Source organism: Podarcis bocagei (assembly GCF_964188305.1).
Source record: "Podarcis bocagei genome assembly, chromosome: 1".
NCBI classification, from domain to species: Eukaryota; Metazoa; Chordata; class Lepidosauria; order Squamata; family Lacertidae; genus Podarcis; species Podarcis bocagei.
In genome coordinates, this window is record NC_138125.1 from 118,801,399 (window position 1) to 118,873,487 (window position 72,089).

General features: G+C 42.5%; 1 long non-coding RNA gene across 2 annotated transcripts; it reads left to right on the top strand.

Annotated features, from left to right (window-relative positions):
• Window positions 1-29,267: 29,267 nt before the first annotated feature.
• On the top strand, window positions 29,268-49,134 carry LOC308581898. Of its 2 annotated transcripts, XR_014005350.1 has the most exons (4): window positions 29,270-29,594; window positions 46,017-46,084; window positions 46,289-46,468; window positions 46,971-49,134. It is a non-coding gene; the product is annotated as an uncharacterized lncRNA (long non-coding RNA). The 2 variants fall into 2 exon arrangements; XR_014005349.1 differs by having other exon boundaries at window positions 29,268-29,594; window positions 46,289-49,134.
• Window positions 49,135-72,089: the final 22,955 nt, after the last annotated feature.

A 72,089-nucleotide genomic window follows, 5' to 3' on the forward strand; every position in this document is an offset into this window, starting at 1 on the left:
TAATGGGGTCTCAACGTGCAAGAAAGGACTGTGAGCAAAATTTGATAAAGTTTACGAAGTGGCAGCAACAACATCCACATTTCCCCCATTCAATAGCACGTATTCAAGTGGCACTAAAATTCCCTAAAGCTAAAATGTTCTGTTTATCAAGACGTTCTGTTTCCTAAAGCAATTCCTCCTCATTCCTGGGACGCCTTCTCTGTTCATTTATCTTGAATTAATTCTACATACAGTATTTTCCTGTTAGTGGTTGCAATCATAAATTATTTCACCAGTGGCACTCTGATACCATCCTGCAAACAAGGAACTAATTAACTCTTTGCTTTGATGGCAATAATTGAGTCTTTGCTATTAATTTAAACCTTACGGACTCGGTGGATTGCCACATGCACAGCTGCCTTTAGAGGGCCAGGCAGCCTCAAATTCTGCGGAAACTGCCAGCATCCATGTACAATGCACTAACACACCCACAGTTGCAAATCTGATCAAAAGAGAAATCACGTTTCATGCAAATATTACCTGCTTGCTTCAGAACGTAACTGGAATATGCGCATCTATATTCTGTCACCAATCAGATGTATAAACCCAGATGAACATATACATTATGTAACCCTACATATGTATGTAAAGAAGTATAGATCTGTTGTTGTTTTTAATCTGAGCCTACAAGTTTGTAATTAAGAAGAATGTGGCAGAGGAGGCATTGTCCTCTCAATATCTTTGACCTTCAGATATGTGTGTTGCAGATTTGAAGCATTTGACTTTTATGTTTCATCAGTGCTTTTTTTCTGGGGGGGGGAAGGGTGAGGGAAACCACGAAGTTTGTTTATTGTGGGCCCAAGCACAGTACCATGCCCAACCCCCGGGCAATGGATGAATGTAAGATATGATTAATAAACTCAAGCAGACAATAATTTGGATTAGAAATGGGCACAACTATATTGATTACAGATAAAGGTGGATTTCGGGGTGTTGATTCATTCCACCACCACCCTGACAAAACAAAATTATTAAATTTTTAAAAGGTAAGGGAACTCAACTATCTTGAGTTCCTCCTAAAAACCCCCTCTTTGTTTTGTACAGCGGGGAGGTTGGGGTGCCTTTCAGTTTTCTGAATGGTTTCTTAAATTGCACACCTGTAATGTGCACCTATTGGCACAGATGCAGAACATGATGTGATGTGAACATGATCACTCAACCATCGTTTTTGATGTTTTTCTTTCTTTCATCACTGTTGCCTAGGCACCTTCTCATGGGCTGCTCCGAAACATCACCTCCTTTTTGGGTCCTTTTGGGCTTTAAAGGAGTTCCCATAATTGTCCCTTAATGAGTCTAAACAATAAATGTAATGTCAATGATAAAGATATAAACTCCACATAAAAAGGAAACTATTAAAAATATTGATTATTAAAGTAGTAAATGTGTTATAACTGAGACCTCTTACCTATCTAAGCAGGAAAAAATTCCAGTAAAACTATAATAAATTAAACTGAGGTATTGAGAATATTCCCATAGAACTCAGTATTACACTACTAAGTTTTAATTTTTTAAAATAGTCTTTAAAGTGGTGATAAGAGTATTATCCGTGTAGTGTTATTTTGGCAAGTTACTTTTTAAAAACCAATATTTCATCAGGCTCTATAGAAAGCCACTTTTAAACATCCCTTTGCTTTAAAAATATTTCTGTTCATTACCACTATTTTTTTTCTTGGCTTCTGAAACTGGCAGAGTGCTGTTCTTATTATATACACAGTAAGAGCAGGCCATTTTAATTTATAGCAGGTCTTCATTTTGATAATTGGAGGTTGGTGTAAACTGTAAATTCTTTTAATGACAGTTTCTAGTATAAGTGGAAATGTTAGCTGGCATTTTTATTATCACCCACTCAACAACTACTAAGAGTCTTCTATTTTTAGGAACTACAGTGTTCTTCATTTGCTTGAAACGTCTCGTGAATTGTAAAGTGTTTAGGATTCAGCTTATAAAGTGGTAATTTGCTGAACGCCCATGAAACCTCTTCCGTGCTTTGGTCGGGCTCCCATAATGCACTTGGACAACAGATCCCCAGACGTCTCAGGCTAGGTACAGCCTAGACACTAGTTCCATAAGAATAAATAAGATTGTTCCATTTTCAGTGCAAGTAGAAGACTGTAGTCTTTAAAATACATGTCGCCATCACAGCAGCGTAGCATGGGTTGCTGGTGCCCGGGGCAGGGAAACTGCCAATGCTGCCGGAGCGCACCCGACCACCGGCCTCAGGAATGTGCCCTCGGAAGCACAAGGAAGATGGATGGAGCCCTCCACCTGGCCTGCACAGAGCTTCTGCAGGGATGTGGAGCAAGGCCAGGCCAGGTTGGGCTCCAGGGCCCAGAGACCCCTGACAACAAGCAGACAGGCAAGGAAGAATTGAGAACTTGCGATGGGGCCCGTTGGTATGTGCCTAGGCAGTGGCAGCTTCCCCAAAAGGATTTCTCTTCCACCTTCACTGGGGCAGGATGGGGAGCTCTGTGGAAGCTGGTGCCTGGTTGCACCCCCCTCAGTATTTTGCACCAAGGGCCACGGCCCCACCTGCCCCCCCCCACCATGCCACAGGCCCATTATAGAAATCCACCAGGGTGGGGAGTTAATGTGGCACCTTTCCAATGACCTTGGATTATAATTCCCCTATTCTCCCCCAGATCAGATTTTTCAGACCAGCTTTTACGTTGTGCAGGAGATCCATGATCTGATCTTCCCAGGTTTTTGCTTACTTTAAAGCAGTTGTAGGGGCTCAGAATTTGATCTGAACAGAGGCCCTGGGGTAAGGGGTAACCCCCTCCTTCTTTTCCCAATCAACCCCCCCTCCCTTGGTACATTCTTTCACCTTTGGTGGACGTGCCCAAGGATTAAGGCTTTCTGGGAAATGATATATAATGAACTGAAAAAGGTATTTAAATATACCTTCTTGAAGAAACCAGAGGCCTTCCTCCTGGGCATAGTCGGCCAATTGGTGCCAAAGAAGGATAGAACTATTTTTATGTATGCCACAACAGCAGCAAGAATACTTATCGCAAATTATTGGAAGACACAAGATCTACCCACCTTGGAAGAATGGCAGATGAAGCTGATGGAACTGGCAGAAATGACTGGCAGAATCCGAGACCAGGGAGAAGAGTCGGTGGAAGAAGATTGGAAGAAATTTAAAGATTATCTACAGAAATATTGTAAAATTAATGAATGTTAGAAGGATGTTGGATAGAAATTAAGTGGTTTCCAGCTGTAATGCTTTAAGGGAATATGAAAAATGGGTTGTTAATAGGGAAAAATCTAATGTTACTATTTTAAGACCAAAGATTAGGATAAACAAAGAGGGTAAGGATTTGCTGAGCCAACAAATTGAACTGGAATACAAAAAAGGGAGGTATGAGGAGGTCCGGGAAACAAGCTAAGGAAAATAAGTAATAGAAAAATTGAGTGGTTTTTAATCATTTTTATTTTGTATTTTTTTTTCTTTTTCATTTTGTATTGTAATATCTTAAAAAAATCTTAATAAATATCTTATAAAAAAATATAATTCCCCTATTCTCTGACCTTTGGGCCATGCTGAGTCAGGATGGTGGAAGTTGGTCTAACAACATCTGTATGGCGCTATGTTGGCTACTCCTGCTATAGGCTGATTTCTAAGGAGAAATGCATGGAAATATTGGAATGGAACCAAAACCCATTGATGAATCTTTCCAGAGGAATCTACAAAGTATGTTCCATTCTACTGTATGTTAAGCCACATATATTCCTTAAAGCATGGGTAGGCAAACTAAGGCCTGGGGGCTGGATCTGGCCCAATCGCCTTCTAAATCCGGCCCGCGGACGGTCCGGCAATCAGTGTGTTTTTACATGTGTAGAATGTGTTCTTTTATTTAAAATGCATCTCTGGGTTATTTGTGGGGCATAGGAATTCGTTCATTCCCCCCCCAAAAAAAATCTAGTCTGGCCCCCCACAAGGTCTGAGGGACAGTGGACCTTCAGTGGACCCCCTGCTGGAAAAGTTTGCTGACCCCTGCCTTAAAGTACAGAGTTTCTTTCTCCTGCATGTGAATACAGGCTGCAGCAGATTGAGCGGACAAGAGCAAAAGTGAGCCAAGTCTCTCAAAACACAGAAAGTTGGCACTACAGTGGTGCCCCGCAAGACGAATGCCTCGCAAGACGAAAAACTCGCTAGACGAAAGGGTTTTGCGGTTTTGCGTTGCTTCGCTAGACGCATTTCCCTATGGGCTTGCTTCGCAAAACGAAAACGTCTTGCACTTTTTTTTTTAAGCCGCTTGAAGAGGCGCAGTTGCGACAGACCGTGCTTCGCAAGACGAAAAACATCGCAAGGCGAAAAGACTCGCGGAACAAATTCTTTTCGTCTTGCGAGGCACCACTGTATATGTCTATTGAGCATCGATTCTGATTTGTTTGCAGGAAGGTTAAACAAAGTGTTGTTGGCTATTTAATGAGCAATTCTGACTTCTTTGTGGGGTGTTTAGATGACGTTGCATCAAAAGAAGTGTTCTCCCACATTTTGCAGTATATTTACCCATCCCTTCCTTACTGCAAAAAGTTTTAATCTTTCAATAAACAAGTTTGTTGCACAAGACCTCCCAGTCAACTGTGATTGTGCAACTGGAAGTTGCCAGCATATGTGTGTTGTTTCTTGCCTTCACAGGACAGGCTAAGAAAGATAAATCTCTGTAATCCATGTAAGAACCTTCTGTTAAGAACAGATTAACTCATCATTCACCTCATCCACATTAGAATATGGTGGTTACAGTTTATTTCTTAAAAGCAAATGCTATTGTTAAGGTTAAACTTCTTTGAACTTTTCCCTCCCTCGATTCCTCATTACTGAGAGTTTCTTATGGCCTCTACAAGTTGACGACCTTTATTTCCCTATTTCATTCTTTAAATGTAAATTTATGATGTATTGACAGGATGACATTTTCCGGCTTCCTGAAATCCAGAAGATCACTTGCACAGATCTGATAATTAATCTGCTGTGTAAGGCTGGTGCCCCTCCAATTCTCATGAATCACTAAAATGTTGCTGTGGAGAAGTCTTTTTAAGAAGTGCATATTATCCAACTGAAAATATACAGGACAGTGTCAGACCATGACTGCAGATGTGCCTGCTTTGAAGAGATATTGCTACTTCTATTCAATAAAGATTTCTATTCAACATTTTCATGTTAACATCATTTTAATAGCTCTTTGCTTGTTGCAGCATGATTATTGCGTTCATTATTGCTGCATTTGTAATGATCACAGTAACTGTATTCATAGCCCAAATGAGCTTATAAAATCTATAACTATTATTTATCTCAGAGGGAACAGGCAATATTACTGACAATTACACTTCTCTGGGTTTTTGTTTTTGCTTTATAAAAAAAAAGTATGGCAACTAGAATTACATAAACAACACAGGGGGATCTCTGCATGAGCAAAACAAATTCAACAAGATTGTCTCTTTCTGCTTGTGGATTTCCCTTGCTTCATCCAGGCATAAGAAGAGTCCTTCTGGACAAAGGCCTAACTAGTCAAGAACTCTACTTACCACATTGACATACATACCCTCCAACATTTCTCCGATGAAAATAGGGACATCCCATCCCATAACAATGATTTTACTATTTATACCCCACACAGGGACACGGGTGGCGCTGTGGGTTAAACCACAGAGCCTAGGACTTGCCGATCAGAAGGTCGGCGGTTCGAATCCCCGTGACGGGGTGAGCTCCCGTTGCTCAGTCCCTGCTCCTGCCAACCTAGCAGTTCGAAAGCACATCAAAGTGCAAGTAGATAAATAGGTACCGCTCCAGCAGGAAGGTAATCGCCGTTTCCGTGTGCTGCTCTGGTTTCACCAGAAGTGGCTTAGTCATGCTGGCCACATGACCCGGAAGCTGTACGCCGGCTCCCTCGGCCAATAAAGCGAGATGAGCGCCACAACCCCAGAGTCGTTCACGACTAGACCTAATGGTCAGGGTCCCTTTACCTTTACCTTTACCCCACACATCTTACTGGGTTGCCCCAGCCACTCTGGGCAGCTTCCAACATATATAAAAACATAATAAAACATGAAACATTTCAGAAAGCTTCCCTATACAGGATTGCCTTCAGATGGCTCAGGGGTCAGGTAACCCCATACCCTCCAACATTTTCCCAATGAAAATAGGGACATCCTAAGGAAAAGTGGGACATTCCAGGATCAAACCAGAAACTGGGGCAGCTTCTCTAAATCAGGGATGTCCCTGGAAAATAGGGACACTTGCAGGGTCTGCATTGGCCAACCAAATGCCCCCAGGAAACTCTCAAGCTACTAGTCATGGCAACCATGTTCTGCTTCGTAGCTCTGAATAGCATCTGTTGGCTTTGCAGGTGGGGAGGGAGAGGTCTATTGCATCCAGGTCCCGATTGCAGGCTTCCTAGAGCATACCTGATTGAACTAGAAGGGCCAGGAGAAATGTATATTGTTTGGGTACCGACTAGAGGAAGGTTGGTTGGTTGGAGAGTTGGAGTGCTTGGTGCTTCGTTTTCATAGAGTTAAGAATAAGAGGAGGAAGAGGTTAGGCAAAGACGTTAGAACCAAAAAGCTGACAGAGTGGCTTTGCTGCCAAAGACTTGCTGGGGATAGCTTATGAGTGATGCTAGAAATTAATTATAGGACCATGCAGTTTCCATGTTTATGTGGGGAAACACCCCCTAAATTGTAAGCTTATATTTACTATCCTGTTGTTTTTGTTGAGGTAATCTAGACAATTTTGGAACGGAATAATTGTTAAGAAACATGTTGTGGATTTTGTTTTTTTGTGAATTAAAAAAAAAGTTTTTTGTTTTAAAGAGAAACTGAGAGGATCATGATATAAGCCTAATATATAGGATGGCACAAACAAATATACTTTACAGTGATCTCTTCATGTTTCATGGAGCTTTATTCACGACATGGTTGGTGAGATGTAAAGTGTAATTCATCCCTCGACAGTAACTAATTATTACTGATTACTGAGGAATAAGTCAACAAAGATATTTTCCTGTTTACATTCTTAGCAGAGTGTATCAGAACCATCTGTACTTCCAAGTCCTTTATCCCAAGGGAGAAATACTTCACATTGTTCACTGAAAAGAGGCAGGCAAATATGCCAGTTTGATGTGATGCATGGAAGCAAACAGTTACTAAAACATGTGGGTGAAATTTAAACAAACAACACCCAGAACAAAAGTAATGTGTAGCAATAGCTGATAAAATGATTTACTTGTAGGTCTATGGCTCTCAAAGCGCAATGTGGACCCCTTTAGGAAGATATCAACAAGAGGCAAAAAACTCTTCTCTTGCTTCTACCTGCCTATGCCATTTTTTGATCCACAAAGCAGAGAAACTCTAAACCCCTTGGATTAATTTGACAGCTCTCACCCCAATCCTGTGATTACTTCCAGGTGAACAGGCTTCAGTGCTGGGCCAACTCCAAGTTTGAGATGACAAAATGAACCCATGCCTACACAGGAGCTCCCTTGGCTTCCATTTTTAAAAATTTCCCACAATGCTCTAGGTTGCCCAATGAAGCATGCCTCCAGTGCATTGTGGGCAATTTAAATGGCAGACCCGACAAGAGGGCGGCCATTTAAATCCCCTCCACATTAATGCTGCTTGTGGGAAATGTAAAATATCAGACCGATCCAACAGCCCAAGGGCTTAAATTGCAGGAGAGCTTCTAATTAATTTGTTGTTTTTTTTAAAAAAAATGTATACCCCACATTTTGAGGAACTTCTTCCCCAAAATACAGAATGGAGCACACACACACACACACACACACACACATATATATATATATATACACACACACACCAGGATAAAAAGTGAAGTACAGAAATATTGAAGTGTTCAGAAATATAAAACGTCATAGATATAGATAATATTAAAACATTTTTAATCCGATTTATTAATATGGAAGAGACTTACAACATAAAAACCAAGGAAAATAAAAAAACCCCCGCAAGCTTCACATTATAGACCCTCTGGCAGCTTTTTTAAAATGGTTACAAGGAGGGCATGATTTCACTCAAATGGGAAGATGAGGTTTGTGGACTTTATTCATCCCATCTACCTCCCCTCTGCCCATCATTTGAAGACTGCATACAACATTAGAAAGTACGTAATTATCACCTTCAAACTTTGCGGGTAATTTGCAGTAAGAACTGCAGGGGACTTGAGTGTTGGATTGTTAGCAATGAAGAGATTCTTTAACTTTAGCCCTGAAAATTTCAGGGCAGTTTTGCATATCCTACTGGTTCAAAGTAGGATTTAATGGCCTCCCAGCTAGCCTCCTGAGAAGTAATTGTATTTCATTTTGGAAGGTGGATAGTACAAAGTATCTAAGGGGCTAGACTTTGGGGGAAGCACACAGGGAAAATAAAGAAGGGAAATGTTAAAAGAATAAAAAAAATAAAGAGGGAAATAGCCTAGGTAAAGAAAACACCTGAGCAACAAATGTGGGTATGCTTAGTCTGGAGAAGGAAAGATGAAGTCGAGACATGACAGCTGTCTTCAAATATCTGAAGGATTGCTATGCAGAAGGAGATAGCGCAGACATGTCCTCTGCTGCTCTGGAAGGTGGAACTAGAAGCTTAACATGAGTAAACTCTTTGATGCAGCAGCAGCAAAAAAAAAAAAAGCTATTCTAGGCTGCATCAACAGAAGTATAGTGTCCAGATCAAGGGATGCCATACAGTGTCCAGTTCTGGGCACTACAATTTAGCAAGGATATTGACAAGCAGGAATGTATGCAGAGGGCAACCAGGAGGATCAAGGGTCTGAAAACTAGGCCTTATGAGGAATGGTTGAAGCTGTTGGGATACTGCCAGGGAGATAAAGTCCATCATGGCCCCAAGCCGTGTGCCGGACGATCCATCGATCTCTGGTAGGCACGCAGTATCATCGATTAGCGACATGAGTTTCTAGAAGTTATCTTGCCACATTCTAGAGCTCATGCACACTCTATCAGCAGATAAAGTACAGCAGAAGTTGCACGCAGGAGAGCATTATTTACAAGCTTTATTCAGCGTTGATCAGAACAAAGAAAGACATGACTGTCTGCGTCAGTGTCTCAGAGAGAGAGAAACGAAAGCAATAGCAAACATAAACATCCTGTGAACAGGAAATACGCAGGCTGTGACACAAACATCCTGCTCCCTTTTAGGGTGGAACGGAAATATCCTAACAGAAGCAGCTGGGTATGTTTAGCCTGGAAAAGAGGAGAATGAGAGGAGATATGATAGCCATTCTTCAGATATCTCAAGGGCTGTCCCATGGAAGAGGGAACAAGCTTGTTTTCTCCTGCTCTGGAGAATAGGTCTTGAACCAATGGCTTCAAATTACGAGAAAGGAGATTCTGACTAAACATCAGGAAGAACTTTCTGACAGTAAGAGCTGTTTGACAGTGGAACAGTCTCCCTCAGGAGGTGGTGGACTCTCCTTCTTCGGAGGTTTTAAGCAGAGGTTGGGTGGCCGTCTGTCATGGATGCTTTAACAGAGATTCCTGCATTGCAGGGGGTTGGGCTAGATGGCCCTTGGAGTCCCTACCAACTCTACAATTCTATGAATCTAGAACCCATGAGTGAAAACTGGAGGAAATATATTTCATTGTCGATTTGCAAGCACAGTGGAATCACTCCCACTGCCAGACTATCCTCCACCAGGGCCAGGGCTTTTTCAGCGACAGCTCCGACCTGGTGGAATGCTCTGCCCCACGAGACTAGGGCGCTGCAAGACTTGATCTCCTTCTGCGGAGCCTGTAAAACAGCTATTCCGCCTGGCCTTAATTTTGAATTATGCCGATTCTCTATTCCCTTTTCCCTTTCCTCTTCTATGAAGAAACCCTTTCTGGGACCCCACATTTAAATTCTTCCCTGGTCTTCTTGCTGGCCGTAGTAGGACCAACTTGGCCAGTTAGCCCTGGTGATCATTTGATGTCTACTGACCCCACCCCACCCCGAAATCATCCCTGAATTTTTGAATTTTATTGATATTGATGCTGCATTTTATGTTGTATTTTATGCTGTTTTTAAGTCACATTTTAATCAATGTTTTATATTTTCTGTTAGCCGCCCTGAGCCCAGTTTTTAAACCGGGAAAGGTGGGGTATAAATAAAAAATTTATTATTATTATTATTATTATTATTATTATTATTATTATTATTGAAATCTGCACTAAAGATCTGATTTACTTAAGTAAGTCTTGTGAATGCTCCCATGGCAGCACTGACTGGCAGGCAGCAGATGTGTTGCCAGGCACAGTGTCCTGGTATTTGACATCGTAAACTCCGGCCAATTTATTTTTATTTTTTGGCTAGCATGGCACTTGCAACATCCTGACACGCCCAGACAAATCACACATGGAGAGGAAGAGGCAGGTTTTCTTGTGGTAGTAGCCGTGGATGATGTGAGCTGGCTAATGGATTGAGAGATGGCACAATTCAAACACCAGAGCTCCAAGGTTATCTGGCAAGGGAAGGCATTGGAAAAAGCTACGAACACGGTACCGAGAAAGGTGAAATGTCCAACCGGCTAGAAAGGAGTTGGCTTAGCCTTGAAAAGACTTTGATGTTGGAGGAGAGGGAAAAGAAGAAACGCATCAAGCCAAAGTCATAAAAATAGCGAGAGACCTTATATGGCCATGGCCCTCCTCAGCTCCCCTTTCTCAGGAACTTCTGGCTCACTTAGCAGTGCAAGGCAATAAAGCTAATTCATCGCAGGCCTCAAGTTGTAGGCTGAGGCTCCAGAAATCTTGTCTCCTGCGAGTGAGAATGTAAGGAGGGTTTTAAAAACAACACAAAAAGGGCCAGACGAACCCACGGGGAACCAACTATCAGCCTAGGGGTGGTGTAGGAATTTGTTATGGGCCAGACTTTGAGGCAAACCTACCCAATTCACACTTCCCAAAGCAATATGCGAACCAAAGTACAACTGTACTTCAGAAATTCTGTACTTCAAAATTCACTCTCGTCTGAATTTTGTGACGTGGTTCTCCACCAAATGATGTGTACAAAAATGTGCAAATAAGTAGCTTAATGATTTATTAGTGAAAGTAACAAAAAGATGCATTCTGTACTGGGGAACATTGCTTGCAAAAATGTGCGTAGGAGGAGAAATCTGTACTGGAATGCTGGTGAATTTTCACGATGAGGTTTTGTTTTTCTTAAGTGCAAACTAATGCAGAAATGTAGAGAGCTGAACTTCAGGCGCGAAGAATGGGAAACGAAGAGAAGCAAATCTGAGATATTTGTCAATCTTTATTTTAGAAATAATAATAATAATAATAATAATAATAATAATAATAATAATAATAATTTATACCCCGCCCATCTGACTTTTATTTCCCTTCTTTTACTTATTTACTCCCAGGTCACGGGGGGGGGGGTGTCTCTTTTCTTGGAAGGATGGTAGCTAAGAGCCTAAGCTGGGCACTAGGAAATCCCTGGTACAAAATTTACCTCAGCCATGAACTCACTAGGTGACCCCTGGCAACCTACTTTCTCTCAACCTTTGCACCCCTCTCCAAAGCAAGCATATGAGCCTGCCCTGCAGGATCTTCATAAGGGTTGCTGAGCACTATAGAAAGGCTAAGTGTTGTAAATAACATGCTTTTATACTGAGGTACTGTGGGGGGTGTGTGTCCGTGTATCAAATCACTATGAAGCAAATCACTTTTGTTCCTCACTCAGTGGGAGACAGTCTTGGGTAAATTTAGACAAAGCCAGTAGCATGCTGGTGCTTTTTTGATGCTTCAGGTGCAGCCCATTGCAATTGGGAAGGATTTCTCCACTGCTACCATCATCACCATTAAACACAAACCTCCAACATGTGATTTAGAAATTGTGCTTTCCCCACCTATCTATGACCCATCAGAAACTGCCACAATCAAGAACAAGACATCAGGTGTTGTGGAGAGGATGCAGCAATAGCTACAGAGTAGGAATTTATTTGGGGTTGTGGCAGGGGAAGAAAAAAAAATAAACTGCCTTTCCTGCAACCCAAAAAAATTTCATATGCATTCCCCTCCACACACACACACACCCCAAAAATCCCCCAATGCACCTGATGCCGTTTGCATCTTCAAAAACCTTTGCGGTAAATTCAAGGTAACATTTAACATCAAGCCAACTTTGGCCCTTAGCCTTCAAACCCTCTGCTAGGGCGAGATAAACCCTTCCGTTTCCAGGAGGTGGGATTGCGAGACCAAAGATACTTTTCGCAAACAAGATAAGGCAGGCATCAGAATGACTTAGTTGTGGGAGGAGACCATCAGCAAGCAAAGAGCGCTTCATATTGCGATAAGATACGTGCCAGCCTCTGGTAGCGCTTTGTGCAAATCATGAATAGAGAAGGCCCCTGCTCTGTATTCCACGTGAGCCTTCGATGGAGTTCTTTGCTAGCACTGTCTGTGCCAGCAAAAAAAAGGTGCTTGCAGTGTGCATGAATTGATGCAGCCGTGCAACTAGACAAAGTATATTAAACTGCTGCTGCATGGAGAGCTGGCCCTGCAAACGCTTAGAAGCGATGTGCTGGGGAATCATCCCAAGTGAGTCTTTAAGCATAGTCAAACTGTTGGTCCAAGGGCTAAAGAAGACTCTGTCTTTTCAGATATTCCTGGACTCCAACTCCCATTGGCGTGACCGGTCGTCATGGATTATGGGGTTGTGTTTAACCACCCTGGTATCCTGCGCGAAGGTGAACGCCATGTACGGTAATTATCTTTGTGTTTAACAGAGAGAGACCCAGATGAGAGTTAAATTCACCCTTAGTCCACTAGAGGGTAGCCCCCTCCAGATCAACAAGAGAAGCATTCCCAGCCACTCTAGGTTCCTCCGATTGCTTGCCTTCACACTTCATTGGGTTCAAAAAAGGGTGAAAAGGATGAAGAAAGCAGAAAAGAAAGACGTGTCATTCTGGCTCCTCCTCCTCATTTTTCTTCTGCAAAATTTCATTTCCAATTTAATATGCCACAATTTTGATTTTTTGATTTATTTATTTTTAAGCAGCGGGTGGGAATCTGAGTTTGGTGATGATGCCTCTGACAGCCAAATGGGAACTTAGCATGTTAAAGAAGAGGATGTATCAGAAATTTTAGGGCATAGGGCATTTCCAAAAGAAGTGATGCTATGACCACTGAAACGATGGGATTTCTACGAAGCCGGATTTTATTTTTGTTTTTTAAAACCTCGTCGGTTTAGGTGCTTTGTGAAAGAGAAGAAAGAAAGAAAGAAAGAAAGAAAGAAAGAAAGAAAGAAAAGCATATTCCGAACAAGTAGCTACATTTTTATACAAAGCATAAAGATAGCTGCATAGCCTCTGAGCATGCCAGATGTCATTGTTTATGACTCTCCGTGATCTGCAAAATCAAAGAGGACATTTGGCACTAAAATATGCCACTACCTGATTGAATTTTTCTCCCCAAATTGCTTGCACAGGAGCTGAGTGGGTGCTGCTGCTATATGTGCAGGAGGTAAAGCGATAGGTTTTTGTGTGCTTCCTGCATTGTTCAACTGTTGCAAATCCTTTTGTTTGTTGTAATAGATTAAATGGAGGGTTTGACTGTAGTCCGAAGGCCAGGTACAACGGTTCTGTTAAAGGGACAAAATTTCATTGAGGGGTGAAGATGTGGCTTCTTCCTTCCACATGGCAGCATACCCGTCTGAAATATATCCACGTCCCTGATCTTTGCATCTGTTTGTCTATCTAGTCTAGCCCAGCCCAGTCAAAATGAAGAGCTTTCATGTCATTTCAATGGGAAAGTTTGGCGCATTCCTAAATCAATAGGACTTTTAAAAATGTAGTTCAGTTGGAGTGTACCCGTGTGTGTGTGTGTGTGTGTGTGTGTGTGTGTGTTTAGTTAAAATGATAGGAATTGTAATCTTCCTGTCTGGTAGATAGTTAGGCTGAAACCCTGAACATGATTACTAAAGAACAAGGCCCCCCAGATGCAAGTGAACATGTCTAGCATTGTGCTATGCAATATAAAACATACATGTGCAGCATTGGAAATGTCAATATATTTGATGCATGATTTCATTAGCTTTGACCCCCCCAAAGTGAGCACTGTATACTGTATTTTTTTCAACATGTTATTCGAATCAACATCAACATATAACACTATGGGTGTGCTTTAAAAACACTCCATGTACACATTTCAATTATCCTGCACCATTTCTTAATTTCTCCTCTAGATGGAAGTTAGGCTGGGTGGATTAGATGTTTGATTACAAAGAAACAGTCACTTTATTCTTTTCTCAAACAATGCCCATCCCCTCCCCCTCACTTAAAAACAGCTAGGGGGGGGGGGACACCTAAGATGGTTATTTTCTTTTTAAATTACACGTTTGGAAAGACAGCGCAATTTCAACAGAGCGGGTCCCCCCCTTTTTTTGTCTGGCAAGAGCACAATATGATGCATATATTTGGAAATCAAATTATTTAGAAATATGACCATGTCATCAAAATAAACCATTTTGAAATGCACAGCCAGCTCACAAAACAGATTGCATGTGAAAATTGGATAATACTTGGCTAGAGACCTGACAAGTCAGTGAAATCTAAACTCCAGGGGATTGTTTCATTTTATTCGCCTTGAAATATAAATCTATTTCAACATGATATTTAAAGCTGTGCACGGTGTGAACTCCCAGGCGACGGGATTTCTTCGCCGGCTTTATGAGTCAGCAGCACCATCACAGTCTGCAGGTTGGCCACCAGGTGGCGTCCTTTGGTAATGGACATCTGTCCATTGTCTCCTTTTCGAAAGCTCGGTGGGGAGATAAATAATATTGCACCCAGATTCCTGTTTCAGGCAGGGGATTTAACACAGAGAGATAAAAAAAAGATAAAGCTTTCACCTGCACTGGTATAATAAAAAGGGCTTTAAGAGCCTTGTTACTGCTAGATTTAATAGCGTACACATTTTTTTTTTTACAACCCTTACACACCAAAGAGCAGAACATAATATTGTTGTTCAGACCATAAATAGCGCTGCTGCAGATCTATTTTACACAGTACAAACTGTGCCTTGTCTTTCATCTTTTAGCATCTTTCACTGCTGGCCTGTGGTGGCAAAGCTTGGGATAGTATCTGTCCATTAGAAATAGAGGCTCCAAGGTACATGCAAGATTTCATTTTCATCCTGATTGTCATTCCAAAGTAAATGCAGCTTCGCCTCTGTCACAGGGTGGGGACTGTGGTTTGAGTTCAAATCCCAGCTCTGGTAATAGGCTTGTTGACACTGAGCAAAGCTGCCATCTCTGAAATGCCTTCTCCATCTGCAAAATGGAAACAGGGCAGGTCTGTTATAAAAAACCAGAGGCATTTTTGCTAGGAATGGTTGGAGAGGACATGAAAAGGGAAGATCAGAAATTCTTCCTGTATGCCACAACAGCAGGAAGACTACTCCTCGCACAGAGATGGAAACAACAGGATATTCCAACAATTGAAGAACGGCAACAGAAAGTATTGGAGTATGCGGAAATAGCAAGGCTAACTGGAAGAATCCGACAGCAGAACGATGAGAAATTCCAAAAAGAATGGTCCAAATTTATGGTATACGTAGAGAAAACTGTACATAAATAAAGACACTCACAGGACTGAAATAAAACTCATAACGTTTATTGTAAACATTTGGTTAGACCACAAGATGTAATGCTGTAATATAATAAGGAATGTATGTCTAAAGTATAATACAAAAAATTATTAAGGAATTAAAGACATTTATATAATGTATATATAGTAATCACACTTAAGTAAGAGCAGTGTAGAGAAGCCAGAAGAGGGGTGGAGGGAAGTTAAATTGGGTAAGACATAGATTGAAAGGAGAATAATATTGTTAAGCTGTATTGTGTTTAAGATATTCGGGGAAAAATAATAAAAATTATGGGGGGGAGAGACATTGCAGGTCTGTTGTGGTGATGAATAACTCAGCTATTTCTGGGTAAGTGTGTGCTCACACACACTTTATTGTGCATACGAGATACTCGATTGTGCATACTAGAGAAATCTCGGTGTATTTTAACACTGTCATCCTATGTTTACTCCTAAATAAGACTCTATTGAGCTCAATGGGACTCACTTCCAGGTAAATACATACCTAGAACTGCAGTCTCTTTTCCCATGGACTTATAGCTGTAGAATGAAGCAATCCACCATCTCTCAACCAGTGACCTCAACCTTGATCTTTTCGGGACAATTAGATCATTTGTTTGCAACTCAGACCATTCCTGGTTCTGTACCCAGGCAAAAGCTATGTTACATTTTGGGCTTCTTAACACCATAAATTTTCACATGCATCTGTGAGCAACACACACACACACATATTTATTATTCTATTTTGGCTCTACCGGCTTGAACTGATTCACAGGAGAAAGGCTTTTCCGATCAAAGGGTTGGGAAGACGAAGGCTCGTGACAGGCTAAAAGAAAGAAAGAAAAACCCCTGTATTCTTGCCAGTGAAACAGCAGGCCGAATGCATGCAATCCTTCGCTCGGGAAAGGCTTCATAACCACCATTTTACCATCTGCTCAGGAAAGCAGTAAAATGGTGGTAAAGGAGAAGAGACTTTCAACACCACACGTTCAATCTCAAATTGCAACGAGGCTCTGCGAGCATCTTTGGTGATGGCGGCGGCGGCAGCAAAGGCAGCACCTTGCCATTAGATGTAACGAAACCAAGATTCAACACACAAACACACCAAAGACAAAGGGGAACGAGGACGCAATTCAGATGCGCATCAGCCCAAAGCACTGGCTAAAAATTAACCTTGAAATTGAGAGAGGAACAATGTGGCTATTCAACTCGAAAGGACCCTCCCTGTGAAATACTCTTAAAAACCACAATAACGCGACCCCCACGATGGCGGCGCAGGCTGTGGAGAAGACACAGACTTCCAAGCCAGCAGGTGATCTTGTGATGCTGCAAAATGAGGGAAGCACCGATTTATTTAACGGTTAAAAATGTGTGTATTTGGCCAAACAAGCTGCCCTTATGTGTACACAACTGGAAATAAGATGAACTTTGGGGGATGGTGCGTCTGGCTATTTTGGGCTTCAGAAGAAGGAAATTTTCCATGGGATAAGCCTACAGATTAGAAATGTGGTTAGTCCCCAGTGTTGGATAAATTGCAGCATTTGTCTAGGAAGAGGGCCTAATCATATGCATGTGGGAGATTTTAGTAATGGGGGAGAAGGGATTCCTGGGTGCTACGCTTTGTATGGGTGTGTGCATTTGTGTAGCACCCGCAGTTTCTATCCCCCTTTCCTCTGATCTTCCCCACTCCCAGCTTTGTGGAAAACGTGTGTAAATGAATTGAATAATGCACTCAAGAAGGGCTCGCACACAAATACATCCACCAGGACCTTCTAAGTCCCCCCCCCCCCAGCACACTCTGAAGGCTTGCTGCACTAGTAAAACAGTGCTAAGAGACCAATTTCTCCACCGGTGCAAAATTGCCAAGTGTGATATTACTTGTCCTCGCTACAATTGTAGGTAGCTAGGAGGACAATGCAAATGTTAGTGATTCCACTTCAACAGACCTGTGGAAATGTTTAAAGTTTAGTAACAGGATCGACTGTCTTCATCTTTTGATCCATGAGCCCTTTCAAATTTAACAGTTAAATATATTCATGTGCAAAATACAAACCCAAAAGCAATAGGAAATGTTCCAGGAATGGTGGTGGTTGGAAATAAGTCAAGGGCTTATTTCTAAAGGTGTGTGATATGAAATAAGGGGATATTGCTTAAAACAGGGCAGAACACTTAAAATAATAATTTTAAAATCCCATCATTTCCTCCGCTTTGAAGCAACTTTTCCCCTTCAGTTAATCTACCTGTCATTAAAGCAGAACTCATAATCCTGCATCCTAAATATGGATTAAGGCAACAGCATCATTTGTCGCCTAGACTGAGACTGGTTCACCTAGCTAGGAGTAGATTCCACTGAAGCAGGGCAATGGACTCCTGAGCCAAAATTCTGCAAAAGCTGGTTTTGTGTATTATGGAACAAGAAGTCGAACCTGAAACAGGTAGCTGAATTTTGGATTGTTTCAGTTTTTGAAATCTGGCTGTCCAAAAGCAGATTGCTTATAATGCAGAGGAAACACTTAAAGCTGCACGGAAGCACTTCGAAGAGATGTATGCCTCATAGCTCTACTTCACACAATTCCTATCATCAGAGTGGTGAGTGCAGGACCATGTCTGCTGGCTACACTGTTACCTCCCCATTGACCGCCCCATCATCTTCCACATGCTGGAGGGCCGAACAGCAAGGAGCTGGATCTACTTAGATCCAGTGACCCAAGTGTGTGGTGCTGGGTTGGAGAGCCAGTGAGCATTTCCTTCCTTTTGCCTCCTCACACAATTGGAACTGGAATTGTGTGAGAAGGAACACATGAATAGGGCTATGGCATATCCACAATTGGATGAAGATTGTCAGCTTTCATGTGTGAAATGTTAGCAATCCCATACAAGTTTTATAAACGCCCTGAAGCTCAATGTTGCGCCAGTGAATGTTGTCACCTAAAACTGACTGTCAATATTCACTGCTGTACAGCTGCAAAGCAGACAAATACACAACGTAACTATTTTCAGATATTCACAACCTTTGTGCGGAATTGATAGTCACAGAATTTTGGACATGGTAGGCTAATAGTACGTCAGAAGCCTGATGGGGGAAGTGTACGTGGTGAAAAGGCTCAGAAAATGATTGACTTACAGGGCACAAGGCAATGAAACTTTGAATCTCCTTAATTTAAATAGGAAAGAGTTAAGCACATCCTTTTCTGCCCCACTGAAATCTATAGGATTCATAGTGGTCAAATTGTGTTCTTTAGCATGATGGATCTGTATGTTGGATGAACATCTGTGTTTCCTTTTGTATTAAAAAATATATTTTATTTTTTTTAAAAAAAAATCCTGCTTCTAAGCAGAGTCAGGAGCCCAAGTCATATTTCTGTATTGAAGAGAGAGCTTAACTCACAATACAGAAGGCAATTCACTGCCTTGACATTGGAAAATATTTGTAGCACCTCATAGTCCAAACAGCAAGACTTTGTCCGATTGATTTATCAGGGAATCTGGCCGATAAATTAATGTGGTGTCAGTAACAGTTTAAGCCAGATAACAAAAAGGGGATTCTTGTTATTATTTGGTACAAAAATTAGGCTTCGTGTTTTTAATTGGTAGCATATCCTGTTGGGAGTCTGCTGAATTTAAATCACAGCCCTTCCATGTTAGATGGGAGAAAACGGAAGTCTTAAAAAAGTAAGCCCTTTCATCCAGCGGTGTGGATTTTCTAAGAAAAGACAACAGGAAACAGTAAACATAGCAACACCATGAAAATAATTTTCTGATGCACTATTTCTTTCAGTGTTCAAAGACTACATCGCACAGACCAGAAAGGAAGCTGTTGTGTCATTAAAAACACAAGCAGCCTCAAACAGCTACCCTTTTGTAAAATGAGCACCCCCTTCCCCCTTGGACTGCCATATATCTCATAAATCTTTGCTTCAAACTAGGCTCAAACCATGAGCTGGCTCTGCCTCTTGCATTAATGGCTCGAAACTGTTGTGCATCATGTTCAAAGGGAACAGAGAGTATTTTTTTAAAGGAAAAAAACAAACTCCTGGTGCAGGATGCAATTATAACTGACAGCCAGATGTCTGCCCTGTCTGGTACAGCAAGCCTACCAAGAGATTGTAAAGGGTTCTTAAAGCCCCCTGGAAATAAGCAGGGCATCTGAGCGACTGATAACTTGGATAAACAACAACGCCACAAATCACTGGTGCAAGGCAGAGGGCTTGTTTGGGGGGTTGATCAAGATTTTAAGCGCTGAAGTCAACACCACCACCACCCCAGTGCTGTTTCCAGTCCTCTTTTTACTACGCCAGAAACAAATAATGGAGGACCAGGGTTGCAACAAGCATTATCTCTCCTTGGTTTCCATCATTTCATCCAATAAAGAGGAGGGCCTCATGCACAATTGTTTAGACTGCCAGGTTTAACGACCTACCTTGTGGTCGTTTATCCTATTAAATCACCCAGACCTCGGTCATTTGTGTCAATCTCTTTGCACTACGTTTGTGTTCTTTCTCCAGTAGGAAAGCATTTCGTACCAGCTGCCATTTGGTTACAGTCACTTGCCAAAGCACAGAACCACTAATAATAATAATAATAATAATAATAATAATAATAATAATAATAATAATAATAATAATAATAATAATAATTTATTATTTGTACCCCGCCCGAGTAGCTGGGTACCCCGCCCGAGTAGCGGTTTATGTTGTGCAAAATTAACCATGGAAAGAGAGGAAGGGAAGTCATGGATACCTTAAGGATGTAAAAAATGAGTACTTCAAATTGTAAAACAGAAAATTTAATAAAAAATTATATATATAAAGAAACTTCCATTATGTATCGTACTCCTCTAAATCCACCTCTGTAATATTCCATGTGCACAAGTCCAGACTACCCAGACTGGACGATGACACCCAAACTCAAAATGATATGGTTTGGAAGTCGAATCTACTAGGTTCCCAAACATACTTTGTTCCAAGGAAATTTAGAGTGGAATTCAACACAGTCTGTCTGCCCAAACTCCTTCAAGCACATACAAAAATGTGCCCATTAGGAGAAAATCACACTAAGATGCCTGCAAATTCTCTTGAGGACTTTAAAAAAACAACAACAACCAACAACAACAACAACAACAACAACAACAACTGCAAATTGATGCAGAAATATGGAGAGCTGAGCTTAAGATTGGGAGAAAAAGAGAGAAGCTGAAAGAAACAAAAATTGACAGATTCACCCATCCTTTGTCCAGGGGGTGCTGAATTCTTCCTTGCAGGAGAAGGGTGGTGCTGGTAAAAAAAAAAAGCTGGTAGCATTTCCCTCTCCAAGAAGCCCTCTTTGGCAAGAAGATATATTCATATATGCTTAGCATCAACTGAAGAGTTTGTGAATTAGCCATCACTGGTTCATTCCTGTATAGAACATTTGTGCCGCTTCATGTTAATACAAACACACTAATTTTCAATGGAGATGCTTCATGCATTGAGCTGAGTGCTCAAGGGATGAAAGAAGCATGGCCTGTACGTGTGGACCAACCCATAGAACGAAGTGCATGCTGACAATTAGCCATCAAAGTGATTTTAAAAGAACTTGAAGCATGTTGCCCGTGCGAGACATCTTGCCCAGATTCCCTCCCAAACAGAGCTGTTTCTGGTGCCATTAACGTAACACCTGGTCATTCGAATGATTGACCTGCTCGCTGTGTGTGTGAGGGAGAGAGTTGAAGTTAGAGAGAGAGAGAGAGAGAGAGAGAGAGAGATTTGTTGCCACCCCAGATCTTTAATAATAGTAGCAATACACTTGTTGGTAAGTGTGAAATACCGGGCTGTTGCAACATCCATTGATACAATGAGCCTTTGTGTTATGTTTCCCCCCTGTATACAACAGGAAAGCTGTGCATACAATAACCCAATGGAAGGAAAGTGGGTGTAAGAAACATTGCCCATGTTGCTTGTCATCACCATACTCTAGCTATCGGTGAGTGTATTTGTTTGAGAGAGAGAGAGAGAGAGAGAGAGAGAGAGAGAGAGAGAGAGAGAGAGAGGTTTGCCATGCAGGTAGTCAGTGTAAACAGCTCCTGTACGCCATTTCCTGTCCACTGGGAAACTGGCTAAGAAAGAGGTGCTCACAATGAGTTGTGCTTGTTTTTTATATAAATAACTCCTAACACTTTCCTGTTGCATAGGACTACAGAACACATAGAGAACCATCTTGTTTCTCAAGCTTTTCCCTACTTGCTCTGAGCCTCACCAACCCACCGGCAACCATCTTTCGGGCTGGTGTTTGTACGCAACACAGACACAGGTCCAACACCGGTGTGAAGGAGAGAATGAGGCACCTCCCAGAGCCAAACTGGTCATGACAGAGGGCAGCCCTCTATTCAAAGGGCTGTCAGGGGACTGTCCTCGGTTTGAAGGCATCATCCTCACCTGGAGGAGCTGCTGTTTTAAAGATCGAAGAACCCTAAGCAGGCACAGTGGCAGGTGCCTGGAGATTGCTCGCCTGCAGCTAGCAACTGGAAAATAGACTGAGCAACCATATGGTTTTCCTCACTATGATGGGATTGAATCACAGAATCATGGAATTGTGGAGTTGGAAGGGACCACGAGGGTCATCTAATCCAAACGGCCTCAGTCCAGTATACCTGAAGGAGCGTCTCCACCCCCATCGTTCAGGCCGGACACTGAGGTCCAGCACCGAGGGCCTTCTGGCGGTTCCCTCACTGCGAGAAGCCAAGTTACAGGGAACCAGGCAGAAGGCCTTCTCGGTAGTGGCACCCGCCCTGTGAAATGCCCTCCCACCAGATGTCAAAGAGAAAAATAACCACCAAACTTTTAGAAGACATCTGAAGGCAGCCCTGTCTAGGGAAGCTTTTAATGTTTAATAGGTTATTGTATTTGGGTGTTTTGTTTGGAAGCTGCCCAGAGTGGCTGGGGAAACCCAGCCAGATGGGCTGGGTATAAATATATTATTATTATTATTATTATTATTATTATTATTATTATTATCCCTTGCAATGCAGATTTTTTTTTCTGCCCAATGTAGGGTTCAACCCCAAGACCCTGAAATTAAGAGTCTCATGTTCCACCAATTGTATTTCTGTTGAAATGACAGTGCTCCCCGCCCCCATGGGCATGTATACATGCATACATTAGCACATGCAAATGCTATGGCAATCTGTATATTTTTAAAGTTGCATTTCCTCTTTTTTGGCAAGATGTAAGTGTAGTTATAGAGGAAGAGGAGGAGGGAAGGGTCTGGTTTTAAAAGAAAGGGAATGGGGGAGTGAGGGATACTGAACCCTCCCCATGGCTCATCCTGAACCCTCCTATAGCCCCTCTTTCCAGGCAGTTCATTTCCACCCATCAGTGTCTACTTATCAGAACTTCCCATGACAGCCCACTCCTTCATGGTGTGTGGTTCGCCACATCCCCCTGGCAGATGTTGGAGGACTAGAGGAGCATTGGCCAACCAATGCACACATAGCTCATTGCAAAGGAAGAAATTCGGATTGGCTGGACAACAGCCCATCAAGATGCCATTGTTTGTGTGGGCAAATTTAAACCTGCTTCTGGCTTTAGGAGCATTTTTCAATGACAATTTGTGAATCTACACAGCCACTAGTTTAGAACCATAGAATTGTGGCATTGGAAGAGACCCTGAGGATCAGCACCATTTTGTTTGTTTGTTTGTTTAAACCGGACCATTCTTGGGCATGGCACTTTATCACCTCATTAAAAAGATAGATATCTGCCACAGGGAACTTACACACCGTATTTATTTATTTATTATTTATTTAAGTTTCTAGACTGCCATTCATCTGAGGTTCACAGGGCGGTTTACAATATAAAAACACAAAAACGTGTGACGTAGTAACAAGCAAAGACAATAACACACCACACACAGTTTAAAAGGCCTAGGAGAAGACGAATGTCTTTGCCTGGTGCCTAAAGACATGTAATGAAGGTGTCAGGCAAGCCTCCTCCAGGCAGCCACTGCGGAAAAGACCTGCTCTCATGTTTTTGTTATTTTGCTGTTGTTATTTGTATACCACCCTATGGGACGCGGATGGTGCTGTGGGTTAAACCAGGACTTGCTGATCAGAAGGTCGGTGGTTCGAATCCCCGCAACGGGGTGAGCTCCCGTTGCTCGGTCCCTGCTCCTGCCAACCTAGCAGTTAGAAAGCACGTCAAAGTGCAAGTAGATAAATAGGTACCACTCCGGCGGGAAGGTAAACGGCGTTTCCATGCGCTGCTCTGGTTCGCCAGAAGCGGTTTAGTCAAGCTGGCCACATGACCCAGAAAAACTGTCTGTGGACAATCGCTGGCTCCCTCGGCCTATAGATGAGCGTTGCAACCCCAGAGTCGGCCACGACTGGACCTAATGGTCAGGGGTCCCTTCACCTTTACCTTTCTACCACCCTATACCTGCAGGTCTCAGGATGGTTCACAGGATTGCTGTCCTCCAGGCCTCTTGCAGAGAATGCACATAAAGAAGGGCCTCAGATGATGATCGCAGGATCCAGGTTGCATCATATGGGGAGATGCAGTCCTTGAGGTATTGCAGTCCTGAGTTGCTTATGGTCTTAAAGGTCAAAGCCAGCACTTTGAATTGGGCCTGGAAACTGATTAGCAGTCAGTGCAGTCAGGCCAGGACAGGTGTGATATGCTCAAGCCGTCTGGCCCCGGTGAGCAACCTGGCCGCTGAATTTTGCACCAGCTGAACCATCTTCAGAGGCAGCCCCATGCATAACATGTTGCAGTTACTGAACCTAGAGGTTACTAGACAATAGAATAAGGAGAACACAGTAGTTCTGGCCTGATTCACTGACCTCATAGGCTGCTTTTACCATTTTATTCTGCTGCTAGCGTTTATAATGTGTTTTGTGATTTTAAAATTGCTCTAAGCCACTCAGAACACTATTTCTGCAATGGAAGGGCGAGGCAGACATCCTCTTAAATAATTCCATTGTAAGATTTTGATTTTCTCCACATAAATCTCCCCAGCTCTTTAACAACTGGATAAAGTTTGTCCACTTTTGCCACTGTGTTTACATGAAAATAGAACCTTCTTCTGTCTATGCACAAATATGGCCACTTAAGACTCTTTGTATGGATTTGGCTCAGTTTTGGGAAAGCGTGGAGTTAAAAAATAAAGGGCGATACACAAGTATGTGAGATCTGATGGATACCATGAATACTTTTTTTAGAAGGAAAAAAAAGGGGGGGGGGGAAATAGAGAGATACATATTGTGCTCTCCACCCCCACAGCAAATGTTTCCTGTCACACAGTTGGCATTCGCCCCGTACAGAGAACTCCCGTTTCCATTGACGTCACTGGGAGTTCCATGTCCAGGACATGATGCCAAATCCATCGACAGCAGCAAGAATGGGAGGGAGAGGCATTTCACTGAATTGCTGGCATTTTTCCTAGATCAGAACAAACTCCACAGGGAGAACCAAGGGTCACACTTTTGGCTTCTCCTATTTCACTCGGACAATTTCACAGGACAATTGGGGATGGATGGAACAAAGAAAGGGCTGTAGCTATTGCCCTGCACCTGACTGCTCAGACAGAAAGCTCTGGAAGTCAATGAAATTCACGCGTGTACACTGACTGCAGGTCTGTGCCCACGAAACACCGTCAAGTCCTGTGCCCATAGCTCAAAGGCATGTTGGACCCTGATGGACCAACCCATAAAGTCCAGATTGCCAGATTGCGCTAGTGGCAGCTGACCCTACAGAGGAGAAGAGGACCCCAGTTCTCCATAGCAGAGGTTCATAGGCTCTCAGTCCTCTTTTTGTTGACCATCCATCTTTCTGTAGAAGTTCTTCCTTGGCTTAAGCAGTTCCTGAAGGATAGGATGAAAGACAGTGAGATGACGCCTCCCTCGAGTATGAAAGGTCTTGGGTTCCAGATATTTGACAGTCCATACCCTCCAACATTTCTCCAGTGAAAATAGGGGTGTCCATAACAACAGCAGCAGCAGCAACAACAACAACAACAGTAATAGTAATACCCCAGCTATCTCACTGGATTGCCCCAGCCAGTCTGGGCAGCTTCCAACAAATACAAAATAATAAAAAAACATTAAACATTAAAGAACTTCCCTATACACAGCTACCTTCAGACGTCTTCTAAAGGTTGTATTGTAACTTATCTCCTTGGCTCGGGGGGTCACATAACTCCAGACCCTCCAACATTTCTCCAATGAAAATAGGGATGTCTAAGGAAAAGCGGATATTCTGGGATCAAATCAGAAAGCGGGATGGTTTCTGTAAATCTGGGACTATCCCTGGAAAACAGACACACTTGGAGGATCTGCGACTCTACACAGCCAGGGCAAAAGGAGGTTCAATCTCACCCCACTCCTTTTGTTTTAAAAATAGCAGTATCCTACAGTATTGTATTTGGATTGTGGAGGTCTCAGTTCTGGTCCCTGCTTCACCGTGAAGCTTGCTTTGTGGGCCATTACACACCGTCTACCTTTAGTCTAATGTGTTTGTTTGTTTGTTTATTGACTGACTTACTGACTATGTTTTTAGGCTGCCCAAATGGTTCTCTGGCTGTTGTTGAGATGATCATGTACACAGTTAAAACCACAATGATGGCGCTTTTAGACCGTGGCGCTCACTACAGAGGCTTTTTGTGTCTTTATAATTTATGCCTCTTCTTGTTTAGTAGCTTATTATTTATTGTTGGTAGTTTTACGCATTTTATTGGCTTTGCGCATGGTTTCTGTGTTGTAAAGCACTTTGTGGTTCTAAGAGGCAGAAAAAAATGGGGTATAATTATATATAATTAATATCACATAAAAACATCCGCTGCTTCCCTTCTCTCCAACACATCGCTGCTTTGCTCATTGAGAAAGGACTGTAATGGTCACATACATTTAGAGCGCATGGCTTTCCCCAAATAACCCTGGGATCTGTAGTTTGTTAAGGGTGCTGGGAATTGTAGCTCTGTGAGGGGCAAACTATAGTCCTTAGGATTATTTTGAGGAAGCCATGAGTTTCAAATATGTATTAAATGTGCTTCAAAGGTATGAACAATGTCTCAACTTCCTCCAGTTCTTGCAGGCAATATAGAGTTCAGGGTGCTTTTGTTTTCTCCAAGCCCTGGAATAAGATCTTCTCTCCAAAAATGGGGAAATGGCCAAATAAAAATAAAAAAGCATTCCAGGCAATGCTTCATCTGCCTGTGCTGTCACTTCCATCGCAGTGGCTGAGAACATGAAAACATGAGTTGGCTTTTTCAGCTTTTCCCAAACTGGGCTGGGAGCCACCAGCAAAAGCTTTCCCCTTTCCCATACTGAGTGCGCAGATCTTCATAGGGAGTTTGGAGAGTTGTGTGTCTAATGATCCAATGGAAAACAAGTCCTCTGTTCCTACATCTTGGAAGGCAAGCACAGGACTGATTTATAGACTCATACCAGGGTGAGGTCCAACTAGCAGGACTCATATGAGTCATACTCATGTCATGTGACCTTCGTATAGACCAGCCTCCCCCAAGCTGATGCCCTCCAGATGCAGTTGACCTCCAGCTCTAAGCATCTCTAGCCAGCAGGGCCAGTGGTCAGGGATGATGGGAGTTGTAGTCCAACCGTGTCCAAGGGACACCTAGTTGGGCAAAGCCAATCTGAAAAGGCATGAAAATGGGCTACTTCCTTGTTTTAAAGTACCCAGTTTTTGAGGGTCTGACATCTATGTCAGGCACAATTTGCAAGTTCCATAGGGGGTATTATCAGCATATGAATGAATAAAGTAAACAATAACAGACCCTCCAAGTGTCCCTATTTTCCAGGGACAGTCCCACATTTACAGAAGCCGTCCTGGTTTCTGATTTGATCCTGGAATGTCCTGCTTTTCCTTACGATGTCCCTATTTTCATCGGAGAAATGTTGGATGGTATGGAGTTATGCGACTCCCGAGCCAAGAATATAAGTAACTGTACAATCTTTAGAACACATCTGAAGGCAGCCCTGTATAGGGAATTTTTTTAATGTTTAATATTTAGTACGTTTTTATATATGTTGGAAGCTGCCCAGAGAGGCTGGGGCAACCCAGTTAGATGAGTGGGGTATAAATAATAAATTTGTTGCTGTTGTTGTTGTTGTTGCTGCTGTGAAGTAGGATGTTCCTATTTTGATCAGAAAAATGTTGGAGGATATGCAATATTAGCAACATGTGAATGAATAAAATTATTTTCAAAACCCTCCACATAGGTGCAACTAAAAATGTCGAACAAAGCACGTCAGAGAGAAAATAGTGGCAGGAAGAAGTGGGGGTAAACTTGGTTTCCCTCCTCCCTCCCTTTTCTGGCATGTTTTTAGGAAACAGCATACCTCAACGGAGCACATTTAACGCTAAAACAAAGCTGCCCACCTTGCTTTCAGTGTCAGGAAATAGAGCCATTTCTCCTTTTGACACAAGAATGAGTCGAGCGACATGTGTTAAACGGACAATTATTTAAAATAAAAGGAAATGACCTTAGGAACAGCTGCAGTAGCTCAGGCTGGAGAGAGCTGAAAGCACACGGCAGAAGGGCCTGGATGAAACAAGATCACTGTGTAAATGGAATGCACATGGCATCGTTCCTGGTCTTTTTTAGAACCGGTGCTGCAAAGAACCAGAACAGAACTACAACTTGAATTGCCCTTGAGCCTCCCTGGCTGAATCTCCCATAGGACCACTGCAAAATGTTGCAAAAGCAGATGGAAAGGATGAACGGTGAAAAGGCTGAAGCAAAGAGAGAAAGTGCGCTTTGAAAAAGCCACGTGCCGAAAACATTACGTAAAACGATTTAAAAATAAAATAAAATACTGAAAGATCCCAGAGTCACGTGACTCAACTTCCAACCTGCACGAACAGCAAGAGACTCAGCAGGAACTGGCGCAGAAATTAACCAGGCCTGCGCCATCACCGTCCTGCGTGCAAGAAGTCTTAGCCTGTTGATGCTCTGGGTGTCCATATCTTTCATGGCGCATCTGTACAGCTATTAAATTGGATAATCCCTCTGGCCTTTGATACATTTCTGGACATGATTATTTCATTACTCGCCGTATATCAGTGGGATCATAATAAAAAGGACTTCTGACAACCTGCCAAGAGTTTTGTGGCCTTGTAAACACAAAAGTGCTCTAATAAAATTTTATTAAGTGTTAAAAAGTCATAAAAAGTGAAATAACATAAACTACGAAATTTACTGTCCTCAGCAAATGCTGAAAATATCGTCCATAGTAAAATTAAATTAGCATGTAATAGAGAGAGAGAGAGAGAAATAGAAAGAAAGTCTGGAGGTTTGAAAGCTAGGGAAATAATCACATTGCAAACGAATATGAGTCATGGGGATTTAGCTGATTGAGATTCTTTCTTTTTATTGGGGAAGGAGAATTTGACTAAATATGCAGGTTAAGGAGGAGGGTTCTAAGGTCATCTGTGTTCTTGAAGCTGTCGATACTTGGCTGAGAAATAATATATTGCTGGCTGCCCGAAGAAATAATGGCAAAGGAAGGGCCGGCTGTCCACGAGGGTGCGCTGTGCGACTAAGAATATCTGCATGCTCCTTGCAGAGGCCGGGGAATCATAACTTCGCACCGAAATAATCCTATACATCAAAAAGAATGCCGCCACTCCCCCACCTTAAAGAAATTGCCTCTCGTCTCTCCCCCGCCCCGGTTCCTTGCAAACAGAAAGGAGCGGGGGGGGGGGAATGAAGTGCAGAAAACAATGCAATATATGCACAGCCTCTTCCTCCTGGGAAAAAGCGCGCGGCAAGCAAGTCCCCACACGCTCCCACGCTTCTCACGCAACTTGAACTCCTGGTGCAGAGACAGAGAGAATGAGAGAGGAGGCAACCCACAATGATTCTCTGATTTTTAATGTGGGGGTGGGGTGGGGGGTCTTCAAGCAGCAGCACCCATCGTTTGGCGTTCCTTAAAACTCAGTGCACCACTAGCGAGGATAATCCAGCCCAAGTAAGTTTGGAATGCTTTCGGTTTGCTTTTGATCCAGCAAGAGAGGGTTGTGGGGCGCAGTGGTGAGAGGCCAATAAGGTGTCATAGAGGGAGTTTGTGATACATTTCCCCACCCCACCCCGCGGTTGTCCACAGAAAATTTGGGACTAATAAGGCTCCCCCTCCGTTTTCTTCCCTGCCATACATGCATAGGCTCGGGGGCAATGAAAGCTGCGGTGCAGATGAGAAAAACTAATATGAGATCCTATGTACCATTTTGGGAAGGGAGGAATAAAACTCCGCTGAACGCAGCCACGCGCGAGCTTGTTTGGGAGGGAGTCCCACTCACCTCAAGGCAGACCTTACTTCCGAGTAAACACGCAAATGTGGATGGGGGTGCGTGGGGAAGGGGGAGGAACTCCAAAGCCCGATTCATTTGATGCATGCTTGCTGGGAAGCAAATGTTTTGCTGCAGTTTGACATTGCTTCTTGGTTTGAAGGGATCGCAGTTTTGTAGACCGCCTTGGAATCTTTTCGATGTAGGGCGGTTAAGAAACGTTTTAAAAAGAAGAAAGAACAAATCCTATCTAATCCAGTGGGGTTGCTGCCTCACCAAGAACTGGGCATAAAATAGCAGCTTTAGCCATAGGGATCTGGTATGCCTGCAACTACACACAGTGTGCATTTGCATAAACATGTGTATTGTATATCACATAGTTTTATATGCATATTTATATATACATATATACGCACACACAATAAAATGTGTGTGCGCGCGCGCACCTCTGCTTTTGCACGATCAGGAATTGCAATCCTTCTATAATGGGACTCTGGGCAGCGGGGGCGGGGGGTGCCCTGCGCGCCAGGAATCCTAGAATTGTAGAGTTGGAAGGGGGCTCAAGGGTCATCTAGACCAACCCTCTGCAAGGCAGGCCTCTTTTGCCCAGCGCGGGACTCGAACCTACGATTAAGTGTCTCACGCTCTACGGACCGAGCTGGCGCAACTGCAGTTTCCTAGTGGGCCTGGGTGGGGAACGACGACAGCCCTTCTATGTAATAATAACTAACCCCGCGCCCCATGGCTCTGGCCCGTTCCCCAAATCTCCGGGGAGTTGGGGGGGGGGGGTTGGCTCCTGCGGGCCTGGCAGCGGATGGAAAGGGAAGCAGCCGTCGGAAATCCGCGCGGAGCCCTGCCTGCCCGCCCGCCTCTTCTGCGCTGAGCCAAAGGTGCCCATTTCACGTCGGGGGCGATAGGAGCGCGCCTCCCGGGGATCCGCGGCGCTTCCTGCCCGCATATCCTCCGATTGTGTGCCTCGCCCGCGCCGCACCTCGGAGCGGAGCTGCGGCACGTCCAGGCCCGGCAGAGCAGGCCGCTGGCGCAGGCAAACAGGAACCCCGAGGGGAGGCAGCGCCCAAGGGGACAGCTCGTCTCTTGCAGGATATCCCTTTCGCTCGTTGGGTCCTTGCCTTCTCTTTTCTGCCCTTTAATTCTCGCCAGAAAGGAAGCGCGCGCGTCCCCACGAGGACGTTCCACATATCTGGGGATGGGGGAGAGGCAGGAATGCGCATTTCTGCACGGACAGAGGAAGCTTCGTATTGCCAGCCGACTCCCATCTGTCTTTCATGGAAGGAGGGTGATGTTCAAGGCCAGGCAACACGAAACTCACACTAACCCATGGAAAGCCTTTAGGCTGCAATCCTATATATACGTGCTTTTCTCTAGGCGTAAGCCCCATCGATAGCACGCAGATAGTTCTTTACCATGCTAAACCAGGCATTCCAAATGCACTCAGTTGTGGGTTTTTTAAGCCATCAATGTGTGCCATCATGAAAGCAAACGCATTAAGCGGTTCTTTTAGAAGACGAAATGTGGCCTGAGAACATTTGCTGAGCCCAAGGCAATGATCCAGGCTGTGTTTCGACAAGCATGTGTGGAACAGAAGTCACCTAAGGAAATTGGAGGCAAACAGGGAACTATTTTCAGAGAAGGCTACTTCTGTACAATTAATTTAGCCTGGGTAGATTTTTAAAACGTGCGCCCAGTTCCATTGTTTCATGAGTGCAAATTTGTTTAAGAGGCCCATCATAAACATAAGCAAGTGTTAAGGAAGAGGAGAGCAAATAATACAGGCATGGTGACTTTCAGCAATATGCAACTGGATATGACATCTATTTACTCCTGTTGAGTTAAATGGTGTTCAGTCCCAAGGAAATGTGAATAGGATTCTAACTTCAATGCACATAAGTGGTTTTTTCTATATTATTATTGTAAGTTGCCACTCCTATAGAAACTTACTTGGGACAGAGTTAGTGTGATGGAACTAAGTGAGACTTACTTCTGAGTTGATTTACATAGGATTGGAACTTTAGAGCTCTGGTAAATAGTACACCTGTATTTTTTATTACATCTTTTGTCAAGCGTCATTTTCTGCTCCCTTCTTATTGAAACAATGCTGCTGTGGACATATTTATTGAATGGAATAAGAAATAAGCTTGATTAAAAAAAACTTTAATACAAGTTTAATAGCCATACTCGCAAGCCACAATTCATGTACTTGAATTGTGACAGGACTGCTTTAGAGTAAGGCAGTATCCAGTAATTAATGTCCAGTGCCCTGTTCCAAAAATGTTTTTTGGAAAGGAAATAGCCAATATGCTTTACTTCTAAGTGACTGTACCTAGGACTGGGGTACAGATCACATTCTAAGACTGCTTGATTATTTTCAAAAGGAAACATTTTAAAAGACACATCTTATTTCCTATGACACTGTAACTGAATATATTGTTCTATGTAAAAGGGCATTCCAAATAATGGATATTTCAAGCCATTATTTTCATATCATACTTAGTAGACTACAAACTGTAACTGACTGCCTATAATAATATTTATGCTGGAAGCAGTAGAACAGTACAGTTAACACTTCAGTCCTAAACACACTATATCAAAGGAAGTCTCACTAACATCTTAGGGACTTACAGACATGGAAAGTCACTGAACTTTGACAAAGTTCTACATAAACATATAGAACTTTAGGACAAAGATAGATGAATGCATTTATTTTATAAACTGAGTAAAAACCCAACCATTAAAGCAGGAGTAATGTGATGTCTCTTCATTTTGGATAAGAAATCTGCTTGAAAGCTGGCATCCTGATGCATTACTTAGTTTAAACTATTATATTTTTTTTCCAGTTTCCTAGAACTGACAACTGTTCCATGCACAATTAATGGATTTGAGTTACTCTTTAAGTTCCTCAAACAAATTGTTTAACATCAGCTATATGGCAGTTGCATTTTTGCCAAAGGGACGTCTTACACTTGTAAATGCAATTCATCAATGCAAGATGTCTTTGTTTTGTATTGGAGGGAAAAGTTTGGCCTCCATGTAGCTGGGAATTTCTCTTTAATATGCAGGATGTTTGCGTTACCCAATGCTGTGGATTCCCTAAGCAAATTTCTCTGCAATCCCCCAGTTTAAACAATAACAGAGTCAGTGGCAAAAGACCTTAATACATTCTCAGTTCAAATGTGTAAAGATATAATACAGGAAGCTGAAAGACTGATCTTCAGGAATGGTGAAAGATATATGTAGCAGAGTGAAAAGTGTCTCTGAATCCTGTTATTAGAGGCTGTTGTTTTGTTCAACAGCACTGGGAAATGCACCAAACATGTTACAAATCTAAATATACTATTGACCATATAAATCTAGTTAGGGTCCGAACAAAGAGGCACATGTAATGCAGGAGGAAGAAAATGTTGCTGTAGGGAATGACATCTCCAACCCTTCAGTGGGGAATTTTGTTGTTGTTTAGTTGTTTAGTCGTGTCCGACTCTTCGTGACCCCATGGACCAGAGCACGCCAGGCCCTCCTGTCTTCCACTGCCTCCCACAGTTTGGTCAAACTCATGCTGGTAGCTTCAAGAACACTATGCAACCATCTCGTCTTCTGTCGTCCCCTTCTCCTTGTGCCCTCCATCTTTCCCAACTTCAGGGTCTTTTCCAGGGAGTCTTCTTTTCTCATTAGGTGGCCAAAGTATTGGAGCCTCAGCTTCAGGATCTGTCCTTCCAGGGAGCACTCAGGGCTGATTTCCTTCAGAATGGATAGGTTTGATCTTCTTGCAGTCCATGGGACTCTCAAGATTCTCCTCCAGCACCATAATTCAAAAGCAACTATTCTTCGGCGATCAGCCTTCTTTATGGTCCAGCTCTCACTTCCATATATAACTACTGGGAAAACAATAGCTTTAACTGTACGGACCGTTGTCGGCAAGGTGATGTCTCTGCTTTTTAAGATGCTGCCTAGGTTTGTCATTGCTTTTCTCCCAAGAAGCAGACGTCTTTTAATTTCATGATCTGCAGTGATCATGGAACCCAAGAATAGGTTTCCACTAAACAGCAACTTTTGCCTAGTATCTACAGCACATTGTGCTTTTCCTTCTTACAAGACTGCTTAGAATTTCATTCCCTCCCTTTTGAATCTGGAAGAGCCCATTCATATATTTTTGCAGTAACTTAATTGCTTCGTATCTTTCCAGATCATAGCAGTTTAACCAAGGAATCTGAACAGACAGCATCAACGGCATACCTTCAGACCGCATTTTCTTTTGGAATAATAATAATAATAAAAGCTTATTTTCCTACTTATTTTTAGTTGTTTGCAAAGCCATTTTTCTCCAGGGTTGGAGTTGCAGAAGGAAGAATATTTTAAAACATGTAATCCATTAGTTACTCACAATGCAAGCCTGTGTACAGAAGCAAATTTTGTTGAGTTCAACGACCTTTAATCCCAGGTAAGTGTGTACTGTCAATCTTCTATAATTAGTTAGAACCTATATGCTTCTAGATTTACTATTTGCATTGTACTGATTGAGAGCTGGAGTGCTTGGATTTAATGTGATTTTAAACCCTTTGATCTCAGTTCTCAAACAGTTTAATAGAACACCGGTTTAACAGGTTGTTGAACTGAGCCAAAAAAATTGTGGATCTCAGCTAAACCAAATGAAAGACTAATTATTATACACCATTGTTTCTTTGTAGCTCTAGGAATTTAGAAGCTTCAGGAATTATATGTAAAGCCTGCAGATTGCTGCTTTTTTTTTTTTAAATGGATTCCATTTGCTTAATCCATAAAAGGACATGAAGGTAGAGACTGGCGTTGCCTAAATCTGATTCAAGTTCTGAATCAGTGAAGGAATGACTTTCTATCTGATTGGTTGCAGAGAGGTCTCTTTCTAATCCTTTGAGTGCTGTTGCTTATGTAGCCAAAAGGGTCACCATCCGCTCTCAAGAGGGAGGTATCAGCAGACTCTGGAAGACCCTGAGGTTTGCAACAGTACCCGAAACCTTTATGAAAAGAACAACCAACCTACAATGAAAAATAACGCAATGAGGTCTGAGCATGCTCAGTTGTCACGGAATACTGAATGCCTTTAGAGGGGAGGGCAGAAAATGGCAGGTGAAGGAATTGGGTGGAATCTTGAACAGCAGCACTACAGCCTTGTTAACATCTATTAGCTAAGATACCTAAATGGAACCTAAGATATGTCTGTCATCTTCCTAGCCTGTCTGTGTGCTTCCAGAAGCATTTATTTATTTATTTATTTTAATAAGATTTTCAAAATATTACAAAATAAAAATAGGAAAAAGAAAAATACAAAATAAAAGTAATTAAAAACAACTCAATCTTTCCATTACTTATTTTTCATTAGCTTGTTTCCCGGACCTCCTCACGCCTCCCTTTTTTGTATTCCAATTCAGTTTGTTGGTTCAGCAAATCCTTCCCCTCTTTGTTTATCCTAATCTTTAATCTTAAAATATTGTAACATTAAATCTTTACCTATTAGTAATCCATTTTTCATATTCCCTTATAGTATTGCAGCTAAAAACCACTGGTCTTAACAAGCGTGAGATTTACTACGCTCTTAATCATCTAATTTGCTGGCTTGAGCTGTGATCCAGAACAGTAGGCCCACAACTTATGCAGGGGTTATGTTCCGGGAATCAAACCTAAAACCAAATCGCATATACAGTAGTAAAAAAAATCATTGGCAGGTGGGATTGCCAGTATCATTTCCCCTGGAATGCTTTCCACCCTTTTAAATTTTTTGCCACATGCATAAAGCTGAACGCACACAAGTTAAATGAGCGCAAGTTGCGGGCTTACTGTAGTCTCTTGCGCAGTGCTCAGGTCAGGCTTCCTCCAGTGAAACCAGTGGGATTCCCCCCCCCCTTAGTTCCTGTGTGCTTTGGTTTTCCCATGTCTTCGTTGGTTGGAAATTAGGTTTTTAATTTTTAATTTAACCTCAATTAATTTTTAATTTAACCTCAATTAAGAAGAAGAATTGAATTTTCAAATACACCTTTTGCCATCCATGCACCCGCTTACAGTCTCTCTGCTCTTCTCTCTTGTGTGTGTGTGTGTGTTTTTAAACAGATAAAGGATTAAGTCTTTGAACATACTGTATTGCAGTATCGTACAAGTTGATACAGTTTGGGGCATTCTTTCTGCGTACATTCATACCAGACAGTTAGCAACAGGCAGGCTGTAAATCTTCCCATGAAAAGAAATAATAATTTAGAAAATGTGTAGTATTTCTGGTATTTTTGGAAGATACCAGCATTCTGACAAAGTCATCCAGAGGATTAATTCTCAGGCAACTCCAGGATATCAGCAAACAGGACCAAAAAAGGCATTCCACAGGTGGATGCATATTGAGGCTACATTTTTCCAGTGGTTCCCACGTTAATTCTGGTGCAGAATTTTCATGATAAAGTAACCTCAACTGGGCATTATAATGGAAGGCGTGTTTAATTTGGTCTGAATTGTGCCTGTTCTGCAGAAAGAGGGGTGGTAGGGCACAGGCGGAGGTGGTGAAGAATCTGGGCAGGACCAGGCAGGAAAGGAGGACCAAAAAACTATGTCCAGCCCATCCATGGCTTATAGGACACCCCAGCCAAGAAGCTCAGCAAAGAAGAGAGCAGTCAGGTGCTCCTGATTCCACCAAGATACAACTATGTCCAGTCTAGTGGCCAAATCATCTCATGACACTCCTCATCTTAAAAGGGCTGAGGGGCTTCTAAAGATCCTCTTAACACTTGAGCAGATCTGAGTGTTTGTAGGCAGACTGGATCCCAGCCAGCTATGTAGGGCTTAAAGGCTAAAAGCAGCGCTTTTAATTGTGCTCAGAGACAGGCTGGTAGCCACTGAAACTTTTAAGAGCTAGTGTTTCATCCAGCTGCTTCCTGCAGCAGCTCTGTCTGGACCTAATGCAATTTCTGAAGTAACTTGAAGGTTACACACCATGCGTTTCAGCAGTCTTTTCTAGAAATCACCCCAACATAGATAACCATGGTCATGTAAAGGTAAAGGGACCCCTGACCATTAGGGCCAGTCATGGCCGACTCTGGGGTTGTGGCGCTCATTTCGCTTTATTGGCTGAGGGAGCCGGTGTACAGCTTCCGGGTCATGTGGCCAGCAGGACTAAGCCGTTTCTGGCGAACCAGAGCAGCACACGGAAACGCCGTTTACCTTCCCGCTGGAGTGGTACCTATTTATTTTACTTGCACTTTGACGTGCTTTTGAACTGCTAGGTTGGCAGGAGCAGGGACTGAGCAACAGGAGCTCACCCCGTCGCGGGGATTCGAACCGCTGACCTTCTGATCGGCAAGTCCTACCAAGGCTCTGTGGTTTAATCCACAGCGCCACCCGCATCCCCCTAACCATGGTCATACTTTATCTAAAATAAGGTATCAGACAAAGGTTGGAGGAGATAAATATGTTGGGCACTTGTGGGGGTGGGGATGGGGGGGTTCAAAAATAGATCAGACACATTGATCTCTGCAGGTACATCAGTTTCCTCCCTTAGATGGTTGAGGGAAAGTCTCCGTTCATGAAGACATATTGGGGATGTGGCAAGCAGATGGGAGGGGATCTCCCATCTGGGTTTTGCGATCATATCTGGCACGTACATGCAAAACCTTGTGAGGTGGTTCAAGTAATTGCCAAGCGTGATTGAAAAACCCTGATGGTTTTTAAGGTAAGCGAGGTGATGCTCACTCCCCACAGTAGCACAGTGTAAATAGAGACACACCTTCCAAGAGCACAGTCTCAGGCAGATTCATTCCACATCACTCCTTCCAAATTCTCCACTCTCCCATACAGATGAACCCTTTGCTATGGGAGTCACGATCCTGTTTCAGTTTACAGGGCTGTGGTAATGATTACTGAGAGAATGGATCCGATATCATCTGAGCACCTGGGGCAAGCATTGTGTAACACATATATCTATTGCCAGCAGAGCTTCAAAGAAGACTCCAGAAACCATCGCTTGGTGAAACAAAAGAGGGCTATATCTATTTAAAACATAACAGCTTGAAGGATCTTCAAAATTTAATCAACTCGAATAACCGAAACAAAATATAGTCTGGGCAGGTAAGTTCCCTAAGGCAGGAGAGATCGTCTCCCTCCCCTCTCCTGAGCAAGTCTGCGGGCTCGTCCTGTAGCCCCACAGCAAGGACTGGAAGGCTATGCAAACTTCACAAGCAAACCATGGCACTGCCAGAACCTCATGCCAAGCCAAAAGGACACTCCCAAGATCCCCCAAGCCAAACCTATGTTGTGTGACCAAAGAGTGCCCCGTACCCAGTAAACCCTCAGATATTGACTCTATCAGATATTAAAATTCACTCTCCTGCCTGACTAAAAGCCAGCTAATTCAATTTTTAAAATGCCGCTCTAGCATAAAACAGGCAGCGATACAAAGTAGGAAAAAAGGAAGGCAGTCAGGAGCTCCCCCCCAAAATCCCTACTTCTTTCATTCTGCAAAGCACCTTCTGCAGCCTCCCAGGGTGCTGACATTTGCTGAAAATCTCATTACACCCTTTACTGGGATTTTCCAATGAGAATTCAGAGAGTATACATGTCAATGCACCTGAGAGCTGGTTGTTGATGTTTTTAAAAGTGAAGTATTTTTACCGTTAAAAAAATAAGGACAGAAAGTTTTAATGGGGTTTCTCAGGGTAAAATCTGTCAGTGTACTGGCTCAGATGCCCAGTAGCCAGCCTTCCAAGTCTCCCTTCAGTTATAGCCAAGTGTTGGCAACTCCGGCAATTGTTTCCCCACCCCCCTCAGATCAGGAAGGTCGGGCAGCTGGGGAGGCTGCGGAGCGCTGCACAAATGTTTAACAGAAAGAGGGTTAGAAGCCTGCCACCCCCAGCGTCCTTGAAGCAATAAGATAAAATCAACCCTGCCCCTATTAAAATGCTAATGAAATTCGAAGGCCTCCTAAGAATAAGGAAAATATGAAAGCCTCTTTCGTAGGGCGAAGAAAACTTTTGAAAAATTGGAGGACAGGTTTTGGCACAGCTCTCATTAGTGCTCCCATGCACAGCCATTGCTTCTGGAGTGTTTTTGAGATTGCAGCTTGAATGTTCTCTGCAGCTGTGTAATCCCCCATTTGCAAGTCACTGCCTGCAGATATCAAACTCCTGTGAGCACAGTCTGTCTAAGCTACAGAGTCTGAAATGAAGGCCTGGAGCCATATATTCACATGGGTGCAACTAACGAGAAGAACGAGGCTTTCATAATGAAAAGCCATTTTTTTAAAAAAAAAAATTGTGCCTTTTCAAGACAATGCAAGGAGCGCAACTCAAGGAAGCAATCGTACATTTGGGGAAATCAAATGTGCTGAGTTAGAATAACTGAATTTTGCAGTTCATTTCAATGCAAAATCCTATGAATTTAGGGTAGGTGTTGTTGTTTTTTTAAGTAGCAGTATGACACAATGCAATTCTGAAGAACGTGTTAGTAATTCCAAAGTATGTGATGTACGTGCATTATCTGTATTCCCCTCCCTATTAAAAGTGTTCAGTTTTTGTGAATCTGAATTTGGTGTTTTGAAATTATTTCTGTCCTTGGGTTACATATGCTTCAGGTTACATACGCTTCAAGTTACAGACTCCGCTAACCCAGAAATATTACCTCGGGTTAAGAACTTTACCTCAGGATGAGAACAGAAATCGCGCAGCAGCAGCGGGAGGCCCCATTAGCTAAAGTGGTGCTTCAGGTTAAGAACAGTTTCAGGTTAAGAACGGACCTCCAGAACGAATTAAGTACTTAACCTGAGGTACCACTGTACTTGGGGTTGTTGATTAGGGTTGTTGTTGTTGTTTTCACCTATGACTAATTACCACTTTGCCCAATGACTTCAATGGAAATTTTTCCCCTCTCCTCCCTCCCCCCACCCTCTTAAATTTGTTCTGAGGGTTCCCCTGACCTTTTGGAACAGATCTGAAGCTGTCATGGGGCATGTGTAAGGGGAGAATGAAGGAAAGACCCATTGTACAAGCAGAAGAAATCCCTCCTGCACATTTTTTAAATACTGCCCATTATCTGTATGCACTGAGAACCCCTTTATACACTGATGTGGCCAGGAAGGATTGTAATACCTCTGTGATGTCTAATACAGTCAATCCTCGGATCCCAAACCAACATTTTGGAACATTTCGGTTCCCGAACCTTGAAAACCTGGAAGTAAATGCTCTGGTTTTCGAACTTTTTTCAGAAAACAAACGTCCGACGCGGCTTCTGCTTGAGTGCAGGAAGCTCCTGGAAGCAATCGGAAGTTGCGCCTTGGTTGTCGAACATTTCGGAAGCTAAATGAGCTTCTGGAACAGATTACATTCAGCAACTGAGGTTTGACTGTATATCAATGGTTCCTGTACATCATTTTATTGCAGGCCTCTGTTCTGATTGCATATTCTTTATGAACCATCGCATTTCCTTACCTAACATCTGTTAATCCAGGACAATGCTTGAAAAGTTCCGCCCCCAACTCTTTTCTCAATTTAGCATTGAGGAAACCTAAGCACATAAATTCACTTAAGCATTGTGGCAGGCTTTGCAAATACCTCGTATTTGTAACAACGGATACAGAAGCTCTGCTGCAACTCTGCAAGGCTACATCAGTTAAGATGTTACTGATTCCTTCTTAGCACAATAAAACAGTAAGTGAGTGATATCTTCATATTATCAAAGCCTTTGCCAGTTCTGTCTTGATTGCATTCCAATATTTTCCCACGAGCTCCTATGTCTTTAGGAGGAAGTAACTTTTAATATGATCCCTGAAGAGTAAATGGTTTGAGGCCATGATCCCATTCATTTTCATTCATAGATCATGCCTTTTAACTTCAGCAGCTTTATATGATCACAAAGCCAAAACCAGAATGTACACTCTAATCCCTGTCCCAATAACATGTAAATGCAGAAACCATGGTAGTCTATGAATTTTAATGCAGATCTGTTTCTGTGCAATGAAAGACAGCTGTAAAGGAATACCTTCATAAAATAACTATCACAACCAATGGTACACAATGCTTTTATTTCCATTCACAGTACACATTAACTACTACCACTACTCCTCCTACTAATAACAACAATAATAAAAAAAATTATTTATATGTCGCCCAACTGACTGGGTTGCCCCAGTCACTCTGGGTGGCTCCCAACAAAATATTAAAAACACGATAAAACATCAAACATTAAAAACTTCCCCAAACAGGGCTGACAATAAAGATATTATTATTATTATTATTCAGATGTCTTCTAAAAGTCTGGTAGTTGTTGTTCTCTTTGACATCTGGCGGGAGGGCGTTCCACTAGGCAGGTGCCACTACCTAGAAGGCCCTCTGCCTGGTTTCCTGTAACCTCGCTTCTCGCAGTGAGGGAACTGCCAGAAGGCCCTCGGAGCTGGACCTCAGTATCTCGGCTGGATGCAGACAAAAATACATTATTTGGTTTATATACAAAACTTGCTGGATTGTTTTTGTATTGATGGTCCATGCACCCTAAGTTGGAGCAGCATATGCACTTTACATAGCTAGGTCCGTTTACATGATTACAATCTCATTCAGCACTGAGCCAAAAATTACCAGGTGAGTTTTGGAGGGGTAAACACCCTTTAAAGAATATTGCGCAAAATGCGCCACCTCCCCATGTATGCACAATTTTGTGACCAGCAAATATTTATTTATTTTATTTTATTAAATTTGTACATTGCCCTTCAATTCTATGGATCCCAGGGCAGTTCACAAAATAAAAATACAATATCAAAACATAATAAACACAAGAACACAAAAAAAGAACAAAAAACCTTCATAAACCAATACTCCCCCCGCCTCACAAACACATTTAAAAGGGGTATAAGATGTTGATAACATGGAGCTCTCTTATGGGCCATTTTCATTGAGCCCTAGAAAATTCTAAGATGATGATGATGATGATGATGATGATGATTAATTTATTTATTTGCTACCCATCTGACTGGGTTGTGATGCAGATTATCGTTTAGTGAGCAAGTCACTAATATAAAATAAAACTGACCTGAAAGCATTTTCATTTTGGTAATTTTATGTCACAGACAATTCCCCTCACCTCTACACACTTCTCTCAAGTCCCCTTGAGTTTCAAAATAGGCATCAACAGTGCGATTATAATCTATGACAGTGCCATTGTCAGGTTAACACCTGTATGTGCTGATATATGACTAGTACCGTGTTGCAACAAGCATGCAAATAAGTTTATAATTACTACATAGTTTAAAAAGTACTGAAATTGTCAAAACTTTTATATATTGCTCCATTACAACCTTTAAATAAATGTTTTGATGGAGATCAGCAGTGCTGGGCCAATTTATTCTTGTCTATCATTAAAAGGCCTTACAGAAAGAAACAATACTGTTCCACATCAAACTGTCACGAAGAGACATTTCCCTGCAACACCTGCTTGTTATGAATAGACACAGGCTAAGAACAGTTTATCATGATGAAGATAGCGATTCTTGCAAAGCCTTAAGGGAACCAGTTTTCATATAATGCAAGTAATATTTTAGAAATGTCTAAATTATACGTTCAGCGCAATGAACATATATTTGACTTAACCTATTACTTCCCAGAGATCAACTTTAACAATGTATTTACTTACAATTCAACAAAGTGATCCCACTAGCAAATACCCACACAAGGACTTCCACTAGTGGAACGGGGCTTTCCCCCTCATCTCTCCCCCCCCCTTGCAAATTTTTTTGGTGTGTGTGGGTCAGGCAAGCTTGCCTTCCCCAGGGGAAGGAAAGAGGACATTCTTTCACCAGGCAATCAAAACTGCTTCTGCTGATGGGGCCATCTCCTTTGCACTATGCTGACGCATTAGCAAAAAAAAAGTTATCTGGGTGGTTTACAGTTAAAATACTAAAAATAAATAATAAAGTACAGTATAAAAATACAGTAACCAAGAAAGTACAGTGGTACCTCGGGTTAAGTACTTAATTCGTTCTGGAGGTCCGTTCTTTTTTTAAAAAAATAATATTTATTAATTTTAAAGGGTTACAAAAAGAATTTTTTTTAAAAAACCCAGCATATTAAAAAGATACAAAACATCACATCGCAATAATAAAAAAGAAAAAAGAGAAAGAAGAAACAAACAAACAAACAAAAAGAAATACAAAGAATCTTCCCATAACTTATCTTTCATTTGCTTATTTCCTTGACCTCCTCACACCTCCCTTTTTTGTATTCTAGTTCAGTTAGCTATTTCAGCAAGTCCTTTCCATCTTTTCCAATTTTTGTCCTCTATTTTATCTTAATATAATGTAAATTTACTTTCCCTCCTTCACCATTTAGCAATCTATTTTTTCTTAATCCTTTATAGCATTTCCGCTAAAACCACATTATTTCAATCCACATCCTTCTAACATTCCTTAATTTTACAATGTTTCTGTAAATAAGCTTTAAATTTCTTCCAATCTTCTTCCACCAACTCTTTGGAGGTCCGTTTTTAACCTGAAACTGTTCTTAACCTGAAGCACCACTTTAGCTAATGTGGCTTCCTGCTTCTGCCGTGTCGCCGGAGCAAGATTTCTGTTCTTATCCTGAAGCAAAGTTCTTAACCTGAGGTTTGTTGGGAGCCGCCCAGAGTGACTGGGGCAACCAGTCTCTCAGGACACTCTGCTTCCGGCTTCAAAGTTACTCGACAAAAAAAAGCCTTCAAAAGGAGGCTGCAGCATGAAATTGCTGAACTAGAATTTCTCGGCAAATTTGATTCTATTCAATTAAGACTTAATCAGGACTCTGGTCTTCTTTCTCGCTGCAGGTGTTAAATTAAGTTAGTGCAGCTGGAAAGACAGTCTTGTCACAATGACTGCTGTTGCGAACATGTCACCCTGTTCTTATCCTGTGTACATTTGGGAACTCCAGGAAAATGACTCAGACCTACTGCTGCCTTTCATATTTTAGTCTTTGCGCACCATAACGGTGTGTGTGCTTGTGTGTGTGTGCTTATATATACTTATTGAAGATAACACTGAATGTGTCTGACAAAGTGGGCTCTGGACCAGTCCATGAAAACCTTTGCCACGTGACTTTTGTTTGTATTTTAAGGTGCTAAAGGCCTATTTGATCTAGTGATAGGTGATTTGAGAAAAAATACGAGACTTGTTTGTATGGAGCAGAAATTTCACCCTAAATGATTGCCCCACAAAATATATCTGGTGCCTTTGTAGATCACTGAATACCATTTCATTAATATTTGCATAGTAGCACTGCTTCACTTAAATGAAAACTGTTATATAGTTGTTCATTTCAAATGGGTGGCTGGGCTCTTGTTCAGACACTTATTTAATTTAATTATTTAACTGTTTTCTTTAAACTGATGTGACAACCTCTCGTATTTGAGGTATGATCTTTCAAAACATAAAACACAATCCTATCAGAAGTATGCCCTACATAGTTTGATGGGACTTACTCTTAGCCTGAAATACTTTACACCTGCATTTCACTTCATTGCTTATGATGTTGGCAAATGTTTATTTAAAAAACCCCAAATAGCTTTTAAAAACAGACATGTTGTAGCGAGATCAGCTGTACGTGTAGTAGGCTGCAATATAAATTAATAAAGGAGGCTTTTAGAGCTGATTTTTAATAAATAAAACTCATTTTTAAATTTTATTTTATAGGTTTTATAGCTGTTTAATTCAAAAGGAAAGGGGAGCGTAAGTGCCCTGGTTGGCAGGAACAATTGGACGGGAGCTAATTTTAAATCGATCACTGCATTTAGGATCATGTGACTGATGATGGACCAGGGCACTTGAAGGTAGAAACTAGTAAAAGCTGCTTGTTTGGGTCATCCTCAAGTGAATTTCTACATGGCCTGGAATCCTCAGCACTTCATTAGCCAGACTTTAATTGAGGGGTCCATTTTGTACCTGATGATGAACTTGCAAGTTTGCAGTAAAAAATAAATGTGCTCTCAACTTGGCAGATTCTGAGTTTTCAACTAAGCGCAGCCTCCAGAAAATTGGAAAGAGGTATTCTGAAGTATCTTGAATTTTAGTTCAACGATGTCAAAGATTGCTTTGGAAACATTCATTAATCTTCGTGACATATCTGTGACATCACAACAGTTCAGAGATGCTTAAAAATGAAGCTCATGGGTGACCTTTCTCAAGGTCATGCAAAGTCAGTAGAAGAACCTGGGAGTCAAGACTAGGGGCCTGCAGGGGGTGGAATTCAGTTCAGGTTGAAGCTGAATCTATCAAATTTGCACTTTCTGAAACAGCATATGAACCAAAACACAGCAATCTCCCCAAATTTCCCTGTATCTGAATTTTGCTAGGCAGTTTGCTATGCTCTGTTTACAGAAATCCATATATTAGGGGGAATTGTGAATAAAAACAACACAGGGAGGGGGAATGATCACATATAAGGAAATTGCTAGCAAAAATGTGTCACTTAGTCAAAACTGCATATTAAAATGTGTTTATTGGGAGAAATTTGCACTAAAATACTGGCGAAGTTTCATTAGTATTCTTCCCCCTCCCCCCCCAAAAAAACACACAAATGGCTGCAAAATGCACAGAGAACTGAATTTAAGTTTGGAAAATGAAAAACAGAGAGCTGAAATTGACCGATCCTTCCATCCCTAGTCAAGACTTGTAGCTTTGCACTTGGTAACAACAACAACAACAACTTTGTACCCCGCCCATCTGAGTGGGTTGCCCCAGCCACTCTGGGTGGCTTCCAACATATATAAAAACATGACAAAACATTAAACCTTAAAAAGCTTCCCTATACAGGGCTGCAACAATATCTAGCAGTGACCTGATAACTGAATTGAGTTGCCTTGTTTTCACCATAAGGCTGCAGTCCTGTACACATTTCCCTGTGAGTAACAGAGCAATCTTTAATCAGGGCCTAGGAAGACATGGCACAATGTATCCACCACCATATCTGAAGCTCTGCCACCTTCAGCCAGCCAGGATGCAAGGTGTTTGGGAGCAATCGCTCCACTACTACTCAACCTTCCTTAACTGGTTTGGTTGAGCTTCCTTCTGCCCAAGCCAAATACACACCTGACTTATCCCAGGATGAACTGCATAGTTATTTCACCAACAGCTCCTGCAATTGGGATCCTTGTCCTATTGGACCAGCTGGCAGAGAAGGTCATCTGGTGAGATCACCTGGTAAGGTTTAAAGAGCTATTGCTGAACTGGAATAAATTCCATGGTGAAATTAATAATATTGGGATGCCATGGGGGCGGGGATAGATGCTTTTAAAGGCCATTGCACCTTCATTTTGAAAAGTATCAGTGTGGTGTGATGTTTGTAGCTCACAGTATTTTGGATCACACACACACACACACACACACACACACACACACACACAGGCAATATTTTGGAGCCTCTTTTCCTGTGTTCCATTTTTTAGGTCCATAATCTGTGCTGGCCTGCAGTTTGCCAGGTGGCTCACTTGACAAACTCTGCGTGGTTTGGACAAAGCGATGCCAAGACGTTTCATCTTGCCCAAGTGACTCAAAAGACTGAAAAAATATTGCAGCATTTAGCTTGCAAGTATAATTTATGTTCTTTCAACTGATCTTGCTGTGGCCAGGCCAATTCAGCCATGAAAAGCAAGGGAATCGCATCGGCTCAAGGAGGGAAGCGCTGATCTATGAGAACAATTTTAGTTAATTAAGTGGACATTTCACAAGGGCGAGGGATCCACTAGTCCCCTTAAGAGAGCCAGTCAAATATGAAATACAAGGGATTTTGTTAGGGGAAATAAATGAACAGGCTGCAGATGGGGGGGGGCAGCAGGAATTTTGCTCCGTTTGTAGTTGAAAGAAGAGGATGGCCCAGTAGAACAAAGGGGTTCTGAGCTTATGGAGTTGAGGGATCTCCACTCTTGCGTCATCCTTGTTGTCAAGGACAAAAGCTACATGGGCATTTGTACGAAGCGGGGTTTCCATTTCGCTATTTCATCCATGTTACAAAAACTGTGAGGTATGGATATAATCATCTGGGCAGTGATGAGTTACTTCACACAATAGGCTTCTCCTTTATTTAAAGGCACATATGGCAACCCAGCCAGAAGGCAGTCTAGGCCAAAATGTAAGAGGGAAATGGAGCTACTTTCCACCTGCTGCTACCTTCTTCCTGTTCTTCTTTAAGAAGATTTGCATCAGGACAGGGCCCTCTCCTCTGATTGTGGGAAATGCCCCAACTTTTCAACTGAAACCGAAGGAGCAGCTGGAGAAGATGAAACTGCGGGTATATTTATGGTATATTGCCGTCTCACAAGTTCACTTTTAATGCTCAGTCCCTTTGTGCATCACTCCCAGAAATCTGGAGTGGTAGTTTTGGGAACACTGAATGACATGCCCGCTATTTGATGAAATACAGTAATTTATGACCAAGGCTATTTTTTTTCAGCGCAGCTCAGTTCCGGCACCTCTCAGGTGGGCGCCATTGCCATTCTAAGAGAACAAGGGAGAAGTTTATGGTCAGCTCTGGCACATCATTTTCTAGAAAAAAATAGCACTGCTTATGGCATTTATTTTACCTCAAGAGCTTGGCCTGGCCACACAACAATGCTGCGTGTAGGCCGAGCTGAGAGTTACTGACTGACACAAATTCACCCAGTAACTTTTGTTGCTGAGCAATGGTTTGTATTACGCTGAATTCAGCTTGGTGATGTAGATGTTTGGATGGAGGAGAAATTCTATTCAGTTCAAATTTAAAGGCAAACTTACCTAATTCAACAGGTGAATCAAAACACCACCTTTTAAAATTCACATTCTCTGAATTTTGCAATGCAGTTCTTCAGCCAGGCAATGTGTACAAAAGAGAACACACTGTGGTGATGCGTACATATAGCTGCATAAATCAATGAAAAATACTGTATGTACATTAGGGGTTCATAATGCATACAAAAAAAAGGGCATATTAAGAGAAAACCGCTGGACTAAAAAAAATAAATCACAAATTGATGTGGAGAACTGAACCAAAACCACCACATTCACCCATCTTGATGTAGCTGCAGATCATTTATTACTGTAGATTACAGATTACAGTGAGTTTCTGTTATCTGTCGTATGTCTGATATCTGGTGCCTCTTTTCATTAGGTTAGTTCCTGCAGGGGTGCCTGTCACAAAGTGCTCAAATAACCACTTTAATCTTCTCATCAGTCGCTTTGTGAACAAGCTATTTTCACATTTTTCTTCTTTGGTGCTCTGGTTTGATCAGTCTCAATAGAGTGCAGGGTGTGGATGCTAATAACTGCTTTTAATTCATCTGAGCTCCAGGCCATTTCATAGAAACTTTCCTTGGTACTGCAAGTGGTTTCCCATGCCTCAGATCCACCCTCACAAAGCCCGGATTCTGTCTTTCCACCCACTGAAGATGAGAAGCATATCTCTATTGCCTTTTATCTGTTAATAGAGAACAGTACTACATACTCAAAACAAGTACATTACAAAGCAAAAAGTAGGCCCCAACTCTCTTCGGCCTATTCTTCTCCCTGTTGCTCTCATATGCCTTCAGCTCGACTGAGGGTGGGGTGAACTTTCATTCAAGGAACAACAGGGACCTGTTCAATCTGGCATGTCTCCATGCCAAGACAAAAATGCAGTGCGTTCTTATCTGGGAGATGTTGTTTGCAGATGACACAGCCTTGACAGTGCACTCCGGGGAAGCTCTATAGACACATCAACTGTTTTGCCCAAGGCTCCATGGAGTTTGGCCTCACCATCAGCCTGACAAAGACAAACATTCTAGGTCAGGACACTGTCAGCACTCCACACATCAGCATTGGTGGTAGACGTTTTTGTCTACCTGGGCTCCACCATAACCAGCAACTTCTCCATTGGTGCTGAGCTGGGCAAGCGTATTGGTAATGGTTTGCCTCTCCAAAAGGGAATGGGGGAATGTGATGCTAAGAACAAATACCAAGATGAAGGTCTACCAGACTTGCGTGTTGAGCATTCTACTTTATGAAAGTGAGTCATGGGCAGTTTACACTCACCAGGGTCAGTGACTTAATGGCTTCCATATGTGCTGTATTAGAAAGACTTTGGGCATCACATGGCAGGACAGTCTCACACAATGATGTGCTCTTCCCAAACCCACATTCCCAGTATGTTTGCACTCCTGTCTCAGTGACGTCTCCACTGGCTCAGTCATGCACACAGAATGGAAGATGGCAGGCTCCCCAAGGATGTGCTGTATACGATACGATACAACAATCTTTGTTGTCATTGTCCCATACAGAACAACAAAATTGAAAAATTGCATCAGACATCCAAAAACCAACAAGCCTACTATCCCAGCCTGGTTAGCCCTCTAAAAACTCTGATACCCCATAATTACGTGGGGCTACCTTTGAAGGTGACTCGGAAACTACAACTAATCCAGAATGCGGCAGCTAGACTGGTGACTGGGGGCAGCCGCCGAGACCACATAACACCGGTCTTGAAAGACCTACATTGGCTCCCAGTACGTTTCCGAGCACAATTCAAAGTGCTGGTGTTGACCTTTAAAGCCCTAAACATCCTCGGTCCAGTATACCTGAAGGAGCGTCTCCACCCCCATCATTCTGCCCGGACACTGAGGTCCAGCGCCGAGGGCCTTCTGGCGGTTCCCTCATTGCGAGAAGCAAAGCTACAGGGAACCAGGCAGAGAGCCTTCTCGGTAGTGGCGCCCGCCCTGTGGAACGCCCTTCCAGCAGATGTCAAAGCGATAAACAACTACCTGACATTCAGAAGACATCTGAAGGCAGCCCTGTTCAGGGAAGTTTTTAACGTGTGATATTTTACTGTATTTTTGGTTTTTATGGAAGCCGCCCAGAGTGGCTGGGGAGGCCCAGCCAGATGGGTGGGGTATAAATAAATTATTATTATTAATTATTATTATTATTATTATTATTATTATTATTATTATTATTATTAAATACAATATACTCCCAAAGAGACTACCTTACACTGCATTTAAAACCAAAATCGCATTTGGATAGAAACTGTTTCTCAGACGGCTAGTCCTAGTCTTTATGGGGAGCTGGCTTCAGGCATCAGGCCCATTGGCAGACCCATTCTGCACTATAAAGATGTTTGCAAATGTGACATGAAGGCTGGCAACATTCATCCCGCCATGTGGGGATTCCTTTGCAGGCGACCACAGTGGCTGGAGACAGACAGTCAGGTTGAGCATCAACAGCAGTGACCAGAGGAAAAATGAGTGCAGGGAGGAGTGCGCAGAGAGAGGAAACACCATGGTGCATCAGTAACAGCAAAACTGGACACCTTCATCTGTCCCACCTGCAACAAAACATGCCTCTCCAAAGGTTTGACTTTATCTCCGACAGCACACTCTTCAATTGTCTCTCGAGAAAGATGGATACCAACAAAATGTTAAGTAGACTAGAGCAAGACTACCTCAAAAGATGTCTCCAGTGTCGTTTCCCTGCCCTTGTGTCCAGGACTAACCAGACCGATCAGAATACTCTGTTTACCAGATAAAGCTACATTGCGACCTAACAACATGTTGTGCCTAAAGTAAACTCTGCAGGTCTGGCTAAACCATTAGGCAGACTGGGGTGTCTGCTTCAGGCAGCAGATGCATAGGAGACAGGGAGCAGTAGGGCGATGGTTGTGGCCTGTCATACACGCCTTGACCTAGTAGCCATCTGCACTATAGCTTTAAAGAAGGGACGCGGTTGGCGCTGTGGTCTAAACCACTGAGCCTCTTGGGCTTGCCGATCGAAAGGTCAGTGGTTCAAATCCCTGCGACAGAGTGAGCTCCTGTTGCTCAGTCCCAGCTCCTGCCAACCTAGCAGTTCAAAAGCACGCCAGTGCAAGTAGTTAAATAGGTACCGCTGTGGCGGGAAGGTAAATGGGGTTTCCGTGCGCTCTGGCTTCCATCATGGTGTTGCGTTGCGCCAGAAGCAGTTTAGTCATGCTGGTCACATGACCTGGAAAGCTGTCTCTGGACAGACTCCCACAGCCTGAAAGCGAGATGAGCGCCACAACCCCCATAGTCGCCTTTGACTGGACTTAACTGTCCAGGGGCCCTTTAACTTTTTTTTACCTTTACCTTTAAAGTAGCATCATACCACTGCTTGTTCAGTTAGGTGTATTAAATGACACCTAAAAAAAATGGATGGATGAAAAAAAGATGGTTTTGGAAAACTCATGCTTCATGTAAAATATTATACAAAACACTTGTGGTATTTTCCAGTTTCTTGTGAAATGGCCTACAAGTTTTTACTGAAGGAAATCTCTGCTGGGAAGAGCCATGAAAGCTGGCTCTTCCTTTGCCATAGTCTCAAAACAGAATGGGTCTCCCATTGCTGCTATTGGAAAGAAATGATGGGGATATATTCATGCATTTCCACCCACAGTATCTCGTTTGAAGATAAGATATGCTTAGGTATTTAAGGGCAAAGCAGCTCACTGCTCCATCTCTAATGCATACTCAAAATCTGGGCTTCCAATCTGGGTTGCGAGATGGTAGAAGCACAGCCATGGGTGCAGCGGCGTAGCGTGGGTTGTCAGCACCCGGGGCAAGGCAAGTAATTTGCGCCCCCTAACCCAGGGCAAGGCAAGTAATTTGCGCCCCCTAACCCCTAACCTGCCGCCGCTGCCAGCTTCTTCTTGCTGCTGCCTGGTCTGGTCTGGTGTGGTTCTCTCCCGCGCTCAGCGCTGCGCTGGGCGGCCGCTGCACTGTCCCTCCCCCAGATAGTCCCTTGCTCTCTCTCCGCACCGCACGCCTGGCACCCAGCCCCTCCACAGTGGGCGGCGGCCCAACGGCTCGGATCGGATTCGCACAGCCAGCACTGCAGTGAGAGTGAGTGAGCCAGGTAAGGGCAGAGAGCTGCGAGTGCGAGCGCCCCCCCCCGATGTTGCGCCCGGTGCGGCCGGCCCTCCCTGCACCCCCCACGCTACGCCACTGCATGGGTGACTAGTTGACTTAGCATTTTCACTAAAAAGGCATGCCGCATAGGACTTATTGATCCAAAAGTACCTAAATGTTTCATCATTCAAGGCAGCTGAAAGCAGGTATTATAAAATATGTAAAATAAAGAAAAGCATTTGTACATTTACATAAAATACATAAATAACACAAATAAATTGCAAAAAACATTAAAGGAATGACTGCTCCCCGCATAATAAACGGGGGGCACCCTTTGCGTGGACGCGCGCAGCCCCTGGATCTGGAGCGGCCCCAACAGCATAGGCTTGGCTTTGCCTTCCCTCAGGTGGGATACCTGGAGGTCTCCACCTACCTCAGTCAGCTGTCTTCTCCCACCTGGAGGAAGTGTTGCCAAGGAGACCAGGCCAGGTGGGGGAGGGACTACCTGCCCACACAATAGAGGGAGGATCTTACCTGGGAATCCTCACTTGGCACAAATAAATTGCAAAAAACATTAAAGGAAATGGAAACCTGCTAACAGAATAATGTGCAACTTTTTTTCTATTTGGATGAAGCACGAAACTTACAGCTGTAATAATAATAATTTGAATTTATTTAAAACATACCTGATCTTCAAAACGATCCTTGTGGATGTTTGGGCCTTGGTTGGAACAGGTTAGTGAACCCAAATGAAAATGTCTTATGATCATTGCAAAAAGCATTTTGGTTCAGGTTTTAATCAATTTATATAGGTTTAACAACACACCTTTGCATGTGCTTGATTTCTGAATCATGCTCATGAATAATAAGAACATTGCTGACATTGATAAGCATTTTTTACTGCTTTCCCTACCCTACATACTCAATTACTTAATGTACCTTGTTTCAATAATCCTAATAATTATCTTGTAAGTCGTCTTCTTATATTGCAAGGGCTGAAGCTGTAACATGCTGACTTGCCTGAGGACATTGAGATGGTTGGTGATTGAGCTGAAATTTAAAGCTTCCCATAGATCATACTATAGCCAGGTGCAGATGATAATCTAGAAAGAACGAACAGGTACCCATAAATCTGGCAATGGGTCTCCATCATCTCATCTACTTTGGCAGTCAGGTGAGACATGAGTGGAGGAAATCTCTTGGCATGGCCCATGCTTTCAACCTGGTTGCTACTCCAAATTCACACTTAGTGAAGGAGGCTACAATTCATCAGGCTGCAGCAGAGGGAATGGTGAGAATCAAGGCCATTCTGTAGAGATCAGCTCCATTCCTGCACCTGCTTTTATTCCAGCTGCTCATTATACTACTATGTATCTAAGCCCATGTTTGCTTGTTTCCACTTCCCTCCTCTTCCCTCCTTCCTTTTGTGCCATGTCTATTAGACTGTGGCACTGTGATCCAAACCCCGGCTGGGCAGCAGTGGTTAACAGAGCAGTGGGAATGCCACCACATCCGCAGACCTGCCACTCATGCCGGTGGGGACAGACAGTGGGGGCCGGCTAATGGTTGCGCCAGGAAGGAGCTAGCACAGCAACCAACTGGGCTCCGGGGCTGTCAAGGGAGACTGGCCTGGGATCCAGTGGATCCAGGGTCTTGCAACCCCTCCTTATCCAACATTTTGTGGGCTGCCGCTGGCAGTGAACCTCTCATGGGCACTTCTACCTGCTCACCTGTTCAGAGGACTGAATGGAGAGTCCATGCCAGTGGAGTGACGCCGGTAACATTGCACGGGTAGAGATTGGTGCAGGTCCACAATCAAACCTCCCCTCTCCCCATCAGCCTGTTTTGGATGGTATCCTAAGCCTCTGAGCATGGACTGTCTTGTTCTGATTGTTCTTATGCAAGGGAGCCCATGCATCCTATTTTACAAAGGACATTCCTGGCCTTGAAGGGCTGCCTGGTCCAAGTCCACTTTAAATATTAATAATCCTAAGAAGGAAGAGCTGTAGACTCTTGTAGTCCGTCATGCGATATGTTGGGACAAAGGGCTTGATATGAATAGTGACCAGAGGACAACATTGAGCAGGCAAATTAATAATAATAATAATAATTAAAAATAATTTATACCCCGCCCATCTGGCTGGATTTCCCCATCCACTCTGGGCGGCTCCCAACAGAATATTAAAAACATGATAAAACATCAAACATTAAAAACTTCCCTAAACAGGGCTGCCTTCAGATGTCTTCTATGAGACGAAAAAACCCTAGAATGAGCCTTGTGCTTTGGTGTCTCTTTTTCCTCCCTTACACACTTAGAGGAATAATTTATTTTGTGGCTTTGTACAAACCATGGTGTGCCATTGCATTTGACCCAGGAAACGATGGGTGGTCTGGAACTAAATTTCACATTGGAATTAATCAACATGATCCAGTTAGGTCTGTTCATTTCAATAGGAATACTCTGAGGAAAATAATTAGTTGAACGTTGCCCGATAGTTTGTGATTCCCATACAAACTAGTTTGGATTTGACAGTGAACCAGGAAGTAACTAATTAAGCCAAGCACATGGATGGAGAAGGGGAAGAGGGAGAGAAAGGGAGCGGAGGCTCTTTCCAGGCCTGTTTTCCTAGTGTCAAAATATTGTGTGGTATTACATATGAACTGAGCCATTTCCCCCTCAGATGGAATATATTAAAGAGGGTAGATAATCAGGAAAGTGTTGGGCTTTCAAATGTACCTTTCAACCTTGACGGTCTTGGCTAGCTTTTCCTATTAACAAATGGAAGTGGTTTGGAAACAAGGCCAAAACAACGGCTTGTATAATGAAGTTCCTGTGATTCTGATTCCATTGATATCAGAGTAAACTACTATGTCGGAAGAAACAGAAACCATTATCTCACCTCCCCCCTTTCTTCTTTTCACAGTGTGCAATCCTCTTTATCTGTCTACTCGGAAGTAAGCCCCCACTGATCTAAATGGAGCTCACTCCCTAGTAAGAGCACATCAGAGTGCAGGCTAAGTTTATGGTCTGCTTCATATTAAATATTTGTCCCTGTTAGTGCCAAATGAGTTTTTAAACAGAGTGAATTCTCTAGCTAAAATAATAATAAAAAGCCAAGCCTGTGTGAAAACGAGACCACAAATTAACAGGCATAAACAATTCCACCCTAGAAGAAAAGATTCATTAACTGTTCTTTCCTTATTGGAGAATAACACATTTTGGGCAAATCCTCTGAGACTCCGAGAACACTTATAAATACAAGCAGCATTTGGAAACATTTCATTGCAGAGAAAATTCCAGACTTCCATTTTTCTTCTTGAGGGAGTTCACGTGTTGGTTTGTTTGCTGTGTTCGTGTGTGCCTTTCATACACAAAAAAATTAAGTTCCAGCAAAGGGAAAGTGCATTTATGCAAAAGCAATTTATCAACCACTCTTGTTCTCCGAATTCACTGAGGTAATTTAGATACTTTAATGGCGAGGTAGTTTAGGATGGTATGCAAATAAGTGCTTTCTCCACAATATTGCCTCCTAATCGTCTCTGTCAACCCCTACCAACTTCCAAATCAGTTCAAAATGTTTCCCCTCAATTAATCTTTCCTGTGAAATTATTCTCCACCCGCAAATACATAATTTAAACACAATACCAATTTCCTTTTGTGCTATATGTTCATATGTTGGAAATCTGTTATGAACAGCTTTGTTATAGTAGGCACAGCAAGAGGACTAACACAATGTGGTGGTGCTGAGCCCTAATCTGATTTTCATAGCGTTCAGCGTGTACCAATAAAAATAAGGCCCTTTGCATCTGTTATTTGACTTTAAAAAAAGAGAGGCAGCAAAAAACCCACCCGTGGCCTTGACCTTAGTGATGTCAGGCATATACTACAGCTCTTCTATAATTTACAATTGACATCATGGATTAAATTTGTTGTTTCAGCTAATGCAACAGAGCAAGTTGAGGTAGATTGTGAAACAAAGCCAGCCACTGAAATACGAGGCTTGTCAAGTATAAATTTACAAAAGATATTCAGACGGAGCACACAAGACACAAATAAATGGCTGGAGAAGCTGTTTTTGACAGACTGCAAGGGGCTAGAGACTTAAACTTGAACATTGTAAATCCAAGTGTCACAAAGTGCTGCAGCAGAGTGAAAGACATGTCTATTCTTCAGGAATATAAATGGTGATACGAAAGCAAACTTCCAAGATGCTGTGCATTTTGGAAAAGTATATCACCTCTGCCTTGCGACACATTTAGCGAGTCTTCCTTGTCTTCCTTACCCCCAGCTTTGAAACATAAAGATCAGCGAGTTAAATATTCAAGAGGATAGGAGGCTTTGGGTGCACTGATTTATCCAGAATGCCCCCAAAATATTGTTTTTGGTTAATCTATTTAGCAGCGAACTGAATTATGGTGTTTGCTATTTTACATGGCCTGAAATAAAGCAGAACATTCCCAGGAGGAAGAGGGCTCCATTGGATCAAAGAACCTTCTGTCCATGGAAAAACACCACTGGACAAGAGCTACAAACTACAAATGGTGGATTCTCACACACACATGATACAGTAGGAATGACTGCGTTATATTATAAACCTCTGGAGTTTCGTTGTGTACTGCCATGTCCCCTGCCCCGTTAAATCCTTTCCAATTCTTGCTAAAAGAAAAGATCACCTACGATAAACCAGTCGCCATAAGAAGGAGTTACAAACCATTGAATACCCATAGTCTGTGATTCACCCTGAGACTTCTGGTTATAGGGTGGTATATAAATTCTAATAATAATAATAATAATAATAATAATAATAATAATAATAATAGTGGTCTGCAAAAGGTGTTCACTGCATCTCAGGCAAGAGATGCCAAAAACCCCCTGTGATTAGAAGTCACAATGGATTTTTTTGAAGTCTTTTAAAAATACAACAAATTGAGCTCAGTTGTATAATAACATTCTAATTGAGTTCTGTCGCTTTATCTGTTTAGTGGTGTTTTTTAAAGTTGACATTTGGAAACAGCTTTTTCTTGCTGTTTTACCTGCTCAGTTGTGTTCATGCAGGTTTGTATCTTATACAGTACACAAATTGCAAAGGCGTATGCTTAAGCCTAATAAACAGCACCCGATTCTGAAACTTTCCGTGTTCTTCATTTGGAAATATTAGAATATAAAATACCCATGTGAAATGATCTTTTCCACAGTCCTCGAGCTTCTTCTGTCTCTGTGATTGTAGCGTGTTTTATATATATATATATGCAGGGAAAGAGAACAGGCGCTCTCTTTGTCACATGATCCAGCATCGCTCCCCTTGTATAGGATTTACTGCCATTTCAAGGATGATGTAGTACCCGGCTGCCTATTGTCAGGATGCAATAAAGCATGACATCCAGGAATTCTGGAGGTGCAAGCAAGCTTGCGTGTGTTTGCTGTATCCTGTGGAAATTTTTTACCATATTTTCTGTTTATCCCAGATGCGGAAATCACAAAGAGGATAACTGTGACTGTAAACACAGGAAAAGGACACTAGCCAAATGTGTAGAACTCCAATTCCTTCATTTCCAATGTAAACCAGCCAAAATAAAAAAATAAAAAAGCACTCTTCCTCCCTGCCTCTCTTTATAGAGACAGGGCTGAGCTTTGGGGAATAAATTTGACCTGAGGAAATGAAAACACTCTGGCTGTATAACCCAAATAAGATGTCAACAAGAGATTTAAGGGAAACTTTGTTGTCACAGGACCATCAATGAAGTTAAATACAGGCAGGTTTTTTTTTATTTTGAGTGAGGCATTCTGAATATAACTGAACGGCTAGCTGAATATTTCATGATTTGAAAACCTGAGATAGGAGGTGTTCTGCTCAGATTCTTTCAGGTGACGGTGTGGGGCTTCATTTTTTTTATATATATATATATATACAAAAAGCCCTGCGGCGCTATATAAATAATAATAGTGAAAATAATAACATAGAGAAATAAGTGCATAGGGAGAAAATGAAAGGCAGCAATTGTTTGTCATCGGTATACAATGTTCTCTAGGTAGTCCCCATTGAAACAAGCTTGCTACAGGTTTAAAAGTTTTTTAAAAAAGATAGCTTTTGTCAGAGTATTCACACATATTAATTGATCAATAAAACACTCAGCCTAGTTCACATAATACCTGGGTCACTGGTGTGTGTTCTACTACAGAGATGACAGGGGGTGTCTATGTTAATGTACAATTCAGGGAATTTATCTCCCTCAAAGAGAGAATGGCTGAGGGGGGAGTCCTCGTCCGGACATTATCTACATAGCGATGGGGCTCTGTGGCTCTTGTTATAAGAGGATGCCTCTGCAGCATCAACCCTCAGCAATATGTAGCTGGAGTGCAGCAATGGCTAGGAAAATGTTGATGCAATGGTGACATCATATTACACATTTTCACGTTACCAGGGAAATGTAGAGAAGGCTTGATTGGTGGCACCCATGCATCTCCCCGTGATTTGTAGAGTTTGGGCATCCGCTATGGTAACATCCATTAGTAAAACGGGAATAAGCAGAGCCCTACAGTAAGGGATTCAACTAACCCTTGTTCATGATGGGTGTGGTTTGCCTTTTACAGCATTTTCAGATAGGGAGCATTTTTGGAAGCTGTTTCTAGAGTCTTCCATCCTGCACCACTCCGGTACTATCTACAGGCACTGATGTGCTCGCAAGTATGTCCTGTAAATACCCTCTGAAAAAGTCTCAATAAATATCCCCTCCCAAAGCCCACCATACATGAGATACAGTGGTACCTCGGGTTACATACGCTTCAGGTTACAGGCACTTCAGGTTACAGACTCTGCTAACCCAGAAATATTACCTCAGGTTAAGAACTTTGCTTCAGGATGAGAACAGAAATTGTGCAGCAGCAGGAGGAGGCCCCATTAGCTAAAGTGGTACTTCAGGTTAAGAACAGTTTCAGGTTAAGAACAGACCTCCAGGACTTCCGGGTTGGCGCCATTGCCGAATGGCGGACTCCCTCCGAGCTCCGGAGGGAGTCTGCTCGGCAGGGGCTGGGTCCTACCGCGCCGGCGACGCGGGGACCCGTAAAAATCACGGGCACGGAGCCCGTGGACATGGGTGACTCGGCTGGCACCAATAGCGCCCTCCCGACTCGTGAAGGAGCCTTTTTAAAGGCTTCGGATCGGGTGCCGGGGAGCGGCGTGGTGCTTTGAGTCCTCTGCTTTCCCTGCCGAGCGCAGCCGCATGCCATTCGACGGAGATCGCTGACTTCTTCCATTGGAAATTCGGACTATTAAAAACAACCCGTGAGTAATTGGGAAACCGGGTTCAAAAGGAGGACTATTAACAACAACCCATGAATAATTGGGAAACCGGGTTTCAAAAGGAATTTTTTCTTTCGGATTTGGCACGAGCGGGGGTGATCTAAAAAGGAAGTCAATCCCCCCCCTATTGTAAACACTCTAAAACAAGGACTGGGAAACCAAGGTCGAAAGAGAAGCATACTCTTGATAAAAATCATTAATTCCATGATGGGAAATTATAAGAACTGTGCTGGAGGAGAAGAGTGGAGGGTGAGAAGGAAAATGCAACCCCCCCTGGGAACCGGGGTGATTCGCAGAGCCTGGTGAAGAGAGACAGAGACTTTGACAGCTGTCAAAGTAGCTGTCAAAGCTGGAGAATATAAAGAGGACTTTGTTATGAGGACTTTGCTGGCTAATTTTGATACAATTTGCTACAATATGGATATAAACTGTTGGAAAATAAGGAACAACAATTTGACTTTTGGATTAGAGGATACAAAGTTATTACAATCCCCCTAGAGGGGTTTCGGGACATTACAAGAACAGTCGTAAGTGGAAAAATACTCTTGGATTCGCGTTATCTTCTGGGAAAGCTGCAAAACTGAAACTGTATTTTGTCTACAGAGGTGTTTACATTAAAGGAGACAATAGAATTCTCTATTGAAGAAAGGAAGGGACTGGACGAAAGTTTTTGTTCCTGAATAACAAACCTCTGTAGAGATACTAGATTTCTGAATTAGAACGTTTTAGCAGCTGAACAGGACAAGAAACCTGAGAAAGTGAGGAATAATAAGAACAAAGGACTGACTACGACACGGAAAGAACAATGGGAGGAGTGGTAAAGATCAAGGAAACTAAAGGCCTCTGTTAGATTGGACGTTTGAAGTTAACTATTATTAAAATTAATAAATTAGAAGAAAACCGGCAAGATGGAATTGGGGAGAAATTTGGCCATGACTTGAGATCTCCAGGCTGATAACATATAGACTGATAGACATGGGGAATTCAAACCGGGGAAGGGGGGGGGGGGAGAGATTTGGAATCCAAAGGCTGTGTAACCATCTTTTGAATCTTTTTATATCTTTTATTTTCTATTTTTTATATAACTTACGTATGTCATTTTAATTTGATTGGACTTGTTTAAAAAAGGGAATTCGTGGAAGGAACTGGGATGGATCTTGGGGAAAATCTTTTTTCTTTTTGTTAATGATGTTGGATGGTGGTAAGATTTGTATAATTTAATTTGGATAGTGGGTTAAACAAATTAAGTTTCAAATTTGGAGTGAGAGCTTGTTGAACCAAATTAATGAAAGGGGAATACAGTTGGGAGGGGGAGGGGGGAGTCCCAGAAAGTAGGCTATGAAAGTAAGGCTTTAAGTATTTTCTTTTCTTTTTCTTTTTTTCTGTATTTCTATATTTTTGGAAACTTTAATAAATATGATTTAAAAAAAAAAAAGAACAGACCTCCAGAATGAATTAAGTTCTTAACCTGAGGTACCACTGTACTTGTTGATCTTCTGGCTCATTTCCTGTATGTTCTGCTGCTTAGCCTCTCCGACACTGAACACATATTCTTATTTTATTATTTTATTTTATTTATTAGATTTATTTACCGCCTTTCACCATAAGATCTCAAGGTGGTTCACAAAATAAAATACAGGATTAAAACAAGTGTTCTTAAACATATTCTTAAACATGCCCATATTTTATTGACACCCACCTCTTGTCTGTGATTAGTGGACAGAAGGGGAGCATACCCACACCATTTTGTGGACCTGTCTCATTTCCCGCACTTTTACATGTGGCGGCTATTTTGTGCCATGCCAAACATGATGGCAGCTGTTTTGTGGCTTGCTACATCCCCACAACAGCCATTCTATGTTATGCTCAACCTCGTGGCAGCCATTTTGTGACAGGCACCCGTCGTACTTTCTCAAAATTCTAAATATGTACGCTGGGCCCGAAAAGGTTGGTGAGCCCTGGTATACAGGAACTGAAAACAAGGATATTATCATAATTGCTTCTTATGCTGGCACCCTTCCTTCGAACACTGGTCGTTCTGCCATGAGAGCCAACTATGTCATTCACCCAACCCCTGTTATTTATTTCTAAATAACACATGAGCAGAGTGACACAAGAACCAGCCATGTGCAAGCGAACATCATTCTACGCTTTTGTGGCTTGATGCGGATCAGACCTGAGTTCCAGACACTGAAACAGGGCACCTAATACCTTTATTTCACATGGACACTGTGCTGATCATTACTAATGGACTAGAAAGGTCACAAAGGAGCCACACCAGCTGGTGCTAAGTTACCACCGACCTTCCATGATAGTAGATACCTCTTGGATGTGCTTCTTATTTGAACACTGGGAAAGCTGCAGCTCAGAAGAGCTCTGTTGTCCTGGACAAGTTCTGAAGTGGTTTGTGTGCGCGCGTTGGTACATGTTTTGAAGCACTTTTAATATGCAACCCTCACATTGATCACATTGTACAATGACTTTGCATACCAGATCTGTACATCCCCAGCGGTATATCTCAACCGAGTACAGCTGCCCCATGCACACAGAGCATATGCAAATAAATGAATGAATCAATAAATTATCCCACCAGTGCTACTTTCAAGAGCTATAATCAACATGTGGGTTTCATATTCATTTCTATATGTATCATTCCGCTTGTGCAACTGGAGTGGAAGTGGGGAAAGAAGCCATTATATATTTCAGAGAGGGGTTTTTTGGAGGTGGGATTATAACATTTTACCAGCCATCAGCTCAAAATAGTATCAGTGCAATAAATAAGCAATAGAAAGCTACACCCATTTTAAGATTCACCCTTCTTTCGTATTTGCATAGGACATTCCTGAGATAATGCTTGAGAAGCACATGTATACCTGAAGGAGCATCTCCACCCCCATCGTTCAGCCCGGACACTGAGGTCCAGTGCCTAGGGCCTTCTGGCAGTTCCCTCCCTGCGAGAAGTGAGGTTACAGGGAACCAGGCAGAGGGCCTTCTCAGTAGTGGCACCTGCCCTGTGGAACTCCCTCCCATCAGATGTCGAAGGAAAAAACAACTAGCAGACTTTTAGGAGACATCTGAAGGCAGCCCTGTTTAGGGAAGCTTTAAATATCTGAAGGACTACTGTATTTTAATATTTTGTTGGAAGCCGCCCAGAGTGGCTGGGGAAAACCAGCCAGATGGGTGGGGCATAAATAAATTGTTATGTATTATTATTATTATTATTATTATTATTATTATTATTATTATTATTATTAAATTAACAACAGCAACAGAATTGTGGAAGTGGCAGCTGTTAACATTCTGCTGGCACAATATAGAGAAATGCTAGGCTATGAAGCGCAATATTGCCTTTTCCGAAGCTGCCAAAGGTTATCGTCATGTACACACCCGGCGCAAATACGGAATAAGCCACTCCTGCCTTTAATTTACCTTTCTAGCTCACTGAATCCTAGGCTAGGCTTGCGCTGAGATTCATTCACCAGACAAAAAGCGCTTCCTATTATTAATGGCTGGGAGAGGCCTCTGTGTAATCAAAGGGCACAGCTGTAGTGATGTACAGCCAATGACAAACCGAGAGATCGTTCCCTCTCCCTGCTACAAGCTTGCTAGCTAGCAGCAAGGAACTTCCCTTGCTGTATATCTGCAAGATAAATGGCCCCTGGTGTGAATATACCTAGTGATCGCAGTCTTGAAAAGTATTGTTATAACCCACCTCATACAATCACTCTCAAAGTGACTTGGCTGCATTTTTCACCATTTCATAGCTATTCTTGCTGTTTGTAAATAGAAGGCGATGCCGAGCAGAGATTTAGAGCCTGCAGGGGACGGCTTTCTCCGTTCCGATTTCAAAACCAGTGTTTCCGCAATTCACGGTGTCAGCAGAGCACCTTGCATGAGATATCCTATCTGACTCTTCGGTGAGACAAGAATGAAGCAAACGAATTTATCTGTGAAAAGGATCTACAGAACGTACAGGAAATCTTTCTTTCTTTCTTGCCACGTGATCTGAAACCTCCCTTGCGTGTGGATTTGACCAAAAGGATCATTTCTGTACACCGTTATTTTAAAACAAACGGGAAGGAAACCCCATTGATCATTGCTGCAGCCTGGAATGATTATAATAATGAATAATTTTTTCAAAAAAACAGCAACACACTTAAGCTTCCGACAGAGAAAGCTGTTCATGAAAAGCAAAGCTGGCGATAATAGTTAATCCATGGAATTCTTAATTAATGATGGAAATAATGCATATGCATTCCGTTGTAGTCTTCTTATAAATACCTTTTGTAAAAAAATGTGGAAGGGGTACATCTTTTCACCAAATCAAAGGCAGCAATGGTAACTCAGACATGCATGCGCGCGCGCGCGCGCACACACACACGAAGTCTCTGCAGCTCAGTGACCTTTTCATGAACTTTGTCAGAGAGGCAAAGATCATTGAAAGAGGCAAAGGTCAATGTTCATGCTGATCACAAACAAAAATAAGATTCAGCCATGCAATGAAGGACAGTTAATAGACCATCTATGATTTGAACAAAACGTTATGAATATTTGCATTTTTATTAGCTGTAGGATTATTATTATTTGCATCTCTACCCAGCAAGAAATTATTTTTTAGGTGTGCTTCTCCAAGCCACATCCAATCTTCAGATACTTCGAAGGTTGCAGCTAACATGATTAATAGGTCAAATCAACATCGTTTGCTATATTTGCTTGTTAATTTATCAAGTTTACTTAATCTGTTTAAAAGTCAGACTCTATTAGCATGAAGGAGTTCAAACAATGCGATTAAACAAATGTCGTAAGATACATTGCAATAGCTATGCAATCGTGTGCTTTAACGTTTCTAAATATTTGAGGTTATAAAAATAAACCACATGAGCTTGAGGATGTTATGTCAGTGGACAGAAACAAATAGGTCTGCCTTTCGCCTGATCCAGAGGGGCACTCCTCATGAGTAAATCACTAACCATAATGGATATATTGGTTTCACAGCGCAAAATTGCTATGCAAATAATGGTGACGTCTCGTCTAGGCTATTGAGTATGTAATAAACAAAAATCTGCCCTTATTCCCTTATGGGGGATACAAGAGCCCTTATAGAATCCTTTGTAGGTTCTCCATCGGTCCGAGAAAATAACAGAGGCCAACCAGAGAATATTGAGAAGCAAAGCTGTTTGTAAGCCTGATCTTTATTGAACGGTTGCAACAGGGTGCTCCCCTCACACGCAGGAAAGGAGGAGGACCCAGAACAAAGGTGTCCCTGCCCTTATATAGACATTTTAAATTCCCTGCTCTGGAGTTCAAGACCACCCCACCATACATCATACATACATCACAGAAGGGGTGTAACCCAAGACCACCCCCCACAAGCATGATACCTACATCATAGAAAAGGTGGTCTACAACAGAAATTTGAATGTTGTTGCTTTTCCTGTCTGCTAGGTTATCTGAACATTTATTATAAATATATAAGACCTTATTATTATTTTTTATTTCAAGTACATTCTGTCTTGCTTGTCACTTTACGTTCCAAATATAGCAACTGGAGTTGTGCAGAAACAGCCTCTAAAATTATCCTCACTATTTGCGGACTGAGAAATTGTGGGGACTAGTCTAATGGATTTCTCCCGAAGGAGGAGAAGTTCTCCAACAGCTTATGGGAGGCAGGGCTCAGTGATAAAAGTAGCAGTAGTGCAGCTTCTTTCTTGTTTTCTAAGGGTTTTTTTGTTTTTGTTTTGAGGGATGGCTCCTGCTGCAGAGTGGCAACTGTGCTGGCAGCCTAGCCAGCATCTTGCATCTCCCTCCCCCCATGCCCCTTTCCTTCAGTATCATTCCAAGGCATTGTGGGTAGGAATGGTGGCCGCCACAAAAAACAGCGGAGAATTTTTCTGAGAAAATTACGCAAAAGTTACTTCCTTTTTTTTCCAGGGGTCAGTAACAGAATGACGTCACAAATTTGCTCATAAAAGTGTATTGTGAGAAATTTCAGCTCCACCTCCCTGCAGTCTTGGAAAGCATTGCTATAATTCACCTCATACCTAATATAGCTTTGCCCACATTGTAATGGGATTGCACAATTCAGTTGTGTGCGATAGAAAATCATCTGGAATGGTTCAAAAGAAACAGATCACAGCTGAAGAGCTTCTTACCAGGTTGTATGGAAAAGTCAAACATAATGCATATGAACTTGTGAAGAACTTGTAGCTTGCAGATGATGCGAGCTGGTTCATATAATCCGCTTTAAGGTAGCTTTGAGAGACAATTAACCAGATAAAAGGGGGTCCTTTTCTGTTTTTTCTTTTCTTTCCCTACTGACAAGTTTGTTCATGTCACATGTTCATGGGCTGTTCCTCTCAGTCGTGCATAAGCAACTAGCATTTCTCCCTATTTGTGGATCATTGGGAATATGAACTATGCATAATATTGGTTCAGGTAGGTAGCCGTGTTGGTCTGTCGTAGTCATAATAAATAACAAGTGGAAAGATATTAGACAGGTGATAGATAGATAAATAGATGATAGGTAGACAGATGATCCAAAAAGAACTCCCTTAAGAGAATCAAGTCTTTTTGTCTTAAGACAGTCTTTAAAAGAATCTTTTCCATATATATATATATATATATATATATATATATATATATATATATATATATATATGCTTTCGTAGATTTTCACGGGTACAGGAATGTAGGTTTTGGTGTCTTCGGGTGTCTTCCCGTGTAAGAGTTGGGGTGTCTAGGCGACGTTTCGACGAGGTCTCACTCGTCATCTTCAGGCTGGTGCTTTCGGCTTCTTGTTACTAGAACAGAGCAGGATCTCAGTGTTTGAGTTCCTATAAATACTGTTGAGGGGGTGTGGTGTATAGCCTCCAACGTTCTGGGCAGAGAGGAAGTTCCTAGGTTAATGTGCCTTTTCTTCTTTTGTTCATTAATTACTTGAGGGATATCTTGAGTGATTACTTGAGTGATATTCTGAGTACCACTTAGGAGGGTCATTAGGTGTGGATTAGTTGCTAAAGCTTTCGTGTCTTGACCTCTTGACCTTGTAAAGAGTTTTTCTGAGAAGATGGCTGTACTGCACTTAGTTGTGCTCTGGCTTGGCTTCGTGTATAGGGGCGAGCTGTGGTTTTGTGCCCTGTGCCAGCCAGATCTGTGTAGGGATTGCAGGGGGGTGCAGCATCCGGAGGTGCCACTATGGTTTGGCTATAGGAACTCAAACACTGAGATCCTGCTCTGTTCTAGTAACAAGAAGCCGAAAGCACCAGCCTGAAGATGACGAGTGAGACCTCGTCGAAACGTCGCCTAGACACCCCAACTCTTACACGGGAAGACACCCGAAGACACCAAAACCTACATATATATATATATATATATAATAATAATAATAATAATTCCAGTAGCACCTTAAGTATAAGCTTTCTAGGTATGAGCTTTCGTGTGTATAAACACTTCTTCAGATACTCTGAAGCACAGGTCGCTACAACCTTATAACTGTTGATGACTGTTAATCATGGCAGTTGGTTCCACAGGGAAGGGCAAGGGATTTTGACTCCTTCCCATCATTTACTGATTTTCAGAGCTTTCATATTTTGGGGCCAATAGTGACTTTTCCAGGATGCGGATGGCGCTGTGGTCTAAACCACTGAACCTCTTGGCCTTGCCAATTATAATTATGCATAATATTGTCAAGCTTCAATGTAGGCAGACTGGCTCAAAGCAGAGCATTCCTTACCAACAACATCTGGAGGGCACAGCGATAGCTACCCCTGTAAAAGGGTCATCAAGTGGGGCTGCAGTCCTACACAAACTAACCCAAGGGGCATTCTCACTGAACCCAGTGAGACTTACTTCTAAGCATAGCATTGTGCTCTGATTAGAGGTTTCCTATTTATTACTTCGTTGCTACCTTTGTTAAACTCTCGACTAAACTATGTGTAAACTGTAAATATTTGTAAGGAGAGAGCACTGTGAGTGCGGTAGGAGGATCCATGTGTTGTTTTCCTCACAAGGTGAGGAAAAGTGTAAGAAGCATGTGACATTAAACTCAGGTGAATATTTTAATTACTGGTTAGAACTGGTCCTTCAAAGAACAAGCTAAGAAACCTCTGTAGAGTCATCTCTCTTCTGCCGAGCCTATGCCCTCCTCTTGCAAGGACCTCATGTTTTATGGATTCTACCCAAACAACCTAACAAGACACTGACAATAATAAACCAATAGCAGGTTGTTTCGCTTTGGATACAATTGCAGCCATATAACCATTGGTAGCTTCTTTTATATGTTTTCCTTTTCTCTCTCCCCCCCCCCCCCCGTACAATCGCTAAGACAAGAAGTCTCACCTGCCCAATAGAACAGCTAATGCGGGTCTGTTAACCTGAATTATCCCAATGGAAATGCTTTGATTTGTCTCTCATACAAAACCAGAGTCATTTGTCTTACTAACAGCTCCCAAAAGAGAAAAGCCTTCCTCTTCCTCCTCCTCCTCCTCCTCCTCCTTCTTCCTCAGAAATGCTACCTTCACACATGACTTTGCCAAGGGAAGTATTCCTCTCAGAAGGGTCGAAATTCATATAAGATATAGTTCAAACAAACTCAAAAGGGCAGGCTTCCTCTCTCGCTCTCCCTTTCAAAATTGTTTCCCAGCTGCTACCCAACCAACAAGTTCAATATCAAACTGTTCAGAAGACATCAACAGAATGGTTTTGCATCAGTGCAGCCGTATGTCCGGCAAACACTAGAGAAAATGCAGTCAAAGATCACAGCTAAATTGAAAGCATCAACAGAAGTCCTACATCCCTTTAGACTTAAAATGTTTATGGCCACCTTACCAATCGGTGGCATGAGATGGCCACTTCAGGTGGTGGTTGCCAAGCCACTGCTCCTGTGCACCCCTTTCAGCCATTCTAATTTTCCTGAGTGGGTCCCCTTCAGGGGGAAAGGCCATAGTTTGGTGGTAGACCATCTACCTGCCAAGCCAGCATCTCCAGGTAGGATTGGGAATGTCCCTTGCCTGAAACAGGAAGTGCTACTGGGAAACCATTGTCCCTGACCAAGCAATCAGGTAGAAAGGCAGGCAGCCCAGGCTGCTCTGTTCAGAAGGCGCCGTGTCTGCCATACAACATCTACCGGTGGCTTTGCATTGAAGCATCTATTTGAGCAGTCAGCAAGCAGATGCCAGGCATGGCAATGAGTGAGCAGCAGCGAAGTTCTGGAAGACAGAGCTGTGTGTGCCACTTGTAGGGACGGCATAATAATTCAATTTGCTTTGTTGTTGTTTTTTTACCTTATTTTACTTCCCAAAGCAATATGCGAACCAAAACCCAGCTATCCTTCATAAGCTGGGCTTCTCCAAATTCTGCGGTGTTCTCCAGGTCAAACGTTGTACAAAAATGCATTGTACTGGGTGGGGATTGTTTGCAAAAAAGGTGTGTCTTAGTCAAAAAGTGCATAAAAACTGGGCATATTAGCAGAGATGCATGCTCAAGGGAGTGGGTTTTTGTGTGGACCTTGAAAACATGAATAGTGCAAACTGATACAGAAATGTGGAGAGCTGAACTTGACTGAAAAAAATGAGAAACTGAAGAAAACTGAAATTGACAGAAACATATTTCCCTAGCACGCATAGTGTTCCCTCTGCCCTCTAAGATAGCCTGCTGCTCTCAGTTGCAGTGGATAACATTGCCCCATCACTGAAAGAAAATTCAACTTCTAGTCCCAGTTCAGATGGTTTCTGCAGGTGAAATAGTGGTGGAGTGCCATCTTGTCTTTGTTTCATGAAGAAAAAAGGCCTTTGGCTTGACCAGCCTTGACCCCATTTTATCCACCTGCTCGAAACCAGAGAACCAATAAGCAGAATCTTGAGAAACTGATCCAGCGCTTCTCTTCACTTCAGACACTTGCATAATTGGATTTGTGTCTCTCTCTCTTTCTCCTGTGCTATTATCATTTTTACAAGTTTCCTTGCAGCTTCCAACCAAGTGTCTCTGGAAGCAGAGGAGCCGTTTGTGAACTGTCACCTCCCTGGGGGAGGCAGGACAGTGGTTTGAAAAAGTGACACTGAGATTATGAACACCATGCAGTCCCAAACACAGAAGCAGTTGGGTTCACACAAGTGACGCAACCACATACGTCTGTCCACTCATGAGTATACTACAAGTCCCACATGAACTCATTGACTTATATCTCAACCAAATACTTATTGTATTTTCTTTTAAAAGCAATAGTGGGGCCTCCAATTTTTGACTAATTGAATGCTCCTTCTAGGCTTGAAATGGGGAACAACAACAAAAAAGGCCTCTGGAACATTTTGAGTTTTTACACAGATTACCTTCTAAGGACAACAGTGTATATCAAGTCAATAACCTTTTAAGACCTAATCAAAGCAGTGTTGTGTGACACTTTATTAATGAATGTTTTAATGTGGTGTATTAAAGCTAACAAACATGGAAACCTGCATGGAGTCGTCAAATTTAATATTCCATTAAACACTCTGTTTTGAAGATGGATGGGTTGGGTTTCCACACACACCCAAAAACCCCCCAAAATGCAACACATTTGTGTGTGTGACCTTAGGAATTAAATTAGATTAAATTTTAGAACAGAAATTTGAGCTGGGAAAGAATATGTCTTCAGAAACACATTTTCCACTTAGATCACACATTGTAATCCTGGCTAGATTGTCAGGTTGTAAAGCAACCCCTTGACTTTGGGCAAATGCAAATTCCACTGTCAGAAACCTAACTAGACACTTGCAATAATTCACTTACTCAAAATATCTAATGCCAACACTGGTCCAAAAATAAAGCAAGCAAGCAAAAACGGTCACTATCCAAAACAAAGTTAAGCTTAAATTCAAGGAAAACCATAGGATTTGGGGAGACTACTTGCTTAATGCTGGCCCATGAACACAGTATTAGGCTCGGATAAAGCTGTAATAGTGCGCCAAATTATTATTATAAACAAACTCTAAAGACCATGACATAATTTTGATGTAAAGGTTTTACATGCAGCCATGTGTCTTGATTATTAACTTCAACTAAGTTAAATATTTCTCAGCAAGCACTCCATAAATCACCCAACAACTCTGTAGGAACAAGCAAAAGTGAGGCATTGGAAGACGTCTGCACTGCCACAATCAAATTTTTCACCCAATTCCTTCCCACCAAATATTTTAGATATATCTACTTTCCTCTCACTCAGGCCCACACCCACCAGCTCCACCTAAGATGGCCCAAGATGACCAGAGGTGGTGGGAGTTGTAGCCGTAGAATCATAGAACTGCACAGTTGGAAGGGACCTTGAGAATCACCTCTAGTCCAACCCCCTGCAGTGCGGGAATATGCAGCTGTCCCATATGGGGATCAAACTTGCAACCTTGGCATTATCAGCACCATGCTCGAACCAACTGAACTATCCAGCTTTCCAACAACATCTGGAGGGTCCTCAATTCCTCACGCATCTGTTGACTTGGCAGAGAGGAAGCTGGGAATGCACTGAAGTTATCAAGCTGTCGTGTATGAAGGAGTCTTCCTTCTCATGACACTTTCCAGACCAAATCTTCACGATCCCAAGATGACATTTTAAAGATGCTCATGGAGGTTCTTCATGCATCTGTCCAAACCAATTAACGGCACTTTTTAATGGAAATTAGGGCTTGAGGGTCTCCCCCACTCCCCAGGAACACGGATCAAACATAGCATGTCATCTTGCTAACATCTTCCTAAAAGGCAGGTGCATATTAAATATACTCCAGACAAAGGACTGAGTCAGCAGTGTATTGTGCATTGCTGTCACCCGGGGCAGTGGAAGTGCTGCGCCCTCTGGTGGACTGGGCAGCTGGGGTGGGGCACGTGCCAGGGGGTGCATGAGGAGCCCACGTGGATGGTGAATGGAGCCCACCTCCAACAGGCTCCTTGCCCGCAGCCTTCATCCACCAGACCAAGTCGCCTGCTGCTGTGCCTCAGATGCCAGGGCTCCCTGCCTGTTGCGGGGGAGCCTAAATTGCGCCCCCTCAAAAATGTGAGCCTGGGGCCACAACACCCCTTGCCCCCCCCACGCTATGCCTCTGTCCTGAATTATGAAGTGTGGGGGCAGAGAAATGGGACCAAATACTATTCATTTTCCATTTCCACGGTCATCATCAACCATAAGCTAATGAACAGAAATAACATCAAGTGTGCATGATTTATTTGGTCAGCATTTACTTAAATATCAAGGTCTCTGCGTGAAATTATAATAACAATAATCGTAACTGCTGCTGCTGCTGTGTTGCCTCTTGCCCTACATCTGCATACCACCTCAGACAAAGGCTGTTTGTATATTTTCGCCTCCTGACAGAGTGCAGAGATTGTTCAGTAAAGCACCACAGCTTTTAATATGCAGGGTTTGTTACGGGAGCCGCTCAATTCATATTTCCACGGCTTTGATGGTAAGTGAACAGCAGTAGCAATATTAATCTGCAGTAACCTGTCAGTGAACTCTGAGGCTAATATGATGTAGTTATGATTTTACCATCAATCAGACCTGAACGGGATCTGGAAAATCCTTGCAGCGCAGCCTTGGAAAAAATCTAATTGTGCAAAAGCTTCATCTGTTTCCAACATTTCTATTTTATCTGTCACAGGGCTTTTTGGCCTGCAACATAGCCTTTTATTATTAGCCTTATTGCATTAGCTTGCTGGAGAATATAAGGGGCAGAAAGGCTAAATTTCAAAGTTCCCCCACATGCTATCATTTGTTTGCATAGGAGGATCCTATCTGACAGTTCCATATTGTTTGGGATATAGATAAACGTTATTAAGACATCTTGTTTGGTATGGTGCTCTGTGCTGCTGGTTGCCAGCAATACTGAACTGCTATAGTTCAGCGCTGAAGAAGAAGAACAATAAGACACACTGGAGATGCAATAATATTCTACAGCTGACAATTACTCCTTGCCAGCAGTAGCGTGGGAATACAGTCTAGGATCAGGGAGCTCAATTCTGCTCATGCGGTTCTTGCAGGAACAGAAGCGGCACAGATATCGAATGTGCAGAAAAGGCAAA